The 70,952-nt window shown below is 52.6% G+C and overlaps 2 protein-coding genes across 5 annotated transcripts; one reads left to right on the forward strand and one right to left on the reverse strand.

The window, feature by feature from the left end:
* Positions 1 to 1,628: 1,628 nt before the first annotated feature.
* On the reverse strand, positions 1,629 to 22,075 carry LOC137356440 (transmembrane protein 143-like). The gene is made up of 7 exons (XM_068022332.1): positions 21,970 to 22,075; positions 12,283 to 12,484; positions 11,396 to 11,690; positions 10,556 to 10,663; positions 7,634 to 7,828; positions 4,211 to 4,359; positions 1,629 to 2,115 (listed from the first exon to the last, which is right to left on the reverse strand). Exons 2-7 carry the CDS (start codon positions 12,384 to 12,386, stop codon positions 1,629 to 1,631), a joined length of 1,338 nt encoding a protein of 445 aa, XP_067878433.1. The 5' UTR covers positions 12,387 to 12,484; positions 21,970 to 22,075.
* A 159-nt stretch (positions 22,076 to 22,234) lies between these two features.
* josd2 (Josephin domain containing 2) lies at positions 22,235 to 47,377 on the forward strand. Of its 4 annotated transcripts, none has more exons than XM_068022238.1 (4): positions 22,235 to 22,451; positions 42,242 to 42,367; positions 42,449 to 42,671; positions 46,561 to 47,377. In XM_068022238.1, the coding sequence occupies exons 1-4, from the start codon at positions 22,279 to 22,281 to the stop codon at positions 46,804 to 46,806; spliced, it is 768 nt and encodes a 255-aa protein (XP_067878339.1). In that variant the 5' UTR covers positions 22,235 to 22,278; the 3' UTR covers positions 46,807 to 47,377. The 4 variants fall into 4 exon arrangements, with proteins under 4 accessions (XP_067878339.1, XP_067878340.1, XP_067878341.1 ...); XM_068022239.1 differs by having other exon boundaries at positions 42,482 to 42,671; XM_068022240.1 differs by having other exon boundaries at positions 42,449 to 42,676; positions 46,561 to 46,749.
* Positions 47,378 to 70,952: the final 23,575 nt, after the last annotated feature.

Genomic DNA, 70,952 nt, shown 5'->3' on the forward strand with positions numbered 1-70,952 from the left:
GACATGGATGATAGTAGATTTCAAGAAATGGCTTACAATGTTGCGGGAAAAAAAATCCAGTAAAGAATCTCCAAGAAATAAAGAGGGAAAAATAGACTGAGAGAGCTTTTACAAGTCTGTAAAAAGGAGAGTAGCTAAAGTAAATGTTGCTCCCTTACAGGCAGAAACAGGAGAAATTATGATGGGGAATAAGGAAATAGCAAAGATGTGACCAATGGACGACATAAAAGGTAGGAGGGTCAGTGTCAGCTTGGATAAGAAACAAATGGCTTATTTCTGGTATCTTCTTTGTGTCTTCTACTCTGAAGGCAGACAGAGAACATTTAGAGTCAGAGAGTCATTTACAGCACAGAAGGAGGCCACTCGGCTCATCTAGTCCGTGGAGCAATCCAGTCCGTCCCACTTGCCCTGCTCTATCCCTGCAGTTCTGTAAGTTTACTCCCATCACATGCCCATCCAACTTCCTTCTGAAATCATGCATCATGTCTGCGAGTTCCAGATCACGATCACTCGCTGCATAAAAAAAAACTCTTCCTCACATCCCGGCTTCTAAAACCTCGCCTTGTAGTGAAACTCCCTCGTCCTGGCAACCGTTCTGGGAGATCTCCTCTGCACCCTCTCGAGGACCCTCACGTCCTTCCTAAAGAGTGCCGGGCACAACTGGGTGCAATGCTCTAGTGTATGTATCCATGTTTGCTCAGGACACAAGGCTCAGTGGGAAAGTCAGCTGTGAGGAGGAGGCCAGGAGAGTGCAAAGAGATGTAGAGCACGCAACTGATTGGACAGGGAAGCAGATGACGGAGCAAGAAGAACGGGAAAGCAGAATTATTTTTTAAGAAGGTGACAAACCAGGGTATTCCGAGAGTCCGGGGTGTCCTTGCACATGAATCAGAGACAGTTAACATGGAGGTTCAGCGAGCAATTAGGAAGGCAGAGGGAGCTTTACTCTGTATCTAACCCCATGTACTGGGAGAGTTTGATGGGGGGACAGTGTAGAGGGAGCTTTATTCTGTATCTAACCCAGTGCTGTACCTGTCCTGGGAGTGTTTGATGGGGACAGAGTAGAGGGAGATTTACTCTGTATCTAACCCCCGTGCTGTACCTGTTCTGGGAGTGTTTGATGGGGACAGAGTAGAGGGAGATTTACTCTGTATCTAACCCCGTGCTGTACCTGTCCTGGGAGTGTTTGATGGGGACAGAGTAGAGGGAGCTTTACTCTGTATCTAACCCAGTGCTGTACCTGTCCTGGGAGTGTTTGATGGGGACAGTGTAGAGGGAGATTTACTCTGTATCTAACCCCCGTACTGTACCTGTCCTGGGAGTGTTTGATGGGGACAGAGTAGAGGGAGATTTACTCTGTATCTAACCCCGTGCTGTACCTGTCCTGGGAGTGTTTGATGGGGACAGAGTAGAGGGAGATTTACTCTGTATCTAACCCCGTGCTGTACCTGTCCTGGGAGTGTTTGATGGGGACAGAGTAGAGGGAGATTTACTCTGTATCTAACCCCGTGCTGTACCTGTCCTGGGAGTGTTTGATGGGGACAGAGTAGAGGGAGATTTACTCTGTATCTAACCCAGTGCTGTACCTGTCCTGGGAGTGTTTGATGAGGGACAATGTAGAGGGAGATTTACTCACCACGATCGGGAGACGCCTCGGGCTGGTGATGCAGGCGGACGAGGTGCATGAAGGTGTGAGCCAGCATCAGCTCCTTCATGTGCTCCTGTTGGGCGCGGTGCACCAAAGCCACGAGCAGCTCTGCGTTGTTGGATGTGGTCCTGTCGTGCAGCATGGTAGAGTGGTCCAGGGCTTTCTTGTCACGTTTCAGCCGGAAGAGGCGCTGGGAGCGTTGGGTCATCAGCACGGTGAAGAGGAGGAATAGCAGCAGGAAGTCCACCTTCAGGCTGTAAAAGCCTAGCACAGTCAAGTTGGCAAACAGGGCCGAGCCCCCCACCACCAGGGTGAAGTAGAGCAAGGTGCGGTCGGAGAAGGAGATACGCATCCGCACGGACGGCAGCAGATGCTCCAGGTTCTCCAGCGGGATGTCCTTGAATGACTTTAGAACCAAGCGCCCGTTCCGCAGCCGAGCCGCCATTACTACCCGCTTGCAGTACCGCCTGTGGGGGGGGGGGGGGGGGGCAATGGGAGGAGGTCAGAAAAGGGAGATTCGCATTGATATAGTGTCCTTTTGACTCCTCAGGACATCCCCAGTGTCGCCACTGCTGCAATCCTATTCAATATGGCTGCCGTGTCCACTCTAATAATGGACAACATTCCCAGATTGATCATGGCCACCATGCCCACTTCAGAAAATGGACATAGTGCCCAGATTAAAGATGGCCACCATGCCCACTCCAAAAAATTGACAACCTGCCCAAATTAATTATGGTCACCTTGCTCACTCCAAAAAATTGACAACCTGCCCAGCTATAATATGTCCACCGTGCCCACTCCAGAAAATGGACAACCTGCCCAGATAAAACATGGCCATGCTGCCCAAATTAAACATGGCCGCTGTGTCACTCCAAAATGGATAACATGCCCAGATACAATATGGCCACCGTGCCCCCTCCAAAAAGTGGTCAACCTGCGCAGATTAAACCTGGCCACCAAGCCCACTCCAAAAAATGGAGAACCAGCCCGGGTTAAACCCGGCCACCCAGCCCGGGTTAAACATGGGCACCCAGTTCACAGATGACATGAAAATAGGTGGTGTCGTAAATAGTGAGAAGGAAAGCCTTCGATTACAGGACGATATAGATGGGCAGAGCAGTGGCAAATGGAATTTAATCCTGAGAAGTGTGAGGTGATGCATTTTGGGAGGACTAACAAGGCAAGGGAATATACAATCGATGTACAGAGGGTCAGAGAGATCTTGGTGTACTTGTCCATAGATCATTGAAGGCAGTAGCACAGGTAGATAAGGTGATTAGGAAGGCATATGGGATACTTGCCTTTACTAGCCGAGGCATAGAATATAAGAGCAGCGAGGTTCTGATGGAGCTGTATAAAACACTAGTTAGGCCACAGCTGGAGTACTGTGTACAGTTCTGGGCACCACACTATAGGAAGGATGTGATTGTACTGGAGAGGATGCAGAGGAGATTCACTAGGATGTTGCCTGGGCTGGAGTATTTCAGCCATGAAGAGAGATTGGATAGGCTAGGGTTGTTTTCCTTAGAGCAGAGAAGGCTGAGGGGGGACCTGATTGAGGTGTAGAAGATTATGAGGGGCATTGATAGGTTAGATAGGAAGAGACTTTTTCCCTTAGCTGAGGTGCCAATAACCAGGGGGCATAGATTGAAGGCAGGAGGTTTAGAGGGGATTTGAGGAATTTTTTTTCCACTCAGATGGTGGTTGGAATCTGGAACACACTGCCTGAAGAGGTGGTAGAGGCAGGAACCCTCACAACATTTAAGTATTTAGATGAGCACTTGAAACGTCATAGCATACAAGGCTACGGGCCAAGTGCTGGAAAATTGGATTAGAATAGTTAGGAGCTTGATGGCCGGCACAGACTCGATGGGCCGAAGGGCCTGTTTCTGTGTTGCATAACTCTATGACCACCCTGCCCGGGTTAAACATCTCCGCTCTGCACCTTTTACCATTAACCTCAGATCTGCGTCCTCTAGTTACTGACTCCCTGCCAGTTTCTCCTTACTTATTCTGTTCAAACCCTTCCTGATTTTGAACATCTCTATTAAATCTCCCTCTTAACCTTCTCTGTTCTCAGGAGAACAATCCCAAAATCTCCCAGTCTCTGCACATTAACTGAAGGCCCTCATCCCTGGGACCATTCTGGTCAATCTCCCTCGTAACCTTTCATTTATATCGTGCCCTTAACAGAGCAAAAGTTTCAGCGCATAATCAGACATAAATTTGCGCGTGACACGATGCACTGCAGCAACACACCAAGGTTCCTTAGACAGCGCCGCCCAAACCCGCGACCTCTACCAACTCGAAGGACAAGGGCAGCAGGAGCATGGGAACACCCACCGCCTGCAAGTTCCCCTCCGAGCCGCTCACCGCCCCGACTTGGAACGATATCGGCCGTTCCTTCACTGGTGCTGGGTCACAATCCTGGAACTCCCTTCCGAGCAGCACTGCGGGCGGACCTGCACCCCAGGAACTGCAGCAGCTCAAGGCGGACGCTCAACGCCACCTTCTCAAGGGGCGATTAGGGACGGGCAATAAAAGCCAGACACCTCTTACCTCTCCATTGGCATCTTCACCATGCGCTGGAAGAACTGACGCTTGGAGGCGCGCTCCTCCTTTGTCTTGTCCAGTGGCTGCGGCGTTCCCACCCGTATGCCGAGTGCCCAGAACTTCATGTAATCGTAATCCGCCAACCTGACTTTCACCTGGGGAAACGGAGAGGGCAAGGCGTTCAGCTGCGGCCGGGGTAGGGGGGTGGGGGAAGAGAGAGAGGAGGGGGCAAATCCCGTCTTAAGGAACCCACAAGCGGGGAGGCCCGACCCCACATGAGGCAAGGAGGTCGGGGACGAGAGTGCTGCTTCGGTGCTGAAATCACAGGACCGCGTCGGCGAGCGAGGCGGCCATTTGGCCCACCGTGTCTGGGCTAGCTCTTTGTGCAATTAATGCCACCTTCCACTGAGCAATTCCTTTCCCCTACCAGTATTTAAACGAATCCCCCTTCTGAGAGTTAGGCCTCAATCTGCTTCCACTGCCCTTTCAGGCAGCGCATTCTGGATCACAACAAGTCACTGCGTCGATAAATGTTTCCTCATTTCCCTCCCTCTGGTTCTTTCACCAATCGCCAACGATCTGTGTCCCACTGGTTCCCCAACCTCCGTGCCACTGGGAAAATTTCTCATCATTTACTCCATCCAAACACCTATTGATTGCAAACGCCCCAAATAAATCTCCTTCTTAACCTTCACTGCTCTAAGGAGAAAAACCATGGATAACTATGTAAAGCAGAGAGAGGAACAGTTCAATGGTGAGAGCGCGGGAAAGTGGGATTAGTTTGGGAGTGATAAAGGGCTTTGGGAAGAGAGTGGGGCAGTGGGATTAGTTTGGGGATTGATAACGGGCTTTGGAGAGAGAGCGGGGCAGGGGGATTAGTTTGGGGATTGATATAGGGCGATGGTAGAGAGTGGGGCAGGGGGATTAGTTGGGGATTGATAGAGGGCTAAGGCGAGAGAGTGGGGCAGTGGGAGTAGTTTGGGGATAGATACAGGGCTAAGGAGAGAGAGTGGGGTAGTGGGATTAGTTTGGAGATAGATACAGGGCTAAGGAGAGAGAGTGGGGCAGTGGGATTAGTTTGGGATTGATACAGGGCGATGGGGAGAGTGTGGGGTAGTGGGATTAGTTTGGGGATTGATACAGGGCTATGGGGAGAGAGTGGGGTAGTGGGATTAGTTTGGGGATTGATACATGTTATGGGGAAAGAGTGGGGTAGTGGGATTAGTTTGGGGATTGATACAGGGCTATTGGGAGAGAGTGGGGCATTGGGATTAGTTTGGGGATTGATACAGGGCTAATCCGAGAGACAGTAGGAAACTAGGAGTAGTTTGGGGATTGATACAGGGCTATGAGGAGAGAATGGGGCAGTGGGATTAGCTTGGTGATTGACACAGGGCGATGGGGAGAGAGTGGGGCAGTGGGATTAGTTTCAGGATTGATACAGGGCTATGGGGAGAGAGCGGGACAGTGGGATTAGTTTGGTGATTGATGCAGGGCGATGCCGAGAGAGCGGGACAGTGGGATTAGTTTGGGGATTTATACAGGGGTATGCGGAGATTGGGGCAGTGGGATTCGTCTGAGGATGGATACAGGGCTATGGGGTGATCCGGGCAGTGAGAATAGTTTGGGGATTGATACAGGGCAATGGGGAGAGAATGGGGTAGTGGGAGTAGTTTGGGGATTGATACAGGGCTATGGGGAGACAGCGGGGCAGTGAGAATAGTTTGGGGATTGATACAGGGCAATGGGGAGAGAATGGGGCAGTGGGAGTAGTTTGGGGATTGATACAGGGCTATGGGGAGAGAGCGAGACAGTGGGATTAGTTTTGGGATTGATACAGGGCTTTGGTGAGAGTGTGGGGCAGTGGGATTAGTTTGGTGATTGATACAGGGCTTTGGGGAGAGAGCGGGGCAGTGGGATTAGTTTGGTGATTGATACAGGGCTATGGAGAGAGTGTGGGGCAGTGGGATTAGTTTGGGATTGATACAGGGCGATGGGGAGAGTGTGGGGCAGTGGGATTAGTTTGGGGATCGATACCGGACTAAGGAGAGAGAGCGGGGCAGTGGGATTAGTGTTGGGACTAATCCAGGGCTTTGGTGAGAGAGTGGGGCAGTGGGATTAGTTTGGTGATTGATACAGGGCTATGGAGAGAGTGTGGGGCAGTGGGATTAGTTTGGGATTGATACAGGGCGATGGGGAGAGTGTGGGGCAGTGGGATTAGTTTGGGGATCGATACCGGACTAAGGAGAGAGAGCGGGGCAGTGGGATTAGTGTTGGGACTAATCCAGGGCTTTGGTGAGAGAGTGGGGCAGTGGGATTAGTTTGGGGATTGATACGGGGGCTTTGGGGAGAGCAGGGCAGAGCGATTAGTTTGGGGATTGATACAGGGCTATGGGGAGAGAGCGGGGCAGTGGGATTAGTTTGGGGATTGATACAGGGCTATGGGGAGAGAGCTGAACAGTGGCATTAGTTTGGGATTGATACAGACTATGGGATGAGCCAGGAAGTGGGATCAATTTGACGATTGATGCAGGGCGATAGGGTGAGCCAGGCAGTGATATTAGTTTGGGGATTGAGAAAGGGTTATGGAGAGAGAGTGGGGAAGTGGGATTAGTTTGGGATTGATACAGGGCTATGGGGAGAGAGCGGGGCAGTGGGATTAGTTTGGGATTGATACAGGGCTATGGAGAGAGAGCGGGGCAGTGGGATTAGTTTGGGATTGATACAGGGCTATGGGGAGAGAGCGGGGGCAGTGGGATTAGTTTGGGATTGATACAGGGCTATGGGGAGAGCGGGGGCAGTGGGATTAGTTTGGGATTGATACAGGGCTATGGGGAGAGAGCGGGGGCAGTGGGATTAGTTTGGGATTGATACAGGCCTATGGGGAGAGCGGGGGCAGTGGGATTAGTTTGGGATTGATACAGGGCTATGGGGAGAGAGCGGGGGCAGTGGGATTAGTTTGGGGATTGATACAGGGCTATGGGGAGAGCGGGGGCAGTGGGATTAGTTTGGGATTGATACAGGGCTATGGAGAGAGAGCAGGGCAGTGGGATTAGTTTGGGATTGATGAGGGCTATGGAGAGAGAGCAGGGCAGTGGGATTAGTTTGGGGATTGATGCAGGGCTATGAGGAGAGAGCAGGGCAGTGGGATTAGTTTGAGATTGATACAGGGTTATGGGGAGAGGGCGGGGTAGTGGGATTAGTTTGGGGATTGATACAGGGCTATGGAGAGAGCAGGGCAGTGGGATTAGTTTGGGATTGATACAGGGATTTGGGGAGAGGACGGGGTAGTGGGATTAGTTTGGGATTTGATATAGGGCTATGGGGAGAGAGTGGGGCAGCTTTCCACTGTTAGTCTGTGAGGAGGGGGAGCTCTGTTCCGGATTTGAGGGGGGAGGGGCGGGGTGTGGTGGTGTCGTCGGGGAGTACCTGGACTTTAAAAAGCGGATCGTGATGCAAAAGGGCGTAATGGATAGCTTCCTCTGACAGTCTGTTGAAGTTGGCCTGTTCCAAGACTGGATGCAGGTTGTCGAGCAGAATCATTTCTTGGTCCGAATGTACTGTCTCCTCCGCCAACAGCTCTGGCAGTGTGTCTCGATCTGGGTTAATCGGTTCATACAGTGCCTGCAAAAAGCAGCAATAAAAATCATTGGACAGCAGTTCTGGAAAAGACTGTCGCAAACACCGACACCCGGAGCTCTCCTCTTCCCTCCGAGCTCCAAAGTCCCAGTCCCACCCCTGATCACATCCCCACACACAATCTCGCTCCCCTCTCCTGTGTCCCTCACGCTCCCCCTCCTTCCTCCTCCCCCCCGTATCCCACCTGCTCGTTTGATTCAGGCAACACGGATTGCCAGTACTGCTGAAGTGTCGTCACTGCTCCAATGCAGGGGTACGGGGCAGCCTAGTGGTTCGGTGGGTGCCTCCGCATAATAGTGACCAGTTAATGACCCTTGGAAGTGGCCGATGACACAGTAATGGAGAAGGCGGTAGGGAAGGATGAAAGTCGCTGACAGTGCTCCAAGTGGAAAACGTCAGCCGGGTTGCTAGCATGCATCCTCGGGGACTGAGGGAAGCGAGGGTGCAAACTGCGGAGCCTCTGGCCACAGTCTTCCACTCTTCCTCAGCTATGCAAGTGGTGCCAGAGGACTGCAAGTGTTTACACCCCTGTTCGAAAAAGGGACCAGGGATAAACACGGCAACTACAGGCCAGTCAGCAGTGGGGGAGACTTTTCGAGATGATAATCCGAGACAAAATTGGCGGATGAGGGCTGCGCGGCGGATGCTGCTTATCCGGACTAACAAAAGGCGTTTGATAAAGTAACAGACGAGAGACTTGGCTGCAAAATTGAAGTCCCTGGGAGGAAAGAGACAGTGCCCTGTGTGGATACAACACTGGCTCAAGAGACAGAAAGCAGGGAGTCGTGGCGAATGGTTGTGCTGCAGGCTGGAGGGACGTCTGCTGCGGTTCTCCCCAGGCGTCTTTTTGACGCGCAGACATATTAATGAGCTGGACTGGGGCAGACAGAGCATTATTCAGATGTTTGCAGCTGACACTGAACTCGGACGTGTCGTGAGCAGTGAGGCGGACGCTCAAGGGCGTCAGGAGAACATAGACTGGCGGAATGAGGAGACTGGAAACAGATGCATTTTCGTGCAGAGAAGTGTAAAGCGATTCCTTTTGACAGGACGAATGAGGAGTGGAAACACGAACAAAATGGTATCGTTGTAAAGGGGGTGCAGTGACTTGATGGTGTACAGATACATCTTTGAAGGCTGGCTGGACAAGTTGAGAAAACTGGTTTAAAATAAGGCATGCAGGATCCTTGGCTCTACAATTGGAGGCATACGGTACAAGAGCAAAGAATTTAAGAGAAACCTTTTATAAAACACTGGTTCAGCCCCAAGTGGAAAATGATGTCCAATTCTGGTCGCTGTACGTTCAAAAGGATATCAACACCTCAGAGAGGGTGCAGAGGAGATTGACCAGAATGGTCCCGGGGATGAGGGACTTCAGTTAATGTGGAGAGACTGGGAGAAGCTGGGGTTGTTCTCCTTGAAGCACAGAAGGTTAAGAGGGAGATTTAATAGAGATGTTCAAAATCAGGAAGGGTTTGGACAGAGTAAATAAGACAAATTAGTACTGACCCTCTGACAGTGCAGCACTCCCTCAGGACTGACCCTCCGACAGTGCAGCACTCCCCCAGTACAGACTCTCCGACAGCGCGGCGCTCCCTCTGTACTGACCCTCCGACAGTGCGGCGCTCCCTCAGTACAGGCCCTCCGACAGTGCGGCGCTCCCTCAGGACTGACCCTCCGACAGTGCAGCACTCCCCCAGTACAGACTCTCCGACAGCGCGGCGCTCCCTCAGTACTGACCCTCCGACAGTGCGGCACTCCCTCAGTACAGGCCCTTCGACAGTGCAGCGCTCCCTCAGTACTGACCCTCCGACAGTGCGGCACTCCCTCAGTACAGGCCCTCCGACAGTGCGGCGCTCCCTCAGTACTGACCCTCCAACAGTGCGGCGCTCCTTCAGTACTGATCTTCCGACAGCACGGCACTCCCTCAGTACTGACCCTCTGACACTGGAGCTACTTCTGGTGCATAGTATCTTTGAAGGTGGCAGGACATATTGAGAGAGTGGTTAGTAAAGCATATGGGATCTTGGGCTTTATAAAGAGGCATTGAGTACAGAACCAGGGAAGTTGTGCTCAACCTTTATAAAGCTCGAGTTAGACCCAAACTGGAGTATTGCATCCAGTTGTGATCACCACACTTTGGAAAGAGGGTGAGGGTCCGAGAGGGTGCAGAGGAGGTTGACCAGAATGGTTCCAGAGATGGGGGATTTTAGTTACAAGGTTAGGGTGGAGTTGCTGGGATTGTTGTCCCTGGAGCCAGGGAGATTGAGAGGCGATTTGACAGAGGCATACAAGATTACGAGGGGTTTGGATAGTGTAGACAAAAGGAAACAGTTCCCGTTAACGAACGGGGCAAGGACTCGGGGACTTTTGGGCAGGAGATGCAGTGGGGGACGTGAGGGAGAACTTTTTCGGACAGCTCCGCGGAGAGCTGGCATAGATTCGATGGGCCCCGTTATGGGCTGCGCAAGACTCTAGATCACGGGGCTCGACTCTCCGGAGTGGGGCTGAAGTGCCGTGAGCCCAGCTGCGGTCCAAGACCAGACTGACCCTCTCCCGCCCACCACCTCTCTCCGAGTGCTGCACTGCCAGAGCTGCGAGGTGCCAGACCGCAGCCCAGGCTGCTCGCTCGGTTGCAACTCGCAACCTTCGGCGTCACTCAAGACCAGGGCCGGCCAGCCAGACCACCCAAGCCAGGCCGAGGAACCTCACCATCAGCCGCTCCATCGTCTCGTTGTAATGTCGCAAGGTGATCGCCTCGGCCTCGTCGATCAGCGTCTTCAGTGAGGCCCTCTTCGGCTCCGAGACAGAGCTCAGCTCCTGGGGGAAGGGGTGAGAAAGAAGCGGAGAGAGGGTGTCAGCAGGTGAAGGGCAGAAGAGACACGGGGTACGATCCTGTAGAACGTTACCGCACAGGGAAACAAGGCAGCATGACCCCCTCTCCGTTTCCCCCCTGTCCATTTCTCTCTGATTCCCCCCTCTCCCCGTCCGTTTCTCTCTGATTCCCCCCTCTCCCCGTGTCCGTTTCTCTCTGATTTCCCCTTATCCGTTTCTCTCTGATTCCCCCCTCTCCCCCGGTCTGTTTCGCTCTGATTCCCCCCCCTCCCAGTGTCCGTTTCTCTCTGATTCCCCCCTCTCCCAGTGTCCGTTTCTCTGATTCCCCCCTCTCCCAGTGTCCGTTTCTCTGATTTCCCCCCTCTCCCAGTGTCCGTTTCTCTCTGATTCCCCCCTCTCCCAGTGTCCGTTTCTCTGATTCCCCCCTCTCCCAGTGTCCGTTTCTCTCTGATTCCCCCCTCTCCCAGTGTCCGTTTCTCTCTGATTCCCCCCTCTCCCAGTGTCCGTTTCTCTCTGATTCCCCCCTCTCCCAGTGTCCGTTTCTCTCTCATTCCCCCTCCCCAGTCCGTTTCTCTCTGAATCTCTCTCCTTCATGCCATCACCACCACCCCCCCCGATTAGCCCTCCCCTTCCCCCGCCACAGTCTCACCCCAGTACTCCCATGTCTGCTCCCTCCCCCCTCACCCTGTCTCCACTCCTGCTACCCAGCTCTTTTACCTTCATTAACATCTGCTGCAGGACGTGCTTGTTGAAGGGGATGAACTGTTCCATGTAGTCAGCTGACAGCTCCCTCGGCCAGCTCCCCCCATTACTCGGTGATTTGGAGTCACTGGTCTTCACCCCGTTCCTCAGGCATGTTGGGTTGTCACTCTTCACCCTGCTACTCAGGGGGTTGGGATTCGGCTTCCCTATCCTGGTTACCAGGCCGGGCGTCCTGCACGCAAAGGGACCCAGGGCTTGGAGCGGGGTATAACCAACAGCGGCTCGAAACAACGGCAATAGGTGCAGCATCCTGTTTGAGAGCAGCAAAGAGAAGGGGAGGTGAGCAAGGAGGGTTGGAGGTGAGGGTTGAGGGAAGACACTGGAGGAGGAGGTGACCCCCCCTTGAACCTCTTCTGCCACACCATGCGATTGTGGTTGTGCATCTTGTCTCAACCCTTGGCTTCACATCCCTGAATATTGGCCAAAAATTCTCTCACTCCTCCATTTAAAATTAACCGCGTTGGCATCTCCCTGCTTTTGGCGGATGACCCTTTGCTGGAGAGGGTTCTCCTAACTTCGCTCCTGAATATGGCCTGATTTTTTGCCCAATGTCCCCTTTTCCCAGACTCTCCCACCAGCGGAAAAGATTTGCCTCTATCCACCCTTTCCAAATCCTAAAAATCTCAATCAAATCATCCCTTAACCTGCGATACTCCACGGATTTCGATACTTATGTAATCTTGCTTCATAATCTCACCGGTCAAGCCCTGGCTACACTCCGGTTAGTGTGCACTGCACACCTTCTCAGGCTAATCCATCCTTTCTGAGGTGCTCAGGCTGTGAGCTAATCATAGCTGTCGCCAAACCCCCTCAAAAAATTCAATCAAGTTAGTCCGGCCTACCTGGCCAAAACGTTTTCGCGATCTGCGCACCATGACCCCGAAATCTCTTTGGACGTCCGGTGTTCCGAGTTTCCCACCATTTCAAAAACATTCCGATCGATCATTTTTGGGTTCAAAACCGATGACCTCACACATACGTGGAAATCCTTTTGCTCACTCAATCTATCAACGTCTCCTTGTAAGTTTGAGGCTCTCGTGTACACTGAGCGGGTGAGACAACAGCCAGAGAGACGACGAGTAAGAGAGGAAACTGAGGCGAGGGCGGAGAGAGTGAGACAGGAGAGGAGAGAGGAAAATGGAGAGACACACCGATAAAGAGAGAAGGACAAAGAGATAGAGAGAGAGACAGAGATGGAGACAGACAAATAGAGTAACAGAGACACCCTCGGCACAGAGGAGAGCAACGGAGAGACAGAAGGGAGAGGGAGAAAGACAGCAACAGAGAGGAAAAACATGGACATTCCATCAATCCCACCCTTCACCCGACCATGATCTTTTCTGAATGGCGAAGCAGGCTCGATGGGCTGAATGGCCTACACCTGCTCCTATTTTCTATGCTTCTATGCCCACTGCCCCTAATCTCCACCTTCCCTCTCTATGTATATTCCAGAGTATATCCCACCCTCTCGATGTTACCCATCCCTAATTGCTCTTGACCTGACTGGCTTGCCAGGCAATTGCAGAGGGCAGTTAAGAGCTGTGGGTCTGGAGTCACATGTCGGCCAGATTTTCTTTTCTTTCATTCATGGGATGTGGGCGTCAATGGCCAGGCCAGCATTTATTGCCCATCACTAATTGCCCTCGAGAAGGTGGTGGTGAGCTGCCTTCTTGAACCGCTGCAGTCCATGTGAGGTAGGTACATCCACAGTGCTGTTAGGAAGGGAGTTCCAGGATTTGGAACCAGCGACAGTGAAGGAATGGCGATATAGTTCCAATTCAGGATGGTGTGTGACTTGGAGGGGAACTTGCAGGTGGTGGTGTTCCCATACATCTGTTGTTCTTGTCCTTCTAGGTGGTAGAGGTCGTGGGTTTGGAAGGTGCTGTCTAAGGAGCCTTGGTGCGTTGCTGCAGTGCATCTTGTAGATGGTACACACTGCTGCCACTGTGCGTCAGTGGTGGAGGGAGTGAATGTTTGTAGATGGGGTGCCAATCAAGCGGGTTGCTTTGTCCTGGTTGGTGTCGAGCTTCTTGAGTGTTGTTGGAGCTGCACCCATCCAGGCAAGTGGAGAGTATTCCATCACACTCCTGACCTGTGCCTTGTAGATGGTGGACACGCTTTGGGGAGTCAGGAGGTGAGTTACCCTCTGCAGAATTCCTAGCCTCTGACCTGCTCTTGTAGCCACAGTATTTATATGGCTACTCCAGTTCAGTTTCTGGTCAATGGTCGGCCCTAGGATATTGATAGTGGGGGATTCAGTGATGGTAATTGCCATTGAATGTCATGGGGAGATGGTTAGATTCTCTCTAGTTGGAGATGGTCATTGCCTGGCACTTGTGTGGCGCGAATGTTACTTGCCACTTATCAGCCCAAGCCTGGATATTGTCCAGGTCTTGCTGCATTTCTACACAAACTGCTTCAGTATCTGAGGAGTCACGAATGATGCTGAACATTGTGCAATCATCAGCGAACATCCCGACTTCTGACCTTATGATTGAAGGAAGGTCATTGATGAAGCAGCTGAAGATGGTTGGGCCTCGGACACTACCCTGAGGAACTCCTGCAGTGATGTCCTGGAGCTCAGATGATTGACTTCCAACAACCACAGCCATCTTCCTTTGCGCTCGGTATGACTCCAACCAGCAAAGAGTTTCCCCCCTGATTCCCATTGACTCCAGTTTTGCTAGGGCTCCTTGATGCCATACTCAGTCAAATGCTGCCTTGATGTCAAGGGCAGTCACTCTCACCTCACCTCTTGAGTTCAGCTCTTTTGTCCATGTTTGAACCAAGGCTGTAATGAGGTCAGGAGCTGAGTGACCCTGGCGGAACCCAAACTGAGCGTCACTGAGCAGGTTGTTGCTAAGCAAGTGCTGCTGATAGCACAGTTGATGACACCTTCCATCACTTTACTGATGATTGAGAGTAGGCTGATGGGGCTGTAATTGGCCGGGTTGGACTTGTCCTGCTTTTTGTGTGCAGGACATACCTGGGCAATTTTCCACATTGCCGGGTAGATGCCAGTGTTGTAGCTGTACTGGAACAGCTTGGCTAGGGGCGCAGCTGGGATTACTCCCAAGGCCGCGTGCTAGTGAGTGTAGGAATAGGAGAATACACCAGATGAATGCGTGGCGGGAGAGATGGTGCAGGAGGGAGGGCTTCAGATTTCTGGGGCAATGGGACCGGTTCAGGGGAAGGTGGGAACTGTACAAGCCGGACAGTCTGCACCTAAACAGGACTGGGAGAAATATCCTTGCAGGAAGGATTGCTAGTGCTGTTGGGGATGGTTTAAACTAGCTTGGCAGGAGGATGGGAACCTGATCACAGTCTTAGATAGGACAAGTTCAGGGCAGGGAACAGGAGGCAGAGAATTAGTGAGTGACTCTGAAAAACAGAAGAAGCAAAGATTAAGTGTGCAGTATAGTAAATAAAGACAATGAGCTGAGGGCATAGATAGACACATAGCAAACATGATAACATTGCTATAACGGAAACTTGGCTGAAGGAGGGGCAAGAATGGCAGCTCAACATCCCTGGACATAGAATTTCCAGGCAGGATAGAGAGTGGGACAAAAAAGGAGGGGGTGTAGCATTATTAGTTAAGGAATCAATAACAGCTTTGGGGAGGGATGATATGCTAAATGAATCAAATAACGAGGCCATATGGGTGGAGCTCAGAAATAAAAAAAGGGGCAGCCACACTACTAGGAGTGTACTGTAGACCCCCAAATACTGAGAGGGAGATGGAAGAACAAATATGTCGGCAAATTTCTGAGTGCCACAAACTACAGAGCAATAATCATTGGGGATTTCAACTACCTCAATATCAACTGGGATACAAACAGCGAAGGGCACAGAGGGCACAAAAATCTTGAACTGTTTTCAAGAGAACTTTTTTAGCCAGCACGTAACAAGCCCAACGAGAGGGGGCGCAATCCTAGATTTAGTCTTCGGTAATGAAGCTGGGCAAGTGGATGAAGTAGCAGTGGGTGACCATTTTGGAGATAGTGACCATAATACAGTTAGTTTTAGCATAATCATGGAAAAGGACACAGATAAAACAGGAGTAAAAGCTCTAAATTGGGGGAGGGCAAATTTTAAGAAACTGGGAGGTGACTTTTTTTTTTAGAACATTACAGCGCAGTACAGGCCCTTCGGCCCTCGATGTTGCGCCGACCTGTGAAACCATCTGACCTACACTATTCCATTTTCATCCATATGTCTATCCAATGACCACTTAAATGCCCTTAAAGTTGGCGAGTCTACTACTGCTGCAGGCAGGGCTTTCCACGCCCCTACTACTCTCTGAGTAAAGAAACTACCTCTCACATCTGTCCTATATCTTTCACCCCTCAACTTGAAGCTATGTCCCCTCGTGTTTGCCATCACCATCCGAGGAAAAAGACGCTCACTATCCACCCTATCCAACCCTCTGATTATCTTATATGCCTCTATTAAGTCACCTCTCCTCCTCCTTCTCTCCAACGAAAACAACCTCAAGTCCCTCAGCCTTTCCTCGTAAGACCTTCCCTCCATACCAGGCAACATCCTAGTAAATCTCCTCTGCACCCTTTCTATAGCTTCCACATCCTTCCTATAATGCGGTGACCAGAACTGCACGCAATACTCCAGGTGCGGTCTCACCAGAGTTTTGTACAGCTGCAGCATGACCTCGTGGCTCCGAAACTCGATCCCCCTACTAATAAAAGCTAACACACCATATGCCTTCTTAACAGCCCTATTAACCTGGGTAGCAACCTTCAGGGATTTATGTACCTGGACACCAAGATCTCTCTGTTCATCTACACTACCAAGAATCTTCCCATTAGCCCAGAACTCTGCATTCCTGTTACTCCTTCCAAAGTGAATCACCTCACACTTTTCCGCATTAAACTCCATTTGCCATCTCTCAGCCCAGCTCTGCAGCCTATCTATGTCCCTCTGTACCCTACAACATGCTTCGGCACTACTCCACCGACCTTAGTGTCATCTGCAAATTTACTAACCCACCCTTCTACACCCTCTTCCAGGTCATTTATAAAAATGACAAACAGCAGTGGCCCCAAAACAGATCCTTGCGGTACACCACTAGTAACTAAACTCCAGGATGAACATTTGCCATCAACCACCACCCTCTGTCTTCTTTCAGCTAGCCAATTTCTGATCCAAAGCTCTAAATCACCTTCAACCCCATACTTCCGTATTTTCTGCAATAGCCTACCGTGGGGAACCTTATCAAACGCCTTACTGAAATCCATATACACCACATCCACTGCTTTACCCTCATCCACCTGTTTGGTCACCTTCTCGAAAAACTCAATAAGGTTTGTGAGGCACGACCTACCCGTCACAAAACCGTGCTGACTATCTCTAATGAACCTATTCTTTTCAAGATGATTATAAATCCTGTCTCTTATAACCTTTTCCAACATTTTACCCACAACCGAAGTAAGGCTCACAGGTCTATAATTACCAGGGCTGTCTCTACTCCCCCTCTTGAACAAGGGGACAACATTTGCTATCCTCCAGTCTTCCGGCACTATTCCTGTCGGCAATGACGACATAAAGATCAAGGACAAAGGCTCTGCAATCTCCTCCCTAGCTTCCCAGAGAATCCTAGGATAAATCCCATCTGGCCCAGGGGACTTATCTATTTTCACACTTTCCAAAATTGATAACACCTCCTCCTTGTGAACCTCAATCCCATCTAGCCTAGTAGACTGAATCTCAGTATTCTCAACAACATTTTCTTTCTCTACTGTAAATACTGACGCAAAATATTCATTTAACACTTCCCCTATCTCCTCTGATTCCACACACAACTTCCCACTACTATCCTTGATTGGCCCTAATCTAACTCTAGTCATTCTTTTATTCCTGATATACCTATAGAAAGCCTTAGGGTTTTCCCTGATCCTATCCGCCAATGACTTCTCGTGTCCTCTCCTTGCTCTTCTTAGCTCTCCCTTTAGATCCTTCCTGGCTAGCTTGTAGCTCTCAAGCGCCCTAACTGAGCCTTCACGTCTCATCCTAACATAAGCCTTCTTCTTCCTCTTGACAAGCGCTTCAACTTCTTTAGTAAACCACGGCTCCCTCGCTCGACAACTTCCTCCCTGCCTCACAGGTACATACTTATCAAGGACACATAGTAGCTGCTCCTTGAATAAGCTCCACATTTCGATTGTTCCCATCCCCTGCAGTTTCCTTCCCCATCCTACGCATCCTAAATCTTGCCTAATCGCATCATAATTTCCTTTCCCCCAGCTATAATTCTTGCCCTGCGGTATATACCTGTCCCTGCCCATCGCTAAGGTAAACCTAACCGAATTGTGATCACTATCACCAAAGTGCTCACCTACATCTAAATCCAACACCTGGCCGGGTTCATTTCCCAGTACCAAATCCAATGTGGCATCACCCCTGGTTGGCCTGTCTACATACTGTGTCAGAAAACCCTCCTGCACACACTGGACAAAAACTGACCCATCTAAAGTACTCGAACTATAGTATTTCCAGTCGATATTTGGAAAGTTAAAGTCCCCCATAACAACTACCCTGTTACTCTCGCCCCTGTCGAGAATCATCTTCGCTATCCTTTCCTCTACATCTCTGGAACTATTCGGAGGTCTATAAAAGACTCCCAACAGGGTAACCTCACCTCTCCTGTTTCTAACCTCGGCCCATACTACCTCAGTAGACGAGTCCTCAAACGTCCTTTCTGTCGCTGTAATACTCTCCTTGATTAACAATGCCACACCCCCCCCTCTTTTACCATCTTCTCTGTTCTTACTGAAACATCTAAATCCCGGAATCTGCAACATCCATTCCTGCCCCTGCTCTACCCATGTCTCCGAAATGGCCACTACATCGAGATCCCAGGTACCAACCCATGCTGCAAGCTCACCCACCTTATTCCGGATGCTCCTGGCGTTGAAGTAGACACACTTTATACCAGGTTCTTGCTTGCCAGTGCCCTCTTGCGTCCTTGTAACCATATCCCTGACCTCACTACTCTCAACATCCTGTACACTGGCACTACAATTTAGGTTCCCATTCCCCTGCTGAATTAGTTTAAACCCCCCCGAAGAGCACTAGCAAATCTCCCCCCCAGGATATTGGTACCCCTCTGGTTCAGGTGAAGACCATCCTGTTTGTAGAGGTCCCACCTACCCCAGAAAGAGCCCCAATTATCCAGGAAACCAAAACCCTCCTTCCTGCACCATCCCTGCAGCCACGTGTTCAACTCCTCTCTCTCCCTATTCCTCGCTTCGCTATCACGTGGCACGGGCAACAACCCAGAGATAACAACTCTGTTTGTTCTCGCTCTAAGCTTCCACCCTAGCTCCCTGAATTTCTGTCTTAAATCCCCATCTCTCTTCCTACCTATGTCGTTGGTGCCTATGTGGACCACGACTTGGGGCTGCTCCCCCTCCCCCTTAAGGATCCCAAAAACACGATCCGAGACATCACGAACCCTGGCACCTGGGAGGCAACATACCAACCGTGAGTCTCGCTCGTTCCCACAGAACCTCCTATCTGTTCCCCTAACTATGGAGTCCCCAATGACTAATGTTCTGCTCCTCTTCCCCCTTCCCTTCTGAGCAACAGGGACAGACTCTGTGCCAGATACCTGTACCCCATTGCTTACCCCTGGTAAGTCGTCCCCCGCAACAGTATCCAAAACGGTATACCTGTTGTTGAGGGAAACGGCCACAGGGGATCCCTGCACTGCCTGCTGGTTCCCTCTCCTTCCCCTGACGGTAACCCATCTACCTACTTCTTTTACCTGAGGTGTGACTACCTCCCTATAACTCCTCTCAATAACCCCCTCCGCCTCCCGAATGATCCGAAGTTCATCCAGCTCCAGTTCCCTAATGCGGTTCTCGAGGAGCTGGAGTTGGGTGCACTTCCCACAGATGCAGTCAGCAGGGACACTCTTGGCGACCCTTACCTCCCACATTCTGCAGGAGGAACATACAACTGCCTTAACCTCCATTCCCACTATTCTAAATTCCCAACAAATCTACTGAAAAACCAAAAACAAAAAGTCAAAACTTGTTAGGTTAGCAATCCAACGGACAGAACTTCTTAAATACAAAGCTTACCTTATCAACACACCAGAGTCCTTTTTTTTTGACCTGGCGAAAGTGGACTGGATGCAGCTACTTGAGGGAAAATCAGTGGCAAACCAGTGGGAGGCATTCAAAAGCGAGATTCTACAGGCACAGTGTAGGCATGTCCCCACAAAGAAAAAGGGTGGTACTGCCAAATCTAGAGCCCCTTGGTTATCTAGAAGCTTATAGGGTAAGATAAAGCAGAAAAAGAAAGCTTATGACGATCACAAAAATCTTAATACTTTAGAAAGCCTAGAGGAGTATAGAAAGTGCAGGGGTGAAGTAAAAAAGGAAATCAGAAAAGCAAAGAGAGGACATGAAAAATTATTGACAGGTAAAATCAAGGAAAACCCAAAGATGTTTTATCAGTACATTAAGAGCAAGAGGATAACTAAGGAAAGGGTAGGGACTATCAGAGATGTACAAAGGAACTTATGCGTGGATGCAGAAGATGTGGGCAGGGTTCTTAATGAGCTTTTTGTCTCTATCTTCACAAAGGAGAGGGTTGATGTAGACATTGTAGTTAAAGAGGAGGAGTGTGAAATATTAGATACGATAAGCATAATGAGAGAGGAGGTACTAGAGGGTCTGACATCCTTGAAAGTGGATAAATCGCCAGGGCCAGATGGATTGCATCCCAGGTTGTTAAAGGTAGCCAGGGAGCAAATAGTGGATGCACTGAGGATCATCTTCAAATAATACAAACATACAAACTAGGAGCAGGAGTAGGCCACTTGACCCCTCGAGCCTGCTCCGCCATTCAATAAGTTCATGGATGAACTGATTACTCCACATTCCCACCTCCCCCCGATAACCTTTCACTCCCTTGCTTATCAAGAACCTATCTACCTCTACCTTAAAAATATTCAAAGACTCTGCTTCCAACAAGAGAGTTCCAAAGACTCACTACCCTCTGAAAGAAAACATTTCTCTGCATCTCTGTCTTAAATGGGCGATCCCATACTTTTAAACAGTGGCCCCCCAGTTGTAGATTCTCGCAGAAGGGGAAACATCCGTTCCACATCCACCCTGTCAAGACCCCTCAGAATCTTATATGTTTCAATCAAGTCACCTCTTACTCTTCTAAACTCCAGCAGATACAAGCCTAGCCTGTCCAATCTTTCCCTGTAAAACAGCCCGCCCATTCCAAGTATTAGGCTAGTAAACCTTCTCTGTACTGCCTCCAACGCATTTACATCCTTCCTTAAATAAGCAGACCAATACTGTACACAGTACTCCAGATGTGGTCTCACCAATGCCCTGTTTAACTGAAGCATAACCTCCCTACTTTTATATTCAACTCCCCTCGCGATAAATGATAACATTCTATTAGCTTTCCTAATTACTTGCTGTACCTGCATACTAACCTTTAGCGATTCATGCACTAGGACACCCAGATCCCTCTGTATCTCAGAGCTCTGCAATCTCTCACCATTTAGATAATATGCATCTTTTTCATTCTTCCTGCCAAAGTGGACAATTTCACACTTTCCCACATCTGCCAGATCTTTGCCCACTCACTTAACCAATCGATATCCCTTTGTAGCCTCCTCTTATGTCCCCATTCACAAGTTACTTTCCTACCTATCTTTGCGTCATCAGCAAACTCAGCAACCATACCTTGATACATACAACACTCAAGAAGCTCGACACCATCTACAAACATTCACTCCCTCCACCAGCAACGCACAGTGGCAGCAGTGTGTACCATCTACAAGATGCACTGCAGCAACGCACCAAGGCTCCTTAGACAGCACCTTCCAAACCCACAACCTCTACCACCTAGAAGGACAAGAACAACAGATGCATGGGAACACCACCACCTGCAAGTTCCCCTCCAAGTCACACACCAGCCCGACTTGGAACTATATCGCCGTTCCTTCACTGTCGTTGGGTCAAAATCCTGGAATTCCCTTCCTAACAGCACTGTGGGTATACCTACCCCAAATGGACTGCAGTGGTTCAAGAAGGCAGCTCACCACCACCTTCTCAAGGGCAATTAGTGATGGGCAATAAATGCTTGCCTAGACTGTAATGTTCACATCCCAGGAATGAAAGAAAAAAAAATGCCAGTGTGTACCTCTCCCGCTCCACCTATAGACAGCGCTGCAGAGCGGCCGTCTCCGACGCCTGCGTGGTCAGAGTCAGGCCAAGGCGAGGCGGCACGGACGCCTGCGCATCAGGAGCCGAACCGTAAAGACGGCAGCGACGCCTGCGCAGCAGAGACCGACACGCAAACAGGCGACAGGGGGGCCTGCGCGGCGGAGGCCGGGCACGAAGCGGCCACCAACGCGGGACAACGCGCCTGCGCGGCGGCACGACAGCGGCAAGGTCGCGCAACGGGCTTTATCCGCGCGCAGCGTTTTACTTCTCCGTCTTCAGGGTCGAGGAGCGCGTCTTACCTCCCGTTCTACTCACCCGGGGTGCGTCGAGGTGGGGGAGGAGCTGCGGGCGACAAAATGGCGCCGTTCGCCGTTGTCTTTCTCAGCGATGGCGGGGATGACGGGTCGGGAGGGGAGCGCACCGGAAGTGACGACAGGAGAAGGAGGGGCCTGGACTGGAAGGGACGGACAGCCGTCCCAGAGAGGGCGTGTCCAGGACGAAACATCAGTGGGGCGGGGCTTATTTCGGAGCAGATACGTCGTCTCGGACCGGCGGTCTCCAGGAAGTGAGGTAAGGGGGAGGGGGGTGTAGAACCGGAAGTGGTGGTGGTCCTGCGGCGGGGCGATGGCGGAGCGGTCGCCGGGCAGCACGCTTGCTGCCAGTCCATCTCCCCCGCTCCCCGTCTTCCTACTGTACCACGAGCGGCAGCGGCTGGAGCTCTGCGCCGTGCACTCCCTCAACAACTTGCTACAGGAGCGGCTCTTCAGCAAGGAGCAGCTGGACCGGCTGTGTGAGCGGTAAATACCCGGAGGGGAGAGAGATCAGCTGTGTGAGTGGTAAATAACCGGTAAATACCCGGGAGGGGGGGAGAGAGAACAGCTGTGTGAGTGGTAAATAACCGGTAAATACCCGGAGGGGAGAGAGAACAGCTGTGTGAGTGGTAAATAACCGGTAAATACCCGGAGGGGAGAGAGATCAGCTGTGTGAGTGGTAAATAACTGGTAAATAACCGGGGGGGAGAGAGATCGGTTGTGAGAGTGGTAAATAACTGGTAAATACCCGGGGGGGAGAGAGATCGGCTGTGTGAGTGGTAAATAACCGGTAAATACCCGGGGGGGAGAGAGATCAGCTGTGTGAGCGGAAAATACCCGGGGGGGGGAGAGAGATCAGCTGTGTGAGTGGTAAATAACTGGTAAATACCCGGGGGGGGGAGAGAGATCAGCTGTGTGAGTGGTAAATAACCGGTAAATACCCGGAGGGGGAGAGAGATCAGCTGTGTGAGAGGAAAATACCCGGGGGGAGAGAGATCAGCTGTGTGAGTGGTAAATAACCAGTAAATACCCGGGGGAGAGAGAGATCAGCTGTGTGAAAGGTAAATAACCGGTAAATACCCGGGGGGGAGAGAGATCAGCTGTGTGAGTGGTAAATAACCGGTAAATACCCGGGGGGGGCAAGCGATCAGCTGTGTGAGTGGTAAATAGCCGGTAAATATCCGGGGGGGAGAGAGATCAGCTGTGTGAGCGGTAAAGAACAGGTAAATACCCGGGGGGGAGAGAGAGATCAGCTGTGTGAGTGGTAAATAGCCGGTAAATATCCGGGGGGGAGAGAGATCAGCTGTGTGAGCGGTAAAGAACAGGTAAATACCCGGGGGGGAGAGAGAGATCAGCTGTGTGAGTGGTAAATAGCCGGTAAATATCCGGGGGGGGAGAGAGATCAGCTGTGTGAGCGGTAAAGAACAGGTAAATACCCGGGGGGGAGAGAGAGACCAGCTGTGTGAGCGGTAAATACCCGGGGGGGGGGGAGAGAGATCAGCTGTGTGAGTGGTAAATAACCGGTAAATACCCAGGGGGGAGAGAGATCAGCTGTGTGAGCGGTAAATACCCAGGGGGGAAAGTGATCAGCTGTGTGCGTGGTAAATAACCGGTAAATACCCGGGGGGGAAGAGAGAGATCAGCTGTGTGAGCGGTAAATAACAGGTAAATATCCCGGGGGCGGGGAGGGGTAGACCGGCTGTGTGAGCGGTAAATAACCGGAAAATACCCGGGGGGGGGGGAGAGATCAGCTGTGTGAGCGGTAAATACCCGGGGGGGGGGAGAGAGATCAGCTGTGTGAGCGGTAAATACCCGGGGGGGGGAGAGAGATCAGTTGTGTGTGGTAAATAACCGGTAAATACCCGGGGGGGGAGAGAGATCAGCTGTGTGAGTGGTGAATAACCGGTAAATACCTGGGGGGGGAGAGAGATCAGCTGTGTGAGCGGAAAATACCCGGGGGAAGAGAGAGATCAGCTGTGTGAGTGGTAAATAACCAGTAAATACCCGGGGTGGAGAGAGATCAGCTGTGTGAGTGGTAAATAACCGGTAAATACCCGGGGGGGAGAGAGATCAGCTGTGTGAGCGGTAAATAACAGGTAAATACCCGGGGGGGGTGAGAGATCAGCTGTGTGAGTGGTAAATACCCGGGGGGAGAATGAGATCAGCTGTGTGAGTGGTAAATAACCGGTAAATACCCGGGGGGGAGAGAGATCAGCTTTTCGAGTGGTAAATAACCGGTAAATACCCGGGGGGAGAGACATCAGCTGTGTGAGTGGTAAATAACCGGTAAATACCCGGGGGGGGCGCGAGATCAGCTGTGTGAGCGGTAAATACCTGGGGGGGAAGTGATCAGCTGTGTGAGTGGTAAATAACCGGTAAATACCCGGGGGGGGAGAGAGATCAGCTGTGTGAGTGGGAAATAACCGGTAAATACCTGGGGGGGAGAGAGATCAGCTGTGTGAGTGGGAAATAACCGGTAAATACCTGGGGGGGAGAGAGATCGGCTGTGTGAGCGGTAAATACCCGGGGGGGGGAGAGAGATCAGTTGTGTGTGGTAAATAACCGGTAAATACCCGGGGGGGGAGAGAGATCAGCTGTGTGAGTGGTGAATAACCGGTAAATACCTGGGGGGGGAGAGAGATCAGCTGTGTGAGCGGTAAATAACAGGTAAATACCCGGGGGGGGGGGTGAGAGATCAGCTGTGTGAGTGGTAAATACCCGGGGGGAGAATGAGATCAGCTGTGTGAGTGGTAAATAACCGGTAAATACCCGGGGGGGAGAGAGATCAGCTTTTCGAGTGGTAAATAACCGGTAAATACCCGGGGGGAGAGACATCAGCTGTGTGAGTGGTAAATAACCGGTAAATACCCGGGGGGGGCGCGAGATCAGCTGTGTGAGCGGTAAATAACCGGTAAATACCCGGGGGGGAGAGAGATCAGCTGTGTGAGTGGGAAATAACCGGTAAATACCTGGGGGGGAGAGAGATCGGCTGTGTGAGCGGTAAATACCCGGGGGGAGAGAGTTCAGCTGTGTGAGTGGTAAATAACCGGTAAATACCCGGGGGGGAGAGAGATCAGCTGTGTGAGAGGTAAATAACCGGTAAACAACCGGGGGGGGGGGGGGGAGAGAGATCAGCTGTGTGAGCGGTAAATACCCGGGGGGGAGAGAGATCAGCTGTGTGAGTGGTAAATAACCAGTAAATACCCGGGGGGGAGAGAGATCAGCTGTGTGAGTGGAAAATAACCGGTAAATACCCGGGGGGAGAGAGATCAGCTATGTGAGCGGTAAATAACTGGTAAATACCCAGGGGGAGAGAGATCAGCTGTGTGAGTGGTAAATAACCGGTAAATACCCCGGGGGGGAGGAGAGATCAGCTGTGTGAGTGGGAAATAACCGGTAAATACCCGGGGGGAGAGAGATCAGCAGTGTGAGTGGTGAATAACCGGTAAATACCCGGGGGGGGAGAGAGATCGGCTGTGTGAGCGGTAAATAACCGGTAAATACCCGGGGGGGAGAGAGATCAGCTGTGTGAGCGGAAAGTACCCGGGGGATGAGAGAGATCAGCTGTGTGAGTGGTAAAAAACCGGTAAATACCCGGGGGTGAGAGAGATCAGCTGTGTGAGTGGTAAATACCCGGGGGGGAGAGAGATCAGTTGTGTGAGTGGTAGATAACCGGTAAATACCCGGGGGGGAGAGAGATCGGCTGTGTGAGCGGTAAATACCCGGGGGGGAGAGAGATCAGCTGTGAGTGGTAAATAACCGGTAAATACCCGGGGGGGAGAGAGATCAGCTGTGTGAGCGGTAAATACCCGGGGGGGAGAGAGATCAGCTGTGTGAGTGGTAAATAACCAGTAAATACCCGGGGGGGAGAGAGATCAGCTGTGTGAGTGGTAAATAACCGGTAAATACCCGGGGGGGGAGAGATCAGCTATGTGAGCGGTAAATAACTGGTAAATACCCAGGGGGGAGAGAGATCAGCTGTGTGAGAGGTAAATAACCGGTAAATACCCGGGGGGGAGAGAGATCAGCTGTGTGAGCGGTAAATACCCGGGGGGGAGAGAGATCGGCTGTGTGAGCGGTAAATACCCGGGGGGGAGAGAGATCAGCTGTGTGAGAGGTAAATAACCGGTAAATACCCGGGGGGGAGAGAGATCAGCTGTGTGAGTGGTAAATAACCAGTAAATACCCGGGGGGGGAGAGAGATCAGCTGTGTGAGTGGTAAATAACCGGTAAATACCCGGGGGGGGGAAGAGATCAGCTATGTGAGCGGTAAATAACTGGTAAATACCCAGGGGGGAGAGAGATCAGCTGTGTGAGTGGTAAATAACCGGTAAATACCCCGGGGGGGGGGAAGGAGAGAACAGCTGTGTGAGTGGTAAATAACCGGTAAATATCCCGGTGGGGGGGAGAGAGAGATCAGCTGTGTGAGTGGTAAATAACCCGGGGAGGAGAGAGATCAGCTGTGTGAGTGGTAAATAACCGGTAAATACCCGGGGGGGGAGAGAGATCAGCTGTGTGAGCGGTAAATACCCGGGGGGGGAAGTGACCAGCTGTGTGAGAGGTAAATATCCGGTAAATACCCGGGGGGGAAAGAGATCAGCTGTGTGAGAGGTAAATAACCGGTAAATACCTGGGGGGGGGGAGAGAGATCAGCTGTGTGAGCGGTAAATTACTGGTAAATACCCAGGGGGGAGAGAGATCAGCTGTGTGAGTGGTAAATAACCGGTAAATACCCGGGGGGGAGAGAGATCAGCTGTGTGAGTGGTAAATAACCAGTAAATACCCGGGGGGGGAGAGAGATCAGCTGTGTGAGTGGTAAATAACCGGTAAATACCCGGGGGGGGAAGAGATCAGCTATGTGAGCGGTAAATAACTGGTAAATACCCAGGGGGGAGAGAGATCAGCTGTGTGAGTGGTAAATAACCGGTAAATACCCCGGGGGGGGGGAAGGAGAGAACAGCTGTGTGAGTGGTAAATAACCGGTAAATATCCCGGTGGGGGGGAGAGAGAGATCAGCTGTGTGAGTGGTAAATAACCCGGGGAGGAGAGAGATCAGCTGTGTGAGTGGTAAATAACCGGTAAATACCCGGGGGGGGGGAGAGAGATCAGCTGTGTGAGCGGTAAATACCCGGGGGGGGAAGTGACCAGCTGTGTGAGAGGTAAATATCCGGTAAATACCCGGGGGGGAAAGAGATCAGCTGTGTGAGAGGTAAATAACCGGTAAATACCTGGGGGGGGGAGAGAGATCAGCTGTGTGAGCGGTAAATTACTGGTAAATACCCAGGGGGGAGAGAGATCAGCTGTGTGAGTGGTAAATAACCGGTAAACACCCCGGGGGGGAGGAGAGATCAGCTGTGTGAGTGGTAAATAACCGGTTAATATCCCGTTGGGGGGGAGGGGGAGACCGGCTGTGTGAGCGGTAAATACCCCGGGGGGGGGAGGGGGAGATCAGCTGTGTGAGTGGTAAATAACTGGTAAATACTCCCGGGGGGGGGGGGGGAGACCGGCTGTGTGAGCGGAAAATAACCGGTAAATACCCCGGGGGGGAGGGGGTGACAGGCTGTGTGAGTGGTAAATAACCAGTAAATACCCCGGGGGTCGGGGAGAGATCAGCTGAGTGGTAAATAACCGGTAAATACCCCGCGGGGGAGGGAGTGATCGGCTGTGTGAGCGGTAAATACCCGGGGGGGAGAGTGATCGGCTGTGTGTGGTAAATAACCGGTAAATACCCCGGGGCGAGGGAAAGATCGGCTGTGTGAGTGGTAAATAACTGGTAAATACCCGGGGGGGTGGGGGGGGTGAAGAGATCAGCTGTGTGAGTGGTAAATACCCCGGGGGGGAGGGAGAGGTCAGCTGTGTGAGTGGTAAATACCCCGGGAGGGAGGGAGAGATCGGCTGTGTGAATGGTAAATAACCGGTAAATACCCGGGGGGGAGAGAGATCAGCTGTGTGAGTGGTAAATAACCGGTAAATACCCGGGGGGGGAGAGAGATCAGCTGTGTGAGCGGTAAATACCCGGGGGGGAGAGAGATCAGCTGTGTGAGTGGTAAATAACCAGTAAATACCCGGGGGGGGGGGAGAGAGATCAGCTGTGTGAGTGGTAAATAACCGGTAAATACCCGGGGGGGGAGAGAGATCAGCTATGTGAGCGGTAAATAACTGGTAAATACCCAGGGGGGAGAGAGATCAGCTGTGTGAGTGGTAAATAACCTGTAAATACCCCGGGGGGGAGGAGAGATCAGCTGTGTGAGTGGTAAATACCCCGTGGGGGAGGGAGAGGTCAGCTGTGTGAGTGGTAAATACCCCGGGAGGGAGGGAGAGATCGGCTGTGTGAATGGTAAATACCCAGGAAAATGCCGGGGGGGGAGGGAGAGTCGGCTGTGTGAGTGGCAAATAAGCAGTAAATACCCCAGGGGGGGGAGAGAGATCAGCTGAGTGGTAAATAACCGGTAAATACCCCGCGGGGGAGGGAGAGATCGGCTGTGTGAATGTCAAATACCCGGGGGGGGGGGAGGGAGAGATCGGCTGTGTGAGCGGTAAATACCCGGGGGGGGAGAGACATCGGCTGTGTGAGTGGTAAATACCCGGGGGGGAGAGAGATTGGCTGTGTGAGTGGTAAATACCCAGGGGGGAGAGAGATCGGCTGTGTGAGTGGTAAATAACCGTTAAATACCCCGAGGGGGAGGGAGAGATCAGCTGTGTGAGCGGTAAATAACCGGGGAGGGAGGGAGAGATCGGTTGTGTGAGTGGTAAATACCCGTGGGGGTGGGAGAGATCAGCTGTGTGAGTGGTAAATACACCGGTGGGGGGAGGGAGAGATCGGCAGTGTGAGTGGTAAATACCCCGGTAAATACCCGGGGGGGAGGGAGAGTCGGCTGTGTGAGTGGTAAATAACCGGTAAATACCCAGGGGGGAGAGAGATCAGCTGTGTGAGTGGTAAATAACTGGTAAATACCCAGGGGGGGGAGAGAGATCAGCTGTGTGAGCGGTAAATAACCGGTAAATACCCCGGGGGGGGGGGGGGGGTGGAGGGAGAGATCGGCTGTGTGAGTGGTAAATAACCGGGAAATACCCGGGGGGGAGAGAGATCAGCTGTGTGAGCGGTAAATAACCGGTAAATACCCAGGTGGGAGAGAGATCAGCTGTGTGAGCGGTAAATATCCGGGGGGGAGAGAGATCAGCTGTGTGAGTGGTAAATAACCGGGAAATACCCGGGGGGGGAGAGAGATCAGCTGTGTGAGCGGTAAATACCCGGTGAGGGGGAAAGTGATCAGCTGTGTGAGTGGTAAATACCCGGGGGGGGGGGAAGAGATCAGCTGTGTGAGTGGTAAATAACCCGGGGGGGGCGAGATATCAGCTGTGTGAGCGGTAAATACCCGGGGGGGGAAGAGATCAGCTGTGTGAGTGGTAAATAACCGGTAAATACCCGGGGGGGAGAGAGATCAGCTGTGAGAGTGGTAAATAACCGGGAAATACCCGGGGGGGGAGAGAGATCAGCTGTGTGAGCGGTAAATACCCGGGGGGGGGGGGGGAGAAAGAGATCAGCTGTGTGAGTGGGAAATAACCAGTAAATACCCGGGGGGGAGAGAGATCAGCTATGTGAGTGGTAAATAACCAGTAAATACCCGGGGGGGAGAGAGATCAGCTGTGTGAGCGGTAAATACCCGGGGGGGGGGGAGAAAGAGATCAGCTGTGTGAGTGGTAAATAACCCGGGGGGGGAGAGATATCAGCTGTGTGAGTGGTAAATAACCGGTAAATACCCGGGGGGAGAAAGAGATCAGCTGTGTGAGTGGTAGATAACCGGGGGGGTGTAAGAGATCAGCTGTGTGAGTGGTAGATAACCTGGGGGGGAGCGAGATCAGCTGTGTGAGCGGTAAATACCCGGGGGGGGGGGCGAAAGTGATCAGCTGTGTGAGTGGTAAATAACCGGTAAATACCCGGGGTGGGAGAGTGTTCAGCCGTGTGAGTGGTAAATTACCGGTAAATACCCGGGGGGGGGGAAAGAGATCAGCTGTGTGAGAGGTAAATACCCGGAAGGGAGAGAGATCGGCTGTGTGAGTGGTAAATAACCGGTAAATACCCGGGGGGGAGAGAGATCGGCTGTGCGGGCGGTAAATACCCGGGGGGGAGAGAGATCAGCTGTGTGAGTGGTAAATAACCGGTAAATACCGGGGCGGGGGGAGAGAGATCAGCTGTGTGAGAGGTAAATACCCAGAAGGGAGAGAGATTGGCTGTGTGAGTGGTAAATACCCGGGGGGGAGGGAGAGATCGGCAGTGTGAGTGGTAAATAACTGGTAAATACGCCGGGGGGGGGGGGAGAGATCGGTTGTGTGAGTGGTAAATACCCGGGGGGAGGGAGAGATCGGCTGTGTGAGTGGTAAATAACCCGGGGGGGGCGAGATATCAGCTGTGTGAGCGGTAAATACCCGGGGGGGGGGGGAAGAGATCAGCTGTGTGAGTGGTAAATAACCGGTAAATACCCGGGGGGGAGAGAGATCAGCTGTGAGAGTGGTAAATAACCGGGAAATACCCGGGGGGGGAGAGAGATCAGCTGTGTGAGCGGTAAATACCCGGGGGGGGGGTGGAGAAAGAGATCAGCTGTGTGAGTGGTAAATACCCGGGGGAGAAAGAGATCAGCTGTGTGAGCGGTAAATACCCGGGGGAGAAAGAGATCAGCTGTGTGAGTGGGAAATAACCAGTAAATACCCGGGGGGGAGAGAGATCAGCTGTGTGAGCGGTAAATACCCGGGGGGGGGGGAGAAAGAGATCAGCTGTGTGAGTGGTAAATAACCCGGGGGGGGAGAGATATCAGCGGTGTGAGTGGTAAATAACCGGTAAATACCCGGGGGGAGAAAGAGATCAGCTGTGTGAGTGGTAGATAACCTGGGGGGGAGCGAGATCAGCTGTGTGAGCGGTAAATACCCGGTAAATACCCGGGGTGGGAGAGTGTTCAGCCGTGTGAGTGGTAAATTACCGGTAAATACCCGGGGGGGGGGAAAGAGATCAGCTGTGTGAGGTAAATACCCGGAAGGGAGAGAGATCGGCTGTGTGAGTGGTAAATAACCGGTAAATACCCGGGGGGGAGAGAGATCGGCTGTGCGGGCTGTAAATACCCGGGGGGGAGAGAGATCAGCTGTGTGAGTGGCAAATAACTGGTAAATACCCCGGGGTGGTGGGGGGGGGAGGGTGAGATCGGCTGTGTGAGTGGTAAATAACTGGTAAATACCCTGAGGGGGAGGGAGAGATCAGCCTTGTGAGTGGTAAATAACTGGTAAATATCCGGGGGGGGGGGAGGGAGAGATCAGCTGTGTGAGTGGTAAATACCCGGGGGGGAGGGAGAGATCGGCAGTGTGAGTGGTAAATAACTGGTAAATACGCCGGGGGGGGGGGAGAGATCGGTTGTGTGAGTGGTAAATACCCGGGGGGGAGGGAGAGATCGGCTGTGTGAGTGGTAAATACCCGGGGGGGGAGGGAGAGATCGGCTGTGTGAGTGGTAAATACCCGAGGGGGAGAGAGATCGGCTGTGTGAGTGGTCAATAACCGGTAAATATGCCGAGGGGGAGGGAGAGATCAGCTGAGTGGTAAATACCCCGGGGGGAGGGAGCGATCAGCTGTGTGAGTGGTAGATAACTGGTAAATACCCCGAGGGGGAGGGAGAGATCAGCTGTAAGTGGTAAATAACTGGTAAATACCCCGGGGGGGGGTGGGAGAGATCGGCCGTGTGAGTGGTAAATACCCCGGGCGGGAGGGAGAGATCGGCTGTGTGAGTGGTAAATAACTGGTAAATACCCCGGGAGGGGGGGGGTAGTGAGAGATCGGCTGTATGCGTGGTAAATACCCCGGGGGGGGGAGGGAGAGATCAGCTGTATGAGTGGTAGATAACTGGTAAATCTCCCGAGGGGGAGGGAGAGATCGGCTGTGTGAGTGGTAAATAACTGGTAAATACCCCGGGGGGGGGGGGAGGGAGAGATCGGCTGTGTGAGTGGTAGATAACTGGTAAATCTCCCGAGGGGGAGGGAGAGATCGGCTGTGTGAGTGGTAAATAACTGGTAAATACCCCGGGGGGGGGGGGGGGAGGGAGAGATCGGCTGTGTGAGTGGTAGATAACTGGTAAATACCCCGAGGGGGAGGGAGAGATCAGCTGTGTGAGTGGTAAATACCCCGGGGGGGAGGGAGAGATCGGCTGTATGAATGGTAAATAACCGGGAGGGGAGAGATCGGCTGTGTGAGTGGTAAATACCCGGGGGGGGAGAGAGATCAGCTGTGTGAGCGGTAAATACCCGGATGGGGGGGAGAGATCGGCTGTGTGAGTGGTAAATACCCGGAAGGGGGGGGAGGGAGAGATCGGCTGTGTGAGCGGTAAATACCCGGGGGGGGGGGGAGGGAGAGATCGGCTGTGAGAGTGGTAAATACCCCGGGGGGGAGGGAGAGATCGGCTGCATGAATGGTAAATAACCGGGAGGGGGAGAGATCGGCTGTGTGAGTGGTAAATACCCGGGGGGAGAGAGAGATCAGCTGTGTGAGCGGTAAATACCCGGATGGGGGGGAGAGATCGGCTGTGTGAGTGGTAAATACCCGGAAGGGGGGGAGGGAGAGATCGGCTGTGTGAGCGGTAAATACCCGGGGGGGGGGGGGGGGGGGGGAGGGAGAGATCGGCTGTGTGAGCGGTAAATACCCGGGGGGGGGGGGGAGGGAGAGATCGGCTGTGTGAGTGGTAAATACCCTGGGGGGAGGGAGAGATCGGCTGTGTGAGTGGTAAATACCCGGGGGGTAGGGAGAGATCGGCTGTGTGAGTGGTAAATAACCCGGGGGGGAGAGATATCAGCTGTGTGAGTGGTAAATAACCGGGGGGGTGTAAGAGATCAGCTGTGTGAGCGGTAAGTACCCGGGGGGGGGGTGGCGAAAGTGATCAGCTGTGTGAGTGGTAAATAACCGGTAAATATCCGGGGTGGGAGAGAGATCAGCCGTGTGAGTGGTAAATTACCGGTAAATACCCGGGGGGGTGGGGAAAAGAGATCAGCTGTGTGAGTGGTAAATACCCGAGGGGGAGAGAGATCAGCTGTGTGAGTGGTAAATAACCGGTAAATACTTGGGGGGGAGAGAGATCGGCTGTGCGGGCGGTAAATACCCGGGGGAGAGAGAGATCAGCTGTGTGAGTGGTAAATAACCGGTAAATACCGGGGCGGGGGGAGAGAGATCAGCTGTGTGAGAGGTAAATACCCAGAAGGGAGAGAGATCGGCTGTGTGAGTGGTAAATAACTGGTAAATACCCCGGGGGGGGGGGGAGGGAGAGGTCAGCTGTGTGAGTGGTAAATACCCGGGGGGGAGGGAGAGATCGGTTGTGTGAGTGGTAAATACCCGGGGGGGAGAGTGATCGGCTGTGTGTGGTAAATAACCGGTAAATACCCCGGGGCGAGGGAAAGATCGGTTGTGTGAGTGGTAAATAACTGGTAAATACCCCGGGGGGGGGGGGGAGAGATCGGTTGTGTGAGTGATAAATACCCGGGGGGGAGGGAGAGATCAGCTGTGTGAGTGGTAAATAACCGGTAAATACCCCGGGGCGAGGGAAAGATCGGTTGTGTGAGTGGTAAATAACTGGTAAATACCCCGGGGGGGGGGAGAGATCGGTTGTGTGAGTGATAAATACCCGGGGGGGGAGGGAGAGATCGGCTGTGTGAGTGGTAAATACCCGGGGGGGGGAGGGAGAGATCGGCTGTGTGAGTGGTAAATACCCGAGGGGGAGAGAGATCGGCTGTGTGAGTGGTCAATAACCGGTAAATATGCAGAGGGGGAGGGAGAGATCAGCTGAGTGGTAAATACCCCGGGGGGAGGGAGCGATCAGCTGTGTGAGTGGTAGATAACTGGTAAATACCCCGAGGGGGAGGGAGAGATCAGCTGTAAGTGGTAAATAACTGGTAAATACCCCGGGAGGGAGGGAGAGATCGGCCGTGTGAGTGGTAAATACCCCGGTTGGGAGGGAGAGAACGGCTGTGTGAGTGGTAAATAACTGGTAAATACCCCGGGAGGGGGGGTAGTGAGAGATGGGCTGTATGCGTGGTAAATACCCCGGGGGGGAGGGAGAGATCGGCTGTATGAGTGGTAAATACCCCGGGGGGGAGGGAGAAATCGGCTGTGTGAGTGGTAAATACCCGGGGGGTAGGGAGAGATCGGCTGTGTGAGTGGTAAATACCTGGGGGGGGGTAGGGAGAGATCGGCTGTGTGAACGATAAATACCCGGGGGGGGGGGGGGGGAGGGTGAGATCTGCTGTGTGAGTGGTAAATACCTGGGGGGGGGGGGTAGGGAGAGATCGGCTGTGTGAACAATAAATACCCGGGGGGGGGGGGCGGTTAGGGAGAGATTGGCTGTGTCAGTGGTAAATACCCGGGGGGAGAGAGAGGTCGACTGTGTGAGTGGTAAATACCCGGGGGGGGGGTGGGTGGGGAGGGAGAGATCGTCTGTGTGAACGTTACATACCCGGGTGGGGGGGGGGGGGGGGTGGGAGGGAGAGATTGGCTGTGTGAGTGGTAAATACCCGGGGGGGGGTGGGTGGGGGGGAGAGATCGGCTGTGTGAGTGGTAAATAACCGGTAAATACCCAGGGGGGAGAGAGATCAGCTGTGTGAGTGGTAAATAACAGGTAAATACCCAGGGGGGAGAGAGATCGGCTGTGTGAGTGGTATATAACCGGTAAATACCCGGGGGGGGGGGGGGGAAGAGTGATCGGCTGTGTGAGTGGTAAATACCCGGGGGGGGGGAGGGAGAGATTGGCTGTGTGAGTGGTAAATACCCCTGGGGGGGGGGGAGAGATCGGCTGTGTGAGTGGTAAATACCCCTGGGGGTGGGGGGAGAGATCGGCTGTGTGAGTGGTAAATACCCCTGGGGGGGGGAGGGAGAGATCGGCTGTGTGAGTGGTAAATACCCCTGGGGGTGGGGGGAGAGATCGGCTGTGTGAGTGGTAAATACCCCTGGGGGGGGGAGAGAGACATCGGCTGTGTGAGTGGTAAATAGCCGGGTGGGGGGGTGGGTTGAGAGATCGGCTGTGTGAGTGGTAATTAACTGGTAAATACCTCGTGGGGGGGAGGGAGAGATCGGCTGTGAGAGTTGTAAATGCCCCGGGGGGGGGGGGGGCGGGAAAGATCGACTGTGTGAGTGGTAAATACCCCGGGGGTAGAGAGACATCGGCTGTGTGAGTGGTAAATACTCCGGGGGGGGGGGCGGAGTCGGCTGTGTGAGTGGTAAATAACCGGTAAATACCCAGGGGGGAGAGAGATCAGCTGTGTGAGAGGTAAATAACCAGTAAATACCCAGGGGGGAGAGAGATCGGCTGTGTGAGTGGTAAATAACCGGTAAATACCCGGGGGGGGGTGGGGGGAGAGAGATCAGCTGTGTGAGTGGTAAATAACTGGTAAATACCCCGGGGGGGAGGGAGAGATCGGCTGTGTGAGTGGTAAATACCCCGGGGGGGAGGGAGAGATCGGCTGTGTGAGTGGTAAATACCCCGGGGGGGAGGGAGAGATCGGCTGTGTGAGTGGTAAATACCCGGGGGGGGGAGGGAGAGATCGGCTGTGTGAGTGGTAAATACCCGGGGGGGGAGAGAGAGAGATCAGCTGTGTGAGTGGTAAATAACCCGGGGGGGGAGAGATATCAGCTGTGTGAGTGGTAAATAACCGGTAAATACCCGAGGGGGAGAGAGATCAGCTGTGTGAGCGGTAAATACCCGGGGGGGGGGAGAGATATCAGCTGTGTGAGTGGTAAATAACCGGTAAATACCCGGGGGGGAGAGAGAGATCAGCTGTGTGAGTGGTAAATAACCCGGGGGGGAGAGATATCAGCTGTGTGAGTGGTAAATAACCGGTAAATACCCGGGGGGGAGAGAGATCAGCTGTGTGAGCGGTAAATACCCGGGGGGGGGGGAGAAAGAGATCAGCTGTGTGAGTGGTAAATAACCGGTAAATACCCGGGGGGGAGAGAGATCAGCTGTGTGAGCGGTAAATACCCGGGGGGGGGGGGTAGAAAGAGATCAGCTGTGTGAGTGGTAAATACCCGGGGGGGGGGGGGGAGAAAGAGATCAGCTGTGTGAGTGGTAAATAACCGGTAAATACCCGGGGGGGAGAGAGATCAGCTGTGTGAGTGGTAAATAACAGGTAAATACCCAGGGGGGAGAGAGATCGGCTGTGTGAGTGGTATATAACCGGTAAATACCCGGGGGGGGGGGGGGGGAAGAGTGATCGGCTGTGTGAGTGGTAAATACCCGGGGGGGGGGAGGGAGAGATTGGCTGTGTGAGTGGTGAATACCCGGGGGGGGAGGGAGAGATCGGCTGTGTGAGTGGTAAATACCCCTGGGGGGGGGAGGGAGAGATCGGCTGTGTGAGTGGTAAATACCCCTGGGGGGGGAGGGAGAGATCGGCTGTGTGAGTGGTAAATACCCCTGGGGGTGGGGGGAGAGATCGGCTGTGTGAGTGGTAAATACCCCTGGGGGGGGGAGGGAGAGATCGGCTGTGTGAGTGGTAAATACCCCTGGGGGTGGGGGGAGAGATCGGCTGTGTGAGTGGTAAATACCCCTGGGGGGGGGAGAGAGACATCGGCTGTGTGAGTGGTAAATAGCCGGGTGGGGGGGTGGGTTGAGAGATCGGCTGTGTGAGTGGTAATTAACTGGTAAATACCTCGTGGGGGGGAGGGAGAGATCGGCTGTGAGAGTTGTAAATGCCCCGGGGGGGGGGGGGCGGGAAAGATCGACTGTGTGAGTGGTAAATACCCCGGGGGTAGAGAGACATCGGCTGTGTGAGTGGTAAATACTCCGGGGGGGGGGGCGGAGTCGGCTGTGTGAGTGGTAAATAACCGGTAAATACCCAGGGGGGAGAGAGATCAGCTGTGTGAGAGGTAAATAACCAGTAAATACCCAGGGGGGAGAGAGATCGGCTGTGTGAGTGGTAAATAACCGGTAAATACCCGGGGGGGGTGGGGGGAGAGAGATCAGCTGTGTGAGTGGTAAATAACTGGTAAATACCCCGGGGGGGAGGGAGAGATCGGCTGTGTGAGTGGTAAATACCCCGGGGGGGAGGGAGAGATCGGCTGTGTGAGTGGTAAATACCCCGGGGGGGAGGGAGAGATCGGCTGTGTGAGTGGTAAATACCCGGGGGGGGGAGGGAGAGATCGGCTGTGTGAGTGGTAAATACCCGGGGGGGGAGAGAGAGAGATCAGCTGTGTGAGTGGTAAATAACCCGGGGGGGGAGAGATATCAGCTGTGTGAGTGGTAAATAACCGGTAAATACCCGAGGGGGAGAGAGATCAGCTGTGTGAGCGGTAAATACCCGGGGGGGGGGAGAGATATCAGCTGTGTGAGTGGTAAATAACCGGTAAATACCCGGGGGGGAGAGAGAGATCAGCTGTGTGAGTGGTAAATAACCCGGGGGGGAGAGATATCAGCTGTGTGAGTGGTAAATAACCGGTAAATACCCGGGGGGGAGAGAGATCAGCTGTGTGAGCGGTAAATACCCGGGGGGGGGGGGAGAAAGAGATCAGCTGTGTGAGTGGTAAATAACCGGTAAATACCCGGGGGGGAGAGAGATCAGCTGTGTGAGCGGTAAATACCCGGGGGGGGGGGGGTAGAAAGAGATCAGCTGTGTGAGTGGTAAATACCCGGGGGGGGGGGGGGAGAAAGAGATCAGCTGTGTGAGTGGTAAATAACCGGTAAATACCCGGGGGGGAGAGATATCAGCTGTGTGAGTGGTAAATAACCGGTAAATACCCGGGGGGGGGAGAGATCGGCTGTGTGAGTTGTAAATACCCCGGGGGGGGGGAGGGAGAGATCGGCTGTGTGAGTGGTAAATACCCGGGGGGGAAGGGAGAGATCGGCTGTGAGTGGTAAATACCCGGGGGGGGGGGAGGGAGAGATCGGCTGTGTGAGTGGTAAATACCCCGGGGGGGGGGAGGGAGAGATCGGCTGTGTGAGTGGTAAATAACTGGTAAATACCCCGAGGGGGAGGGAGAGATCAGCTGTGTGAGTGGTAAATACCCGGGGGGAGAGAGACATTGGCTGTGTGAGTGGTAAATACCCCGGGGGGGGGAGGGAGAGATCGGCTGTGTGAGTGGTAAATAACTGGTAAATACCCCGAGGGGGAGGGAGAGATCAGCTGTGTGAGTGGTAAATACCCGGGGGGAGAGAGACATTGGCTGTGTGAGTGGTAAATACCCCGGGGGGGGGAGGGAGAGATCGGCTGTGTGAGTGGTAAATACCCCGGGGGGGAGGGAGAGATCGGCTGTGTGAGTGGTAAATACCCCGGGGGGGGGGGGGAGGGAGAGATCGGCTGTGTGAGTTGTAAATACCCCGGGGGGGGGGGGCGGGGAAGAGATCGGCTGTGTGAGTGGTAAATACCCCGAGGGGGAGGGAGAGATCGGCTGTGTGAGTGGTAAATACCCCGGGGGGGGGGGGAGGGAGAGATCGGCTGTGTGAGTTGTAAATACCCCGGGGGGGGGGCGGGGGAAGAGATCGGCTGTGTGAGCTGTAATACCCCGGTGGGGGGGGGGGGGAGAGAGATCGGCTGTGTGAGTTGTAAATACCCCGGGGGGGGGAGGGAGAGATCGGCTGTGTGAGTGGTAAATACCCGGGGGGCAGGGATAGATCGGCTGTGTGAGTGGTAAATACCCGGGGGGGGGAGGGAGAGATCGGCTGTGAGTGGTAAATACCCGGGGGGGGGGGAGGGAGAGATCGGCTGTGTGAGTGGTAAATACCCCGGGGGGGGGGGGGGGGGAGGGAGAGATCGGCTGTGTGAGTGGTAAATACCCCGGGGGGGGGGGGGAGGGAGACATCGGCTGTGTGAGTGGTAAATAACTGGTAAATACCCCGGGGGGGGGAGGGAGAGATCGGCTGTGTGAGTTGTAAATGCCCCGGGAGGGGAGGGAGAGATCGGCTGTGTGAGTGGTAAATACCCTGGGGGGGCGAGGGAGAGGGAGAGATCGGCTGTGAGAGTGGTAAATAACTGGCAAATACCCCGGGGGGGGAGGGAGAGATCGGCTGTGTGAGTTGTAAATACCCTGGGGGGAGGGAGAGATCGGCTGTGTGAGTGGTAAATACCCTGGGGGGGGAGGGAGAGATCGGCTGTGTGAGTGGTAAATACCCCGGGGGGGCGAGGGAGAGATCGGCTGTGTGAGTGGTAAATACCCCGCGGGGGGGGAGAGAGAGATCGGCTGTGTGAGTGGTAAATACCCCGGGGGAGAGGGAGAGATCGGCTGTGTGAGTGGTAAATACCCCGGGGGGGAGGGAGAGATCGGCTGTGTGAGTGGTAAATACCCCGGGGGGGAGGGAGAGATCGGCTGTGTGAGTGGTAAATACCCCGAGGGGGGGGGGAGGGAGCGATCGGCTGTGTGAGTGGTAAGTACCCCGGGTGGGGGGGTTGTGGGGGGTGGAGGAGAGATCGGCTGTGTGAGTGGTAAATACCCCGGGGGGGGAGGGAGAGATCGGCTGTGTGAGTGGTAAATACCCCGGGGGGGAGGGAGAGATTGGCTGTGTGAGTGGTAAATACCCCGGGGGGGGAGGGAGAGATTGGCTGTGTGAGTTGTAAATACCCCGGGGGGGAGGGAGAGATCGGCTGTGTGAGTGGTAAATAACCGGGGGGAGAGAGACATCGGCTGTGTGAGTGGTAAATGCCCGGGGGGGGGAGAGAATGGCTGTGTGAGAGGTAAATACTCCGGGGGGGGGAGGGAGAGATCGGCTGTGTGAGTGGTAAATACCCGGGGGGAGAGAGACATCGGCTGTGTGAGTGGTAAATACCCCGGGGGGAGAGAGACATGGGCTGTGTGAGTGGTAAATACCCCGGGGGGGGGGAGGGAGAGATCGGCTGTGTGAGTGGTAAATACCCCGGGGGGGGGAGGGAGAGATCGGCTGTGTGAGTTGTAAATACCCCGGGGGGTGGGGGGAGAGATCGGCTGTGTGAGTTGTAAATGCCCCGGGGGGGGGAGGGAGAGATCGGCTGTGTGAGTGGCAAATACCCGGGGGGAGAAAGACATTGGCTGTGTGAGTGGTAAATACCCCGGGGGAGGGGGGGGGGTGCGGTAGAGATCGGCTGTGTGAGTTGTAAATACCCCGGGGGGTGGGGGGAGAGATCGGCTGTGTGAGTGGTAAATAACTGGTAAATACCCCGGGGTGGGGGGTAGAGGGAGAGATTGGCTGTGTGAGTTGTAAATACCCCGGGATGGTGGGCGAAGAGATCGGCTTTGTGAGTGGTAAATTCCCCGGGGGGAGAGAGACATTGGCTGTGTGGGTGGTAAATAACCGGTAAATACCCCGGGGGGGAGCGAGAGATCAGCTGTGTGAGTGGTAAGTACCTAGAGGAGGGAGGGAGAGATCGGCTGTGTGAGTGGTAAATACCTAGAGGGGGGAGGGAGAGATAGGCTGTGAGGGGTAAATACCCCGAGGGGGGAGGGAGAGATTGGCTGTGTGAGTGGTAAATACCCCGAGGGGGGAGGGAGAGATCGGCTGTGTGAGTGGTAAATAACCGGTAAATACCCAGGGGTAGAGAGACATCGGCTGTGTGAGTGGTAAATACCCGGGGGGGGGGGGGGAGGTGGGGGAGAGATTGGCTGTGTGAGTTGTAAATACCCGGGGGGGAGGGAGAGATCGGCTGTGTGAGTGGTAAATACCCGGGGAGGGAGGGAGAGATCGGCTGTGTGAGTGGTAAATAGCCGGGTGGGGGGAGAGATCGGCTGTGTGAGTTGTAAATTCCCCGGGTGGGGGGAGAGATCGGCTGTGTGAGTTGTAAATACCCGGGGAGGGAGGGAGAGATCGGCTGTGTGAGTGGTAAATTCTGTGTGAGTGGTAAATTCCCCGGGAGGGGGGGAGGGAGAGATCGGCTGTGTGAGTTGTAAATTCCCCGGGGGGTGAGGGAGAGATCGGCTGTGTGAGTGGTAAATTCCCCGGGGGGGGGGAGGGAGAGATCGGCTGTGTGAGTGGTAAATTCCCCGGGGGGGGAGGGAGAGATCGGCTGTGTGAGTTGTAAATTCCCCGGGGGGTGAGGGAGAGATCGGCTGTGTGAGTGGTAAATTCCCGGGGGGGGAGAGATCGGCTGTGTGAGTGGTGAATTCCCCGGGGGGGGGGGGGGAGGGTGAGATCGGCTGTGTGAGTGGTAAATACCCCGGGGGGTGGGGGGGGGAGGGAGAGATCGGCTGTGTGAGTGGTAAATACCCCGAGGGGGGAGGGAGAGATCGGCTGTGTGAGTGGTAAATTCCCCGGGGGAGGGGTGGGTAGGGTGAGATCGGCTGTGTGAGTGGTAAATACCCCGGGGGGTGGGGGGGGGAGGGAGAGATCGGCTGTGTGAGTGGTAAATACCCCGAGGGGGGAGGGAGAGATCGGCTGTGTGAGTTGTAAATTCCCCGGGTGGGGGGAGAGATCGGCTGTGTGAGTTGTAAATACCCGGGGAGGGAGGGAGAGATCGGCTGTGTGAGTGGTAAATACCCCGAGGGGGGAGGGAGAGATCGGCTGTGTGAGTGGTAAATTCCCCGGGTGGGGGGAGAGATCGGCTGTGTGAGTTGTAAATTCCCCGGGTGGGGGGAGAGATCGGCTGTGTGAGTTGTAAATACCCGGGGAGGGAGGGAGAGATCGGCTGTGTGAGTGGTAAATACCCCGAGGGGGGAGGGAGAGATCGGCTGTGTGAGTTGTAAATACCCGGGGAGGGAGGGAGAGATCGGCTGTGTGAGTGGTAAATACCCCGAGGGGGGAGGGAGAGATCGGCTGTGTGAGTGGTAAATTCCCCGGGGGAGGGGTGGGTAGGGTGAGATCGGCTGTGTGAGTTGTAAATTCCCCGGGGGGGGAGGGAGAGATCGGCTGTGTGAGTTGTAAATTCCCTGGGGGGGGGGCGGGAGAGATCGGCTGTGTGATTGGTAAATAACCGGTAAATACCCAGGGGTAGAGAGATATCGTCTGTGTGAGTGGTAAATACCCCGGGGGGAGGGAGAGATCATCTGGAAGGACAACCGCTCTGACTTTTCCAGTGTACCCTCACAGCTGAACTCCCACCGTCCCTGCTGCCATTCCGGTCACTCCCTTCGTCGGCCTCTCATCAGTCCCTCGAAAGCTTTTTCCGACTTGTTCTTGACATGAAGTTTTCAGAGGGGAGCTCGGCGGTGTTTCGTGGCCCTTTGTGGATGCGGGCGGTTCAGTATCGCGAGGCAGGCAGGGCAGATAGAGCAGCTGCTGGCGATGGGTGCAGTCAGCGATTCGAGCAGCCCTTTCTCCCTCTCCCCCGTCTTGAGTCCCTGTTTTCTCTGTCTCTCGCTGCAGGCTGGCACCGGACTCTCTGCTCAATCCACACCGCAGCATCCTGGGGACTGGCAATTATGATGTGAACATCCTCATTGCAGCCTTGCTGACTCGGGACCTTGCGGCTATTTGGTGGGACAAGCGCAGGTATGTCAGACCCCACCGAGTGTGTCTTTGATCTCCCGCTCCACTCACCCTTGTCTTCCAGTGCCAGGCTCCCCACTTCAGTATCTCTCCCTCCCTCCTTCTGTCTTTCTCCAGATCGCTCGGTACTCTGGTGCTCAGCCGAGTTCTTGGCTTCATTCTCAACGTTCCCTCCAATGTCACGCTGGGCTTCGTGTCGCTGCCCATCAGGCGCAAGCACTGGGTGGCCGTGCGACAGGTTGACGGTGTGTATTACAACCTGGATTCCAAGCTCAAGTCCCCAGTGCGAATCGGGAGCGAGGAGGAGGTGAGGTGAGCAGGGCACGAGGAGGGGAGTGGGACACGGGGCGTGGCATGAGGGGAGGGCGGCATGAGTGCGGGAGAGGGAGAGGGGCATGAGGTGAGCAGGGCACAGTGAGGGGCATGAGGAGGAGGAGTGGGACACGCAAAGGGACAAGGTAGCTGGGATCACGTGGTTGGCGTCTAATAGGCAGGTGTTCACATGCTTTGTTGCACCCTAACTGCGGCCAGTCCTCTCTGTAAGGCTCCGCGTTGACTGATAACCGAGCTCCCTCAGATTGTCTCTCAGTGACCCCTCTCCCCACAGCACCCTGTGGTACTGACTATCTCTACTGATATTAATCCAGCTGTCTCACACTGTCACTCAGTAACCCCTCTCCCCCAGCGCCCTGTATCTGTACTGATGTCAATCCAGCTCCCTCACGCTGTCACTCAGTAACCCCTCTCCACCCAGCGCCCTATGTTACTGACTGTATCTCTACTGATAATACAGTTCCCTCACACTGTGTCTCAGTAACCCCTCTCCCCCAGCGCCCTGTGTTACTGACTATATCTCTACTGATGTTAATCCAGTTCCCTCACACTGTCTCTCAGTAACCCCTCTCCCCCCAGTATGCTGTGTTACTGACTGTATCTCTACTGATGTTAATCCAGCTCCTTCACACTGTCTCTCAGTAACTGCTCTCCCCACAGCACCCTGTGTTACTGACTGTATCTGTGCTGATGTTAATGCAGCTCCCTCACATTGTCACTCAGTAACCGCTCTCCCCCCAGCACCCTGTGTTACTGACTGTATCTCTACTGATGTGATTCCAGCTGCCTCGCACTGTCACTCAGTCACCCCTCTCCACCAGCGCCCTGTGTTACTGACTATATCTCTACTGATGTTAATCCAGTTCCCTCACACTATCTCTCAGTAACCCCTCTCCCCCAGCGCCCTGTGTTACTGACCATCTCTACTGATGTTAATCAAGCTCCCTCACACTGTCACTCAGTAACCCCTCTCTCCCAGCGCCCTGTGTTACTGCCTGTATTTCTACTGATGTTAATCCAGCTCCCTCACACTGACACTCAGTAACCCCTCTCCCCCCAACACCCTGTGTTACTGACTGTATCTCTACTGATGTTAATCCAGCTCTCTCTGACTGTCACTCAGAAACCCCTCTCTCCCAGCATCCTGTGTTACTGACTGTATCTCGACTGATCATCAAGCTCTGTCACACTGTCACTCAGTAACCCCTTTCCCCCCCCCCAACCTGTGTTACTGACGGTACCTCTACTGATGTTAATCTAGCTCCCTCACATTGTCACTCAGTCACCCCTCTCCACCAGCACCCTGTGATACTGACTGTATTTCTACTGATAATCAAGCTCTCTCACACTGTCACTCAGTAACCGCTCTCCCCCCAGCACCCTGTGTTACTGACTGTATCTCTACTGATAATCCCGCACGCTCACACTGTCATTCAGTAACCCCTCTCCACCAGCACCCTGTGATACTGACTGTATCTCTACTGATGTTAATCCAGCTCCTTCACACTGTCTCTCAGTAACTGCTCTCCCCACAGCGCCCTGTGTTACTGACTGTATCTGTGCTGATAATGCAGCTCCCTCACATTGTCACTCAGTAACCGCTCTCCCCCCAGCACCCTGTGTTACTGACTGTATCTCTACTGATGTGATTCCAGCTGCCTCGCACTGTCACTCAGTCACCCCTCTCCACCAGCACCCTGTGATACTGACTGTATTTCTACTGATAATCCCGCACGCTCACACTGTCATTCAGTAACCCCTCTCCACCAGCACCCTGTGATACTGACTGTATCTCTACTGATGTTAATCCAGCTCCTTCACACTGTCACTCAGTAACCCCTCTCCCCCCAGCACCCTGTGTTACTGACGGTACCTCTACTGATGTTACTCCAGCTCCCTCACACTGTCACTCAGTAACTGCTCTCCCCCCAGCACCCTGTGTTACTGACTGTATCTCTCTACAGATGTTACTCCAGCTCCCTCATACTGTCACTCAGTAACCCCTTTCCCCCAGCTTCCCTGTGTTGCTGACTGTATCTACTGATTATCAAGCTCTCTCACACTGTCACTCAGTAACTCCTCTCGCCCCAGCGCCCTGTGTTACTGACTGTATCTCCACTGATGTTACTCCAGCTCCCTCATACTGTCACTCAGTAACCCCTCTCTCCCAGCACCCTGTGTTACTGACTCCGTCTCTACTGATGTTAATACAACTCCCTCACACTGTCACTCAGTAACCCCTCTCCCCCCAGCACCCTGTGTTACTGACTGTATCTCTACTGATGTTAATCCAGCTCCCTCACACTGTCACTCAGTAACACTTCTTCCCCCCTGCGCCCTGTGTTGCTGACTGTATCTCTACTGATGTTACTCCAGCTCTCTCTCACTGTCACTCAATAACCCCTCTCCCCCCAGTGCCCTGTGTTACTGACTGTATCTCGACTGATGTTAGTCCTGCTCCCTCACACTGTCACTCAGTAACCCCTCTACCCCCAGCACCCTGTGTTACTGACTGTATCTCTACTGATGTTAATCAAGCTCCCTCACATTGTCACTCAGTAACCTTGATTCCCCCGTGTGCCCTGTGATACTGACTGTATCTCTACTGAGAATCAAGCTCTCTCACACTGTCACTCAGGAACCCCTCTCCCCCCAGCACCCTGTGTTACTGACTGTATGTCTACTTATGTTAATCCAGCTCCCTCACACTGTCACTCCGTAACTGCTCTCCCCCCAGCGCCCTGTGTTACTGACTGTTTCTCGACTGATGTTAATCCGGCTCCCTCACACTGTCACTCAGTAAGCCCTCTCCCCCAGCACCCTGTGTTACTGACTGTTTCCCGACTGATGTTAATCTTGCTCCCTCACATTGTCTCTCTCTAACTCCTCTCCCCCCAGCGCCCTGTGTTACTGACTGTATCTCTACTGATTATCCAGCTCCCTCACTGTCACTCAGTAACCCCTCTCCCCACTGCGCCCTGTGTTACTATCTCTACTGATGTTGTTCCAGCTCCCTCACGCTGTCACTCAGTAACCCCTCTCCCCCCAGCGCCCTGTGTTACTGACTATCACTACTGCTGTTAATCCAGCTCCCTCACGCTGTCACTCAGTAACCCCTCTCCCCCCAGCGCCATGTGTTACTGACTGTATCTCTACTGATGTTAATCCAGCTCCCTCACGCTGTCACTCAGTAACCCCTCTCCCCCCAGTGCCCTGTGTTACTGACTATCTCTACTAATGTTAATCCAGCTCCTGCACTCTGTCACTCAGTCACCCCTCTCTTTCCCCGCCCACCCCAGTGCTCTGTGTTACTGACTCTATTACTACTCATGTTATTCCAGTTCCCTCTCACTCGCTCTGTAACCTCTTTCTCCTCCCCCAGCCCCTCCAATTCCCAGCCTCATGTTTAAATCCCTCCCGGGCTCCTTGCCCCTCCCCTCCCTATCTCTGTAACCTCCTCCAGCCCCTACACTCCTCCGAGATCTCTGCCCTCCTCCAAGCCCGGCCACTCGAGCTTACCCCAGATTCCCATCGCTCTGTCGATGGCAACCTTGGCTTCAGCTGCCTTGGGGGCCCTATGCTTTGGTATTCCCTCCCTGAACCTCCCTGCACCCTCCCCTCTTCCACTTCTCTCCGTCTCTATGTCTCTCTCTCCCTCTTCAGGATGGTCCTTTATAATTTATGTGTCTGCTGCAGGTCTGGTCATCTGTCCTCATGTGCCCCCCCCCCCCCCCCCCCACCCGTCGCCCGGTGTCAGCTCTTCGTCTGACGATTGCTCCTGTGCAGTACAGCGGGCCGTCTTCCTACATGCCAGCTGCTGTCGAAATGCCAGGCCGCTGTCTGAACCCTGTCATTTCCTGCAGGAGCTTCCTGAAGGATCAAATCGCCCAGGAGCCTTGCGAGTTGCTGTTCGTGGTGGAGAGGGACGTGGAGCAGGACGGAAGCTGGCTGGCGGCTCTGTGAGCGCGCGGAGCGAGGCGGGAGATCGGATGGAGCGAGAGAGAGAGAATCTCAGCGGAGGGGGTTTGACACCTCGGAGCCCTGGCTGCCTCGGTACAAAGTGGGGGTTGGTGGGGGGTGGGGGGGGGGTGCAAAAGGGCGAAGGCTGACCCTCGTCGGGGAAAGTGCCGGACTTGGTGCGCCCTGCCCTCCGACCCCTGCGAGAGTGACTGAGCTGTCAACCTCCTGCTCGGCAAGGGTGGGGGCTAATCCCCTCCCCGTCTGTGGGTTAGATTACCCCGGCTGTTGCGCCGGGCTTGCCTTGCTCGAACCGGTGGGGAAATTCTGTGCCCTGGCCTGCGGGGGAGATGGAGGGTGGAGGAGACTGACTCAGCGCGGCAGGGGGAGGTGAAGGGAGTCTTCGATATTGGAGGAGTGAGATCCTTTGTGAGCTCTGTGAACCCCCCCCATTCCCCTCCCCCCCCCCCCCCCCTCCATTTTAGCCTTGGGGACCTGTAATTTGCATGTAATTTAAATATATGCAGATACGAGCCTGCAGTGCGGAATGATGCGCATAAATCTGACTCTGGGGGTTCACCCTGATGATGTGTAGATCGATTAGCATATGTTTTTAATATGCAGATTCTCACCTGGTTTTGGTTGGGACTAATTTGCATGTATTTTGAATACATAGTCAGGCAGCAGACTGAATAATGTATGTAAATAAAACCCTTACCATTACTGTTTGAGTTCTGCTGTGTGACCCGCGGGATCCCTGCATCTTTCCAGCACCAACTTGCATTCACATAGCACCTCTACCGTCCCAAAGCGCTTCGCAAAAGTGCAATCGAGCGCAATTTGACCCCGAGCCACCTAAGCCAGATATTGGGGGCTGGCGACCAGAAGCTCGGTCAAAGAGGGAGGTTTTAAGCAGTGTCTTAAAGGAGGAGAAAGGGAGAAGCGGAGAGGTTTAGGGAGAGAATGCCAGAGGTTAGGACCGCCCCCCCCCCCCCCCCCCCCCCCCCCGCAGGGCAGATGAAGGCATGGCTGCCAGTGGCGGAGCGATGGGAATTGGCGGATGCTCAAGAGGTTGGGATTGGAAGAGTGCAGAGGTCTCGGAGGGTCATAGGGGCGGGTGGAGGTTACAGAGGGAGTATGGGGGGTGGGGGGTAGCGAGGAGCCATGGCAGGGATTTGAACAGGAGGATGAGAATTGTCGGGGCTACAGGAGGCTACTGAGATAGGGAGAGGGGTTCGAGGGACCACAGAGGGAGTGCTGCATTGTTGGAGGGAGATGTATATACTCCAGGACTTGAGCTCCATAATCCAGACCGACACACCCCGGTGCCAGTACTGAGGGAGTGCTGCACTGTCAGCGAGATGTATATACTCTAGGACTTGATCTCCATAATCCAGACCGACACTCCCCGGTGCCAGTACTGAGGGAGTGCTGCACTGTCGGAGGGAGATGTATATACTCTAGGACTTGAGCTCCATAATCCAGACCGACACTCCCCCGGTGTCAGTACTGAGGGAGTGCTGCACTGTCGGAGGGAGATGTATATACTCTAGGACTTGATCTCCATAATCCAGACCGACACTCCCCGGTGCCAGTACTGAGGGAGTGCTGCACTGTCGGAGGGAGATGTATATACTCTAGGACTTGACCTCCATAATCCAGGCGGACACTCCCCGGTGCCAGTACTGAGGGAGTGCTGCACTGTCGGAGGTGCTGTCTTTCGGATGACACATTAAACCGGGGCCCTGTCTGACCTCTCGGGTGGATGTAAAAGATCCCACGGCCGCTTGTCGAAGTCGAGCTGGGGGAGTTCTCTCCAGTGTCCTGGGTCACCTTTGTCCCTCAATGGACATCACTAAAGCAGGTGATATGGTCACTATCACATTGCTGTGTATGCGAGCTTGTTGTGAGCGTCACTGGCCCGGCCAGCATTTACTGCCCCTTGAGAAGGTGTTGGGGAGCTGCTGCTTTGAACCGCTGCAGTCCATGTGAGGTAGGTACACCCACATTGCTGTTCGGAAGGGAGTTTAGTTTAGTTTAGAGATACAGCACTGAAACAGGCCCTTCGGCCCACCGAGTCTGTGCCGACCATCAACCACCCATTTATACTAATCCTACGCTAATCCCATATCCCGACCACATCCCCACCTGTCCCTATATTTCCCTACCACCGACCTATACCAGGGGCAATTTATAATGGCCAATTAACCTATCAACCTGGAGTTCCAGGATTTTGACCCAGCGACAGTGCAGGAATGGCGATATAGTTCCAAGTCAGGATGGTGTGTGACTTGGAGGGGGACTTGCAGGTGGTGGTGTTCCCATGCATCTGCTGCCCTTGTCCTTCTAGTTGGTAGAGGTCGCGGGTTTGGAAGGTGCTGTCGACAAGAGTAATTTGATTTCAGTTAACAACAGTCCACGTTTTTCCATACTTTTGCACAAGTCAAGGGTTGCGACCAGACACGCTTGGACTGGCAAGGAAGTGCTTTGCGAGGAGACGGAGCTCATGTCCTTGTGCCGGGTCTGCCTGCAGCTAATGGGAGGTCACTAACTGTGGGCTCATGAATCAACACCGACAAACTGCATTGGGACAGCGCCTAAAAGGTGGTGGAGCATCCCACGGCCGTGCGCCGGAGTGTTGGCAGACATCAGTGGAGGCCGGACCACGGGAGAGATGGAGGGAGCAGGGCGGCTACTAAGCTTGGGCAAAGTGGTCGGTTTTAGGAGGAGAGAGAGGCCGCTGGGTTGGGGTAGGGAATGCCCAAGCTTGGCGGCCCAGACAGCTGAAGGCTCGGCCCCCAATAGTGCAGCAGTTGGATAAGGTCACGACCTGACTGCTCATTTGTGAAAGGCCTTTGAAAAACATCACATCAGGTCCTCACCGCTGCAAAAGGCAGCCTCAAAGAGCGGGGGGTTGCTGTTTTAGCTGGTTTTAAAGTGTGACAAGTACTGAGTAAATAGACAAATGTGCCAATGAACCTTGCAAAGCACGGGCCGGAGAGGGAGAAATAGCATAGCAAGGGACAGACAAGTACAAGGCAGTAGAGATTATCATCGGGCACAAAACAGAAAATGAACACCGGGCACTGTGGTGAATGGGCGGCTGATCCAAATGTCAGTTTTGCATCACTGCCCGAGAGAAGTTGCGAGGCAGAGAGAGAAATACAAAGAGAATCAGAGAGAGCGAGAGATACAGAGAAGCAAAGAGAGAGAGAGAGAATCTCGGAAGGAGAGAGAGAGAATCACGGAAGGAGAGAGAGAGAGAGAATCACGGAAGCCGAGAGAGAATCGCAGAGAAGCCGAGAGAGAATCGCAGAGAAGCCGAGAAAGCGAGAGACAAAGAGAACCTGGTTTATAACACTTGGAGTGCGACCCTCAGATCTGCATCACTGGGTGGGAGACCCACAGATCTGCAACACTGGGTGGGAGACGCACAGATCTGCAACACTGGGTGGGAGACCCACAGATCTGCAACACTGGGTGGGAGACCCACAGATCTGCAACACTGGGTGGGAGACCCACAGATCTGCAACACTGGGTGGGAGACCCACAGATCTGCAACACTGGGTGGGAGACCCACAGATCTGCAACACTGGGTGGGAGACCCACAGATCTGCAACACTGGGTGGGAGACCCACAGATCTGCAGCACTGGGTGGGAGACCCACAGATCTGCAGCACTGGGTGGGAGACCCACAGATCTGCAGCACTGGGTGGGAGACCCACAGATCTGCAGCACTGGGTGGGAGACCCACAGATCTGCAGCACTGGGTGGGAGACCCACAGATCTGCAGCACTGGGTGGGAGACCCACAGATCTGCAGCACTGGGTGGGAGACCCACAGATCTGCAGCACTGGGTGGGAGACCCACAGTTCTGCAGCACTGGGTGGGAGACCCTCAGTTCTGCAGCACTGGGTGGGAGACCCTCAGATCTGCAGCACTGGGTGGGAGACCCTCAGATCTGCAGCACTGGGTGGGAGACCCTCAGATCTGCAGCACTGGGTGGGAGACCCTCAGATCTGCAGCACTGGGTGGGAGACGCTCAGATCTGCAGCACTGGGTGGGCGACCCACAGATCTGCAGCACTGGGTGGGAGACCCACAGATCTGCAACACTGGGTGGGAGACCCACAGATCTGCAACACTGGGTGGGAGACCCACAGATCTGCAACACTGGGTGGGAGACCCACAGATCTGCAACACTGGGTGGGAGACCCACAGATCTGCAACACTGGGTGGGAGACCCACAGATCTGCAACACTGGGTGGGAGACCCACAGATCTGCAACACTGGGTGGGAGACCCACAGATCTGCAACACTGGGTGGGAGACCCACAGATCTGCAACACTGGGTGGGAGACCCACAGATCTGCAACACTGGGTGGGAGACCCACAGATCTGTAACAATGGGTGGGAGACGCTCAGATCTGCAGCACAGGGTGGGAGACCCACAGATCTGCAGCACTGGGTGGGAGACCCACAGATCTGTAACAATGGGTGGGAGACCCACAGATCTGTAACAATGGGTGGGAGACCCACAGATCTGTAACACTGGGTGGGAGACCCTCAGATCTGTAACACTGGGTGGGAGACGCTCAGATCTGTAACAATGGGTGGGAGACCCACAGATCTGTAGCACTGGGTGGGAGACTCTCAGATCTGCAGCACTGGGTGGGAGACTCTCAGATCTGCAGCACTGGGTGGCAGACCCTCAGATCTGCAGCACTGGGTGGGAGACCCACAGATCTGCAGCACTGGGTGGGAGACCCACAGATCTGCAACACTGGGTGGAAGACCCTCAGATCTGCAACACTGCAAGGGAGACCCTCAGATCTGCAACACTGGGTGGGAGACCCTCAGATCTGCAACACTGGGTGGGAGACCCTCAGATCTGCAACACTGGGTGGGAGACCCTCAGATCTGCAGCACTGGGTGGCAGACCCTCAGATCTGCAGCACTGGGTGGCAGACCCACAGATCTGCAACACTGGAAGGGAGACCCTCAGATCTGTAACACTGGGTGGGAGACCCTCAGATCTGCAGCACTGGGTGGGAGACCCACGGATCTGGAAGACTGGAAGGGAGACCCACAGATCTGCAGCACTGGGTGGCAGACCCACAGATCTGCAGCACGGGGTGGGAGACCCTCAGACATATAAGACTTGGAGTGAGACCCTGAGGTCTGTAACACTGGGAGTGAGACCCTCAAGTTTATAACACTGGGAGTGAGACCCTCAAGTTTATAACACTGGGAGTGAAACCCTGAGGTCTGTAATACTGAGAGTGAGACCCTGAGGTCTGTAACACTGGGAGTGAGACCCTCAGGTTTATCACACAGGGAGTGAGACCCTCAGGATTAGACCACGGAGAGCGAGACACACAGGTTTATAACACTGGGAGTGAGACCCTCAGGTCTGTAATACTGGGAGTGAGACCCTGAGGTCTGTAACACTGGGAGTGAGAACCACAGGTTTATAACACTGGGAGTGAGACCCTCTTGTCTGGAACACTGGGAGTGAGATCCGTTCTGTAATGCTGGGAGTGAGACCCTAAGTTCTGTTACACTGGGAGTGAGACCCTCAGGTCTGCAATACTGGGAGTGAGACCCTAAGGTTTATAACACTGGGAGTGAGACCCACAGGTTTATAACACTGGGAGTGAGACCCTCATGTCTGTAACACTGGGAGTGAAACCCTCTGGTTTATAATACTGGGAGTGCGACCCTCATGTCTGTAACATTGCGAGTGAGACCCTCAGGTTTATCACACAGGAAGTGAGACCCTCAGGATTAGACCACGGAGAGCGAGACACACAGGTTTATAACACTGGGAGTGAGACCCTCAGGTCTGTAACATTGGGAGTGAGACCCTCAGGTTTATAACACCGTGAGTGAGACCCTCATGCCTGTAACACTGGGAGTGAAACCGCAGGTTTATAACACTGGGAGTGAGACCCTAAGTTCTGTTACACTGGGAGTCAGACCCTCAGGTCTGCAATACTGGGAGTGAGACCCTGAGGTTTATCACACTGGGTGTGAGACCCACAGGTTTATAACACTGGGAGTGAAACCCTCTGGTTTATAATACTGGGAGTGAGACCCTCAGGTTAATATCACTGAGAGTGAGACCCTCAGGTCTGTAACACTGGGTGTGAGACCCTCAGCTTTATCACACTGGGAGTGAGACCCTCAGGTTTATAACACTGGGAGTGAGACCTTCAGATCTGTAACACTGGGAGTGAGACCCTAACTTCTGTTACACTGGGAGTGAGACCCTCAGGTTTATAATACTGGGAGTGAGACACACAAGTTTATCACACTGGGAGTGAGACCCTCATGTCTGTAACACTGGGAGTCAGACCGTCAAGTTTATAACACTGGGAGTGAGACCCTCAGGTTGAGAACACTAGGAGTGAGGCCCACAGGTTTATAACACAGAGAGTGAGACCCTGAGGTCTGTAACACTGGGAGTGAGACCCACAGGTTTATAACACTGGGAGTGGGACGCTCAGGTTTATAACACTGGGAGTGAGACCCTCAGGTGTATGTCACTGGGAGTGAGACCCTCAGGTGTATGTCACTGGGAGTGAGACCCTCAGGTTTATCACTGGGTGTGAGACCCACAGGTTTATAACACTGTGAGTGAGACCCTCAGGTTAATATTACTGAGAGTGAGACCCTCAGGTCTGTAACACTGGGTGTGAGACCCTCAGCTTTATCACACTGGGAGTGAGACCCTCAGGTTTATGACACTGGGAGTGAGACCTTCAGATCTGTAATACTGGGAGTGAGACCCTAGCTTCTGTTACACTGGGAGTGAGACCCTCAGGGTAATAATACTGGGAGTGTGACCCTCATGTCTGTCACACTGGGAGTGAAACCCACAGTTATATAACACTAGGAGTGAGACCCTGAGGTCTGTAACACTGGGAGTGAGACCCACAGGTTGAGAACACTGGGAGTGGGACGCTCAGGTTTATAACACTGGGAGTGAGACCCACTGGTTTATAACACTGGGAATGGGACGCTAAGGTTTATAACACTGGGAGTGAGACCCTCAAGTTTATAACACTGGGAGTGAGACCCTGAGGTCTGTAATACTGGGAGTGAGACCCTGAGGTCTGTAACACTGGGAGTGAGACCCTCAAGTTTATAACACTGGGAGTGAGACCCTGAGGTCTGTAATACTGAGAGTGAGACCCTGAGGTCTGTAACACTGGGAGTGAGACCCTCAAGTTTATAACACTGGGAGTGAGACCCTGAGGTCTGTAATACTGGGAGTGAGACCCTGAGGTCTGTAACACTGGGAGTGAGAACCACAGGTTTATAACACTGGGAGTGAGACCCTCTTGTCTGGAACACTGGGAGTGAGATCCGTTCTGTAATGCTGGGAGTGAGACCCTAAGTTCTGTTACACTGGGAGTGAGACCCTCAGGTCTGCAATACTGGGAGTGAGACCCACAGGTTTATAACACTGGGAGTGAAACCCTCTGGTTTATAATACTGGGAGTGAGACCCTCAGGATAATAATACTGGGAGTGAGACCCTCAGGTTTATAACACTGGGAGTGAGACCCTAAGGTTTATAACACTGGGAGTGAGACCCTCATGTCTGTAACACTGGGAGTGAAACCCTCTGGTTTATAATACTGGGAGTGCGACCCTCATGTCTGTAACATTGCGAGTGAAACCCTCAGGTTTATCACACAGGGAGTGAGACCCTCAGGATTAGACCACGGAGAGCGAGACACACAGGTTTATAACACTGGGAGTGAGACCCTCAGGTCTGTAACATTGGGAGTGAGACCCTCAGGTTTATAACACCGTGAGTGAGACCCTCATGCCTGGAACACTGGGAGTGAAACCGCAGGTTTATAACACTGGGAGTGAGACCCTCCATTCTGTAATACTGGGAGTGAGACTCTCAGTTCTGTAACACTGGGAGTCAGACCGTCAAGTTTATAACACTGGGAGTGAGACCCTAAGTTCAGTTACACTGGGAGTCAGACCCTCAGGTCTGCAATACTGGGAGTGAGACCCTCAGGTTTATGACAGTGGGAGTGAGACCCTCAGGTTTATCACACTGGGTGTGAGACCCACAGGTTTATAACACTGGGAGTGAGACCCTCAGGTTAATATCACTGAGAGTGAGACCCTCAGGTCTGTAACACTGGGTGTGAGACCCTCAGCTTTATCACACTGGGAGTGAGACCCTCAGGTTTATAACACTGGGAGTGAGACCTTCAGATCTGTAGCACTGGGAGTGAGACCCTAACTTCTGTTACACTGGGAGTGAGACCCTCAGGTTTATAATACTGGGAGTGAGACACACAGGTTTATCACACTGGGAGTGAGACCCTCATGTCTGTAACACTGGGAGTCAGACCGTCAAGTTTATAACACTGGGAGTGAGACCCTAAGTTCTGTTACACTGGGAGTGAGACCCTCAGGTCTGCAATACTGGGAGTGAGACCCTCAGGTTTATGACAGTGGGAGTGAGAACCTGAGGTTTATCACACTGGGTGTGAGACCCACAGGTTTATAACACTGGGAGTGAGACCCTCAGGTTAATATCACTGAGAGTGAGACCCTCAGGTCTGTAACACTGGGAGTCAGACCGTCAAGTTTATAACACTGGGAGTGAGACCCTCAGGTTTAGAACTCTGGGAGTGAGAGCCACAGGTCTACAACACTGTGAGTGAGACCCTCAGGTTGAGAACACTAGGAGTGAGGCCCACAGGTTTATAACACAGAGAGTGAGACCCTGAGGTCTGTAACACTGGGAGTGAGACCCACAGGTTTATAACACTGGGAGTGGGACGCTCAGGTTTATAACACTGGGAGTGAGACCCTCAGGTGTATGTCACTGGGAGTGAGACCCTCAGGTTTATCACTGGGTGTGAGACCCACAGGTTTATAACACTGTGAGTGAGACCCTCAGGTTAATATTACTGAGAGTGAGACCCTCAGGTCTGTAACACTGGGTGTGAGACCCTCAGCTTTATCACACTGGGAGTGAGACCCTCAGGTTTATGACACTGGGAGTGAGACCTTCAGATCTGTAATACTGGGAGTGAGACCCTAGCTTCTGTTACACTGGGAGTGAGACCCTCAGGGTAATAATACTGGGAGTGTGACCCTCATGTCTGTCACACTGGGAGTGAAACCCACAGTTTTATAACACTAGGAGTGAGACCCTGAGGTCTGTAACACTGGGAGTGAGACCCACAGGTTGAGAACACTGGGAGTGGGACGCTCAGGTTTATAACACTGGGAGTGAGACCCACTGGTTTATAACACTGGGAATGGGACGCTAAGGTTTATAACACTGGGAGTGAGACCCTCAAGTTTATAACACTGGGAGTGAGACCCTGAGGTCTGTAATACTGAGAGTGAGACCCTGAGGTCTGTAACATTGGGAGTGAGACCCTCAAGTTTATAACACTGGGAGTGAGACCCTGAGGTCTGTAATACTGGGAGTGAGACCCTGAGGTCTGTAACACTGGGAGTGAGAACCACAGGTTTATAACACTGGGAGTGAGACCCTCTTGTCTGGAACACTGGGAGTGAGATCCGTTCTGTAATGCTGGGAGTGAGACCCTAAGTTCTGTTACACTGGGAGTGAGACCCTCAGGTCTGCAATACTGGGAGTGAGACCCACAGGTTTATAACACTGGGAGTGAGACCCTAAGGTTTATAACACTGGGAGTGAAACCCTCTGGTTTATAATACTGGGAGTGAGACCCTCAGGATAATAATACTGGGAGTGAGACCCTCAGGTTTATAACACTGGGAGTGAGACCCTAAGGTTTATAACACTGGGAGTGAGACCCTCATGTCTGTAACACTGGGAGTGAAACCCTCTGGTTTATAATACTGGGAGTGCGACCCTCATGTCTGTAACATTGCGAGTGAGACCCTCAGGTTTATCACACAGGGAGTGAGACCCTCAGGATTAGACCACGGAGAGCGAGACACACAGGTTTATAACACTGGGAGTGAGACCCTCAGGTCTGTAACATTGGGAGTGAGACCCTCAGGTTTATAACACTGTGAGTGAGACCCTCATGCCTGGAACACTGGGAGTGAAACCGCAGGTTTATAACACTGGGAGTGAGACCCTCCATTCTGTAATACTGGGAGTGAGACTCTCAGTTCTGTAACACTGGGAGTCAGACCGTCAAGTTTATAACACTGGGAGTGAGACCCTAAGTTCTGTGACACTGGGAGTCAGACCCTCAGGTCTGCAATACTGGGAGTGAGACCCTCAGGTTTATGACAGTGGGAGTGAGACCCTGAGGTTTATCACACTGGGTGTGAGACCCACAGGTTTATAACACTGGGAGTGAGACCCTCAGGTTAATATCACTGAGAGTGAGACCCTCAGGTCTGTAACACTGTGAGTGAGACCCTCAGGTTAATATTACTGAGAGTGAGACCCTCAGGTCTGTAACACTGGGTGTGAGACCCTCAGCTTTATCACACTGGGAGTGAGACCCTCAGGTTTATGACACTGGGAGTGAGACCCTCAGGTGTATGTCACTGGGAGTGAGACCCTCAGGTTTATCACTGGGTGTGAGACCCACAGGTTTATAACACTGTGAGTGAGACCCTCAGGTTAATATTACTGAGAGTGAGACCCTCAGGTCTGTAACACTGGGTGTGAGACCCTCAGCTTTATCACACTGGTAGTGAGACCCTCAGGTTTATGACACTGGGAGTGAGACCTTCAGATCTGTAATACTGGGAGTGAGACCCTAGCTTCTGTTACACTGGGAGTGAGACCCTCAGGGTAATAATACTGGGAGTGTGACCCTCATGTCTGTCACACTGGGAGTGAAACCCACAGTTATATAACACTAGGAGTGAGACCCTGAGGTCTGTAACACTGGGAGTGAGACCCACAGGTTGAGAACACTGGGAGTGGGACGCTCAGGTTTATAACACTGGGAGTGAGACCCACTGGTTTATAACACTGGGAATGGGACGCTAAGGTTTATAACACTGGGAGTGAGACCCTCAAGTTTATAACACTGGGAGTGAGACCCTGAGGTCTGTAATACTGGGAGTGAGACCCTGAGGTCTGTAACACTGGGAGTGAGACCCTCAAGTTTATAACACTGGGAGTGAGACCCTGAGGTCTGTAATACTGAGAGTGAGACCCTGAGGTCTGTAACACTGGGAGTGAGACCCTCAAGTTTATAACACTGGGAGTGAGACCCTGAGGTCTGTAATACTGGGAGTGAGACCCTGAGGTCTGTAACACTGGGAGTGAGAACCACAGGTTTATAACACTGGGAGTGAGACCCTCTTGTCTGGAACACTGGGAGTGAGATCCGTTCTGTAATGCTGGGAGTGAGACCCTAAGTTCTGTTACACTGGGAGTGAGACCCTCAGGTCTGCAATACTGGGAGTGAGACCCACAGGTTTATAACACTGGGAGTGAAACCCTCTGGTTTATAATACTGGGAGTGAGACCCTCAGGATAATAATACTGGGAGTGAGACCCTCAGGTTTATAACACTGGGAGTGAGACCCTAAGGTTTATAACACTGGGAGTGAGACCCTCATGTCTGTAACACTGGGAGTGAAACCCTCTGGTTTATAATACTGGGAGTGCGACCCTCATGTCTGTAACATTGCGAGTGAAACCCTCAGGTTTATCACACAGGGAGTGAGACCCTCAGGATTAGACCACGGAGAGCGAGACACACAGGTTTATAACACTGGGAGTGAGACCCTCAGGTCTGTAACATTGGGAGTGAGACCCTCAGGTTTATAACACCGTGAGTGAGACCCTCATGCCTGGAACACTGGGAGTGAAACCGCAGGTTTATAACACTGGGAGTGAGACCCTCCATTCTGTAATACTGGGAGTGAGACTCTCAGTTCTGTAACACTGGGAGTCAGACCGTCAAGTTTATAACACTGGGAGTGAGACCCTAAGTTCAGTTACACTGGGAGTCAGACCCTCAGGTCTGCAATACTGGGAGTGAGACCCTCAGGTTTATGACAGTGGGAGTGAGACCCTCAGGTTTATCACACTGGGTGTGAGACCCACAGGTTTATAACACTGGGAGTGAGACCCTCAGGTTAATATCACTGAGAGTGAGACCCTCAGGTCTGTAACACTGGGTGTGAGACCCTCAGCTTTATCACACTGGGAGTGAGACCCTCAGGTTTATAACACTGGGAGTGAGACCTTCAGATCTGTAGCACTGGGAGTGAGACCCTAACTTCTGTTACACTGGGAGTGAGACCCTCAGGTTTATAATACTGGGAGTGAGACACACAGGTTTATCACACTGGGAGTGAGACCCTCATGTCTGTAACACTGGGAGTCAGACCGTCAAGTTTATAACACTGGGAGTGAGACCCTAAGTTCTGTTACACTGGGAGTGAGACCCTCAGGTCTGCAATACTGGGAGTGAGACCCTCAGGTTTATGACAGTGGGAGTGAGAACCTGAGGTTTATCACACTGGGTGTGAGACCCACAGGTTTATAACACTGGGAGTGAGACCCTCAGGTTAATATCACTGAGAGTGAGACCCTCAGGTCTGTAACACTGGGTGTGAGACCCTCAGCTTTATCACACTGGGAGTGAGACCCTCAGGTTTATAACACTGGGAGTGAGACCTTCAGATCTGTAACACTGGGAGTGAGACCCTAACTTCTGTTACACTGGGAGTGAGACCCTCAGGTTTATAATACTGGGAGTGAGACACACAGGTTTATCACACTGGGAGTGAGACCCTCATGTCTGTAACACTGGGAGTCAGACCGTCAAGTTTATAACACTGGGAGTGAGACCCTCAGGTTTAGAACTCTGGGAGTGAGAGCCACAGGTCTACAACACTGTGAGTGAGACCCTCAGGTTGAGAACACTAGGAGTGAGGCCCACAGGTTTATAACACAGAGAGTGAGACCCTGAGGTCTGTAACACTGGGAGTGAGACCCACAGGTTTATAACACTGGGAGTGGGACGCTCAGGTTTATAACACTGGGAGTGAGACCCTCAGGTGTATGTCACTGGGAGTGAGACCCTCAGGTTTATCACTGGGTGTGAGACCCACAGGTTTATAACACTGTGAGTGAGACCCTCAGGTTAATATTACTGAGAGTGAGACCCTCAGGTCTGTAACACTGGGTGTGAGACCCTCAGCTTTATCACACTGGGAGTGAGACCCTCAGGTTTATGACACTGGGAGTGAGACCTTCAGATCTGTAATACTGGGAGTGAGACCCTAGCTTCTGTTACACTGGGAGTGAGACCCTCAGGGTAATAATACTGGGAGTGTGACCCTCATGTCTGTCACACTGGGAGTGAAACCCACAGTTTTATAACACTAGGAGTGAGACCCTGAGGTCTGTAACACTGGGAGTGAGACCCACAGGTTGAGAACACTGGGAGTGGGACGCTCAGGTTTATAACACTGGGAGTGAGACCCACTGGTTTATAACACTGGGAATGGGACGCTAAGGTTTATAACACTGGGAGTGAGACCCTCAAGTTTATAACACTGGGAGTGAGACCCTGAGGTCTGTAATACTGAGAGTGAGACCCTGAGGTCTGTAACATTGGGAGTGAGACCCTCAAGTTTATAACACTGGGAGTGAGACCCTGAGGTCTGTAATACTGGGAGTGAGACCCTGAGGTCTGTAACACTGGGAGTGAGAACCACAGGTTTATAACACTGGGAGTGAGACCCTCTTGTCTGGAACACTGGGAGTGAGATCCGTTCTGTAATGCTGGGAGTGAGACCCTAAGTTCTGTTACACTGGGAGTGAGACCCTCAGGTCTGCAATACTGGGAGTGAGACCCACAGGTTTATAACACTGGGAGTGAGACCCTAAGGTTTATAACACTGGGAGTGAAACCCTCTGGTTTATAATACTGGGAGTGAGACCCTCAGGATAATAATACTGGGAGTGAGACCCTCAGGTTTATAACACTGGGAGTGAGACCCGAAGGTTTATAACACTGGGAGTGAGACCCTCATGTCTGTAACACTGGGAGTGAAACCCTCTGGTTTATAATACTGGGAGTGCGACCCTCATGTCTGTAACATTGCGAGTGAGACCCTCAGGTTTATCACACAGGGAGTGAGACCCTCAGGATTAGACCACGGAGAGCGAGACACACAGGTTTATAACACTGGGAGTGAGACCCTCAGGTCTGTAACATTGGGAGTGAGACCCTCAGGTTTATAACACTGTGAGTGAGACCCTCATGCCTGGAACACTGGGAGTGAAACCGCAGGTTTATAACACTGGGAGTGAGACCCTCCATTCTGTAATACTGGGAGTGAGACTCTCAGTTCTGTAACACTGGGAGTCAGACCGTCAAGTTTATAACACTGGGAGTGAGACCCTAAGTTCTGTGACACTGGGAGTCAGACCCTCAGGTCTGCAATACTGGGAGTGAGACCCTCAGGTTTATGACAGTGGGAGTGAGACCCTGAGGTTTATCACACTGGGTGTGAGACCCACAGGTTTATAACACTGGGAGTGAGACCCTCAGGTTAATATCACTGAGAGTGAGACCCTCAGGTCTGTAACACTGGGTGTGAGACCCTCAGCTTTATCACACTGGGAGTGAGACCCTCAGGTTTATAACACTGGGAGTGAGACCTTCAGATCTGTAACACTGGGAGTGAGACCCTAACTTCTGTTACACTGGGAGTGAGACCCTCAGGTTTATAATACTGGGAGTGAGACACACAGGTTTATCACACTGGGAGTGAGACCCTCATGTCTGTAACACTGGGAGTCAGACCGTCAAGTTTATAACACTGGGAGTGAGACCCTAAGTTCTGTTACACTGGGAGTGAGACCCTCAGGTCTGCAATACTGGGAGTGAGACCCTCAGGTTTATGACAGTGGGAGTGAGACCCTGAGGTTTATCACACTGGGTGTGAGACCCACAGGTTTATAACACTGGGAGTGAGACCCTCAGGTTAATATCACTGAGAGTGAGACCCTCAGGTCTGTAACACTGGGTGTGAGACCCTCAGCTTTATCACACTGGGAGTGAGACCCTCAGGTTTATAACACTGGGAGTGAGACCTTCAGATCTGTAACACTGGGAGTGAGACCCTAACTTCTGTTACACTGGGAGTGAGACCCTCAGGTTTATAATACTGGGAGTGAGACACACAGGTTTATCACACTGGGAGTGAGACCCTCATGTCTGTAACACTGGGAGTCAGACCGTCAAGTTTATAACACTGGGAGTGAGACCCTCAGGTTTAGAACTCTGGGAGTGAGAGCCACAGGTCTACAACACTGTGAGTGAGACCCTCAGGTTGAGAACACTAGGAGTGAGGCCCACAGGTTTATAACACAGAGAGTGAGACCCTGAGGTCTGTAACACTGGGAGTGAGACCCACAGGTTTATAACACTGGGAGTGGGACGCTCAGGTTTATAACACTGGGAGTGAGACCCTCAGGTGTATGTCACTGGGAGTGAGACCCTCAGGTTTATCACTGGGTGTGAGACCCACAGGTTTATAACACTGTGAGTGAGACCCTCAGGTTAATATTACTGAGAGTGAGACCCTCAGGTCTGTAACACTGGGTGTGAGACCCTCAGCTTTATCACACTGGGAGTGAGACCCTCAGGTTTATGACACTGGGAGTGAGACCTTCAGATCTGTAATACTGGGAGTGAGACCCTAGCTTCTGTTACACTGGGAGTGAGACCCTCAGGGTAATAATACTGGGAGTGTGACCCTCATGTCTGTCACACTGGGAGTGAAACCCACAGTTTTATAACACTAGGAGTGAGACCCTGAGGTCTGTAACACTGGGAGTGAGACCCACAGGTTGAGAACACTGGGAGTGGGACGCTCAGGTTTATAACACTGGGAGTGAGACCCACTGGTTTATAACACTGGGAATGGGACGCTAAGGTTTATAACACTGGGAGTGAGACCCTCAAGTTTATAACACTGGGAGTGAGACCCTGAGGTCTGTAATACTGAGAGTGAGACCCTGAGGTCTGTAACATTGGGAGTGAGACCCTCAAGTTTATAACACTGGGAGTGAGACCCTGAGGTCTGTAATACTGGGAGTGAGACCCTGAGGTCTGTAACACTGGGAGTGAGAACCACAGGTTTATAACACTGGGAGTGAGACCCTCTTGTCTGGAACACTGGGAGTGAGATCCGTTCTGTAATGCTGGGAGTGAGACCCTAAGTTCTGTTACACTGGGAGTGAGACCCTCAGGTCTGCAATACTGGGAGTGAGACCCACAGGTTTATAACACTGGGAGTGAGACCCTAAGGTTTATAACACTGGGAGTGAAACCCTCTGGTTTATAATACTGGGAGTGAGACCCTCAGGATAATAATACTGGGAGTGAGACCCTCAGGTTTATAACACTGGGAGTGAGACCCGAAGGTTTATAACACTGGGAGTGAGACCCTCATGTCTGTAACACTGGGAGTGAAACCCTCTGGTTTATAATACTGGGAGTGCGACCCTCATGTCTGTAACATTGCGAGTGAGACCCTCAGGTTTATCACACAGGGAGTGAGACCCTCAGGATTAGACCACGGAGAGCGAGACACACAGGTTTATAACACTGGGAGTGAGACCCTCAGGTCTGTAACATTGGGAGTGAGACCCTCAGGTTTATAACACTGTGAGTGAGACCCTCATGCCTGGAACACTGGGAGTGAAACCGCAGGTTTATAACACTGGGAGTGAGACCCTCCATTCTGTAATACTGGGAGTGAGACTCTCAGTTCTGTAACACTGGGAGTCAGACCGTCAAGTTTATAACACTGGGAGTGAGACCCTAAGTTCTGTGACACTGGGAGTCAGACCCTCAGGTCTGCAATACTGGGAGTGAGACCCTCAGGTTTATGACAGTGGGAGTGAGACCCTGAGGTTTATCACACTGGGTGTGAGACCCACAGGTTTATAACACTGGGAGTGAGACCCTCAGGTTAATATCACTGAGAGTGAGACCCTCAGGTCTGTAACACTGGGTGTGAGACCCTCAGCTTTATCACACTGGGAGTGAGACCCTCAGGTTTATAACACTGGGAGTGAGACCTTCAGATCTGTAACACTGGGAGTGAGACCCTAACTTCTGTTACACTGGGAGTGAGACCCTCAGGTTTATAATACTGGGAGTGAGACACACAGGTTTATCACACTGGGAGTGAGACCCTCATGTCTGTAACACTGGGAGTCAGACCGTCAAGTTTATAACACTGGGAGTGAGACCCTAAGTTCTGTTACACTGGGAGTGAGACCCTCAGGTCTGCAATACTGGGAGTGAGACCCTCAGGTTTATGACAGTGGGAGTGAGACCCTGAGGTTTATCACACTGGGTGTGAGACCCACAGGTTTATAACACTGGGAGTGAGACCCTCAGGTTAATATCACTGAGAGTGAGACCCTCAGGTCTGTAACACTGGGTGTGAGACCCTCAGCTTTATCACACTGGGAGTGAGACCCTCAGGTTTATAACACTGGGAGTGAGACCTTCAGATCTGTAACACTGGGAGTGAGACCCTAACTTCTGTTACACTGGGAGTGAGACCCTCAGGTTTATAATACTGGGAGTGAGACACACAGGTTTATCACACTGGGAGTGAGACCCTCATGTCTGTAACACTGGGAGTCAGACCGTCAAGTTTATAACACTGGGAGTGAGACCCTCAGGTTTAGAACTCTGGGAGTGAGAGCCACAGGTCTACAACACTGTGAGTGAGACCCTCAGGTTGAGAACACTAGGAGTGAGGCCCACAGGTTTATAACACAGAGAGTGAGACCCTGAGGTCTGTAACACTGGGAGTGAGACCCACAGGTTTATAACACTGGGAGTGGGACGCTCAGGTTTATAACACTGGGAGTGAGACCCTCAGGTGTATGTCACTGGGAGTGAGACCCTCAGGTTTATCACTGGGTGTGAGACCCACAGGTTTATAACACTGTGAGTGAGACCCTCAGGTTAATATTACTGAGAGTGAGACCCTCAGGTCTGTAACACTGGGTGTGAGACCCTCAGCTTTATCACACTGGGAGTGAGACCCTCAGGTTTATGACACTGGGAGTGAGACCTTCAGATCTGTAATACTGGGAGTGAGACCCTAACTTCTGTTATACTGGGAGTGAGACCCTCAGGGTAATAATACTGGGAGTGTGACCCACATGTCTGTCACACTGGGAGTGAAACCCACAGTTTTATAACACTAGGAGTGAGACCCTGAGGTTGAGAACACTGGGAGTGGGACGCTCAGGTTTATAACACTGGGAGTGAGACCCACAGGTTTATAACACTGGGAATGGGACGCTCAGGTTTATAACACTGGGAGTGAGACCCTCAAGTTTCTCACACTGGGAGTGAGACCCTCAAGTTTATAACACTGGGAGTGAGACCCTGAGGTCTGTAATACTGGGAGTGAGACCCTGAGGTCTGTAACACTGGGAGTGAGACCCTCAAGTTTATAACACTGGGAGTGAGACCCTGAGGTCTGTAATACTGAGAGTGAGACCCTGAGGTCTGTAACACTGGGAGTGAGACCCTCAAGTTTATAACACTGGGAGTGAGACCCTGAGGTCTGTAATACTGGGAGTGAGACCCTGAGGTCTGTAACACTGGGAGTGAGAACCACAGGTTTAAAGCACTGGGAGTGAGACCCTCTTGTCTGGAACACTGGGAGTGAGATCCGTTCTGTAATGCTGGGAGTGAGACCCTAAGTTCTGTTGCACTGGGAGTGAGACCCTCAGGTCTGCAATACTGGGAGTGAGACCCACAGGTTTATAACACTGGGAGTGAGACCCTCATGTCTGTAACACTGGGAGTGAAACCCTCTGGTTTATAATACTGGGAGTGCGACCCTCATGTCTGTAACATTGCGAGTGAGACCCTCAGGTTTATCACACAGGGAGTGAGACCCTCAGGATTAGACCACGGAGAGCGAGACACACAGGTTTATAACACTGGGCGTGAGACCCTCAGGTCTGTAACATTGGGAGTGAGACCCTCAGGTTTATAACACCGTAAGTGAGACCCTCATGCCTGTAACACTGGGAGTGAAACCGCAGGTTTATAACACTGGGAGTGAGACCCTCCATTCTGTAATACTGGGAGTGAGACTCTCAGTTCTGTAACACTGGGAGTCAGACCGTCAAGTTTATAACACTGGGAGTGAGACCCTAAGTTCTGTTACACTGGGAGTGAGACCCTCAGGTCTGCAATACTGGGAGTGAGGCCCTCAGGTTTATGACAGTGGGAGTGAGACCCTCAGGTTTATCACACTGGGTGTGAGACCCACAGGTTTATAACACTGGGAGTGAGACCCTCAGGTTAATATCACTGAGAGTGAGACCCTCAGGTCTGTAACACTGGGTGTGAGACCCTCAGCTTTATCACACTGGGAGTGAGACCCTCAGGTTTATAACACTGGGAGTGAGACCTTCAGATCTGTAACACTGGGAGTGAGACCCTAACTTCTGTTACACTGGGAGTGAGACCCTCAGGTTTATAATACTGGGAGTGAGACACACAGGTTTATCACACTGGGAGTGAGACCCTCATGTCTGTAACACTGGGAGTCAGACCGTCAAGTTTATAACACTGGGAGTGAGACCCTCAGGTTTAGAACTCTGGGAGTGAGAGCCACAGGTCTACAACACTGTGAGTGAGACCCTCAGGTTGAGAACACTAGGAGTGAGGCCCACAGGTTTATAACACAGAGAGTGAGACCCTGAGGTCTGTAACACTGGGAGTGAGACCCACAGGTTTATAACACTGGGAGTGGGACGCTCAGGTTTATAACACTGGGAGTGAGACCCTCAGGTTTATGTCACTGGGAGTGAGACCCTCAGGTTTATCACTGGGTGTGAGACCCACAGGTTTATAACACTGTGAGTGAGACCCTCAGGTTAATATTACTGAGAGTGAGACCCTCAGGTCTGTAACACTGGGTGTGAGACCCTCAGCTTTATCACACTGGGAGTGAGACCCTCAGGTTTATGACACTGGGAGTGAGACCTTCAGATCTGTAATACTGGGAGTGAGACCCTAACTTCTGTTACACTGGGAGTGAGACCCTCAGGGTAATAATACTGGGAGTGTGACCCTCATGTCTGTCACACTGGGAGTGAAACCCACAGTTTTATAACACTAGGAGTGAGACCCTGAGGTCTGTAACACTGGGAGTGAGACCCACAGGTTGAGAACACTGGGAGTGGGACGCTCAGGTTTATAACACTGGGAGTGAGACCCACAGGTTTATAACACTGGGAATGGGACGCTCAGGTTTATAACACTGGGAGTGAGACCTTCAGATCTGTAATACTGGGAGTGAGACCCTCAGGTTTATGACACTGGGTGTGAGACCCTCAGCTTTATCACACTGGGAGTGAGACCCTCAGGTTTAGAACACTGGGAGTGAGACCGTCAGGTTTATAACACTGGGTTTGAGACCCTGAGGTCTGTAACACTGGGAGTGAGACCCTCAGGTTGAGAACACTAGGAGTGAGAAACACAGGTTTATAACACAGAGAGTGAGACCCTGAGGTCTGTAACACTGGGAGTGAGACCCACAGGTTTATAACACTGGGAGTGGGACGCTCAGGTTTATAACACTGGGAGTGAGACCCTCAGCTTTCTGACAGTGGGAGTGAGACCCTCAGGTTTATCACACTGGGTGTGAGACCCACAGGTTTATAACACTGGGAGTGAGACCCTCAGGTTTATAACACTGGGAGTGAGACCTTCAGATCTGTAATACTGGGAGTGAGACCCTAACTTCTGTTACACTGGGAGTGAGACCCTCAGGATAATAATACTGGGAGTGTGACCCTCATGTCTGTCACACTGGGAGTGAAACCCACAGTTTTATAACACTAGGAGTGAGACCCTAACTTCTGTTACACTGGGAGTGAGACCCTCAGGTTTAGAACACTGGGAGTGAGACCGTCAGGTTTATAACACTGGGAGTGGGACGCTCAGGTTTATAACACTGGGAGTGAGACCTTCAGATCTGTAATACTGGGAGTGAGACCCTCAGGTTTATGACACTGGGTGTGAGACCCTCAGCTTTATCACACTGGGAGTGAGTCTCTCAGGTTTATAACACTGGGAGTGAGACCTTCAGATCTGTAATACTGGGAGTGAGACCCTAACTTCTGTTTCACTGGGAGCGAGTCCCTCAGGTTTATAACACTGGGAGAGAGAGCCACGGGTCTGTAACACTGGGAGTGAGACCCTCAGGATAATAATACTGGGAGTGTGACCCTCATGTCTGTCACACTGGGAGTGAAACCCACAGTTTTATAACACTAGGAGTGAGACCCTAACTTCTGTTACACTGGGAGTGAGACCCTCAGGTTTATAACACTGGGAGTGAGACCTTCAGGTTTATAAAACAGAGAGTGAGACCCTCAGGTTTATAACACTGGGAGTGAGACCCTCAGGTTTATAACACTGGGAGTGAGAACCACAGGATTATAACACAGAGAGTGAGACCCTTAGGTTTATAACACTGGGAGTGAGACCCTCCGTTCTGTAATACTGGGATTGAGACCCTAAGTTCCGTTTCACTGGGAGTGAGACCCTCAGCTTTATAATACTGGGAGTGCGACCCACATGTCTGTAACACTGGGAGTGAGATCCTCAGGTCTGTAACACTGCGAGTGAGACCCTCATGTTTATAATACTGGGAGTGAGACACACAGGTTTATTACACTGGGAGTGAGACCCTCAGGATTATAATACTGGGAGTGAGACCCTCATGTCTGTAACACTGGGAGTGAAACCCTCAGGTTTGTAACAGCAGGAGTGAGACCAACAGGTTTATCATACTGGAAGGGAGACCCTGAGGTTTATAGTACTTGGAGTGAGACCCTCATGTCTGTAACATTGGGAGTGAGACCCTCAGGTTTATCACACAGTGAGTGAGATCCTCAGGTTGATAACACTGGGAGTGAGACCCTCAGGTTTATAACACTGGGAGTGAGACACTCAGGTTTATAACACTGGGAGTGAGACACTCAGGTTTATAACACTGGGAGTGAGACCCTCAGGTTTATAACACTGGGATTGAGACCCTCATGTTAAGAACACTAGGAGTGAGACCTTCAGGTTTATAAAACAGAGAGTGAGACCCTCAGGTTTATAACAGTGGGAGTGAGACCCTCAGGTTTATAACACTGGGAGTGAGACCCTCAGGTTTATAACACTGGGAGTGAGACCCTCAGGTTTATAATACTGGGAGTGAAACACACAGGTTTATCAGACTGGGAGTGAGACCCTCATGTCTGGAACACTGGGAGTGAAACCCTCAGGCTTATAACACTAGGAGTGAGACCTTCAGGTTTATAACACTGGGAATGAGACCCTCAGGTTTATAACACTGGGAGTGAGACCCTCATGTTTATAACACTGGGAGTGAGACCCTCAGGTTTATAACACTGGGAGTGAGACCCTCATGTTAAGAACACTATGAGTGAGACCTTCAGGTTTATAAAACAGAGAGTGAGACCCTCAGGTTTATAACAGTGGGAGTGAGACACTCAGGTTTATAACACTGGGAGTGAGACCCTCAGGTTTATAATACTGGGAGTGAGACACACAGGTTTATCACACTGGGAGTGAGACCCTCAGAATTATAATACTGGGAGTGAGACCCTCATGTCTGTGACACTGGGAGTGAAACCCTCAGATTTGTAACAGCAGGAGTGAGACCAACAGGTTTATCATACTGAAAGGGAGACCCTGAGGTTTATAGTACTTGGAGTGAGATCCTCATGTCTGTAACATTGGGAGTGAGACCCTCAGGTTTATCACACAGTGAGTGAGATCCTCAGGCTGATAACACTGGGAGTGAGACCCTCAGGTCCGTAACACTGGGAGCGAGACCCACAGGTTTATAACATTGGGAGTGAGACCCACAGGTTCAGAACTCTGGGAGAGGGAGCCACAGGTCTGTAACACTGGGAGTGAGACCCTCAGCTCTGTAACACTGCCAGTGAGACCCTCAGGATAATAATACTGGGAGTGTGACCCTCATGTCTGTAACACTGGGAGTGAAACCCACAGTTTTATAACACTGGGAGTGAGACCCACAGGTTGATAACACTGGGAGCGAGACCCACATGTTTATAACACTGGGAGAGAGAGCCACAGTTCTGTAACACTGGGAGTGAGACCCTCAGGATAATAATACTGGGAGTGTGACCCTCATGTCTGTCACACTGGGAGTGAAACCCACAGTTTTATAACACTAGGAGTGAGACCCTGAGGTCTGTAACACTGGGAGTGAGACCCACAGGTTGATAACACAGGGAGTGAAACCCACGGTTTTATAACACAGGGAGTGAGACCCACAGGTTTATAACACTGCGAGTGAAACCCACAGTTTTATAACACTGGGAGTGAGACCCTCAGGTTTATAACACTGGGAGTGGGACGCTCAGGTTTATAACACTGGGAGTGAGACCCTCAGGTTTATAACACAGATAGTGAGACCCTCAGGTTTATAACACTGGGAGTGAGACCCACAGGATTATAACACAGAGAGTGAGACCCTTAGGTTTATAACACTGGGAGTGAGACCCTCCGTTCTGTAATACTGGGATTGAGACCCTAAGTTCCGTTTCACTGGGAGTAAGACCCTCAGCTTTATAATACTGGGAGTGCGACCCACATGTCTGTAACACTGGGAGTGAGATCCTCAGGTCTGTAACACTGCGAGTGAGACCCTCATGTTTATAATACTGGGAGTGAGACACACAGGTTTATTACACTGGGAGTGAGACCCTCAGGATTATAATACTGGGAGTGAGACCCTCATGTCTGTAACACTGGGAGTGAAACCCTCAGGTTTGTAACAGCACTAGTGAGACCAACAGGTTTATCATACTGGAAGGGAGACCCTGAGGTTTATAGTACTTGGAGTGAGACCCTCATGTCTGCAACATTGGGAGTGAGACCCTCAGGTTTATCACACAGTGAGTGAGACCCTCAGGTCCGTAACACTGGGAGCGAGACCCACAGGTTTATAACATTGGGAGTGAGACCCACAGGTTCAGAACTCTGGGAGAGGGAGCCACAGGTCTGTAACACTGGGAGTGAGACCCTCAGCTCTGTAACACTGCCAGTGAGACCCTCAGGATAATAATACTGGGAGTGTGACCCTCATGTCTGTAACACTGGGAGTGAAACCCACAGTTTTATAACACTGGGAGTGAGACCCACAGGTTTATAACACTGGGAGCGAGACCCACATGTTTATAACACTGGGAGAGAGAGCCACAGTTCTGTAACACTGGGAGTGAGAC

The sequence above is a fragment of the Heterodontus francisci genome, chromosome 45 (assembly GCF_036365525.1).
Source record: "Heterodontus francisci isolate sHetFra1 chromosome 45, sHetFra1.hap1, whole genome shotgun sequence".
Classification (NCBI taxonomy): domain Eukaryota; kingdom Metazoa; phylum Chordata; class Chondrichthyes; order Heterodontiformes; family Heterodontidae; genus Heterodontus; species Heterodontus francisci.

Bases quoted from the DNA above. Each gene is read 5' to 3' on its own strand.
- josd2 (XM_068022238.1), top strand. From the start codon at position 22,279: ATGGCGGAGCGGTCGCCGGGCAGCACGCTTGCTGCCAGTCCATCTCCC. The intron at 22,452-42,241 runs GTAAATACCCGG...CTCTCGCTGCAG, and splicing joins CTGGACCGGCTGTGTGAGCG to GCTGGCACCGGACTCTCTGC. The intron at 42,368-42,448 runs GTATGTCAGACC...TCCCCACTTCAG, and splicing joins ATTTGGTGGGACAAGCGCAG to TATCTCTCCCTCCCTCCTTC.
- LOC137356440 (XM_068022332.1), bottom strand. From the start codon at position 12,386: ATGATCGATCGGAATGTTTTTGAAATGGTGGGAAACTCGGAACACCGG. The intron at 11,691-12,282 runs GTAGGCCGGACT...GCTCTCAAACAG, and splicing joins CGCGAAAACGTTTTGGCCAG to GATGCTGCACCTATTGCCGT. The intron at 2,116-4,210 runs GTAAGAGGTGTC...CCCCCCCCACAG, and splicing joins GTGAAGATGCCAATGGAGAG to GCGGTACTGCAAGCGGGTAG.